This window comes from Mauremys reevesii, linkage group 9, assembly GCF_016161935.1.
Source record: "Mauremys reevesii isolate NIE-2019 linkage group 9, ASM1616193v1, whole genome shotgun sequence".
NCBI classification, from domain to species: Eukaryota; Metazoa; Chordata; order Testudines; family Geoemydidae; genus Mauremys; species Mauremys reevesii.
Window position 1 is genome coordinate 87754981 of NC_052631.1, and position 72089 is coordinate 87827069.

The window sequence follows — 72089 nt, forward strand, 5'->3', positions numbered from 1 at the left end:
CTTTGTCTACTAACCAGAGTGAAGCATTGTCCGTGTTAACAGTGCACTTTTAAAAAAGAAGAATTTTCTTTTCCCCCTTCCTATTTTGAAAAGCAAATGACATACATGCACTTAATAGACCCTGGTTAACCAGAATGCCAAAATAGCCTATCTGCATATTCAAGTGACCGCTTTGTTTCACTTAGTTAGCAATGGGAACACAAAATATGCTTTGGAGCATAGCAACAAAGTTGTAGATGTAGCTGTCAGAATGATATACTAATTAAGACAAGTATCCTCTACCCTAGTTATAGAGGTGAGGGTTACACCCGGAGAGACGAAAACCCAGTACAAATTAACCTAATCCTCATCTGAACAGATTCATGGGGTTGTGTCTTCAAAAAAGTCAGAAAGGCCCTGAAGCACTGGGCTGATGTTGTTTCATTTTGGATTAGACCACAGGTTTGTGGCATTGAGCCTGTGAAGACAATGTATACATAACAGATAAGTGATTGTAAGCTTGGCCTGACAAAATCACATGTTTGCTCCTTAAATTACACATACAAACTCTCATGCCACCTAATACAGATAACTATCAGATAGAGCAAGGTCTGACAGGAATGTGCACTGGTATCTCCTCCCTCAGCCTCCATATTCTACTTATCCATCAGTTAACTTAAGTATGAGGTAAAGTATTATTAATTCTTCTTATTGTTACTATTTATGTCAAGCAAATAGTTTTGTGTTAGAGACCAGGGAGAGGGCAGTCGGGCCCAGTGGTTTGAGCGGCAGTCAGGCTCAGTAGTTACAGGAAGAGTCAGTAGCCAGGAGTTGGAGCCCAGGGTGGGAGCTGGAGTTAGAGGCCAGGCACTGGAGTCAAAGTCAGAAACCAGAGTTGAGGATCGAGACTAGGAGCTATCCCACAGTTCCTGGGACCTGCAGCCTCTGAAAATTATTTTGCATTCTGGCTGAGCTCCAAAATGCTTCTACGTCAAACACAGTGCTGCGGGTCAGGGGCATAGGCAGGCACAATCTACTCACCCCCCCCCCCCACCCCCAGAAAAAAAAAAACAACCTCTGGACTCTTTCTTTACATGTATCTTACTGTTACGCTGCAGAGCTGCAGAGAGAGCGCACAGCAGTCACAAACAACACTGCCATCCCCTTGTGGTTGCCATGGGGATATGATGGAATGAAATCCATCCTCATCATCAGCATCAATCATTCAGCATGAAGCTGGAAATCCATCCTCATGATCAGCTGAAAAGGACTAATTTTTCTGGTGGGATGATGGGTGCATATGGGGTGGTACATCCTCATTATAGCAACATGTCTTATTCCTGCATTCTTTATTAATTCATCACACATCCTGCATTCTTTATTAATTCATCACACAAGGGGGACAATATTCGAAATAGTCCCGAGTGTAGTCCTGGGTTCAGGCTGGAGCCCCATGAAGGAGCAGAGCTGGCAACAAACCGATGAGAAAGCTGTTGCAGCCATGGCAAATGCACTGAGCAGTCACTGAACTGTTGCTGGGTTTAAGAGATGGTTTGTGACTCTTCCAACCAATCAGGTCGCATAGCCAATCAGGTAGCCTCCTACCGGCCACCTGGCTCATTAGGGTGCTCGGAGACCATCTCTGCAGGCCATTTTTTAGACATTTTACAGACTGGTAAGAGGACAGGTTAACTGCCTGCAGTGTACATAAGAACATAAGAACAGCAATCCTGGGTCAGATCAAAGGTCCATCCAGCCCAGTATCCTGTTTTCTGACAGTGGCCAATGCCAGGTTCCCCCCGAGAGAATGACAGAACAGGTAATCAACAAACGATCCATCCCGTTTCCCATTCCCAGCTTCTGGCAAACAGATGCGTACTGATGAGAGGAGGGGATGCAACAAGAGGCCAAATGATTGAGCAGTGCAGATGGACATAATACCAACATATGCAAGGTAATGCATATTAGAAGGATTAATTTGAACTATCTGCACACACTGCTGGGTTGCAAATTAACTGTATCCATTTTCTTCACAACCCATAATTAACCTAGAGAATTCATTGTCACAAGATATCACTGAAACCAAGAGTTTAGAATTCAAAGATTTGATTTTATATGGATTTTGGGAACATCCATGAGTATATTAGATGAAATTAACAAAATTATATAAACTCTCAGACTTCAAGGTATTAGCTAATCCTCTAATTGGTTGGGGATTAGGAAAAAAACTCGCCTTGTGGGCAGATTATTGTATAATTGTCCACTATTGGGTCTCTTGTACCTTCCTCTGCAGCATCTGGCACCGACCACTGTTAGAGACAGACTATCTCAAAAGATGGATATCTGGTCTGATACAATATGGCAAGTCTATCTTCCAGTTCTGTTACTCATTCATATCTGGTGATTTCATGATATCATGATGGTTCCAATACACAGGCCATATTGTGCTATCAGTATCTGATAAAATTCTTTGCCCAGGTGAATGGGGAGATGAAATACTCATGGCAGCTGTTCCATCAGTTTGTGGGGAGTACATCCCTGAAAGTGGCTCAAAAATGGCAACAGAAGGATGAGTTTGAGACTAGTAACAATTCATGGAACACTTTAGTGGTCACAACAGAGGATCTGCTTTTCACTGTTTTTAGTTTTTTTTAGTAGGAGGTTCAGAATAGTTGATTTTTGTGTTTGTTGGTTAATACTAAGAGGGACAGAACCTTGACTAGTGGAAATGATCATATTTCTATTGAACTAAATGGAACTATGACTATTTACACCAGCCGAGGAGCTGTCCCAGAGTTTGCTGGTCCACATAATTTGTTTTTCAGGGTTTGTTTTTTCTGGGGCAGTTTCAGGGAAAGAAAATTGTTTAAAATGTTCCAGTAGGTTATTAAATAGAAGCTTTGCTGTATTGGAAGAAATCCAGCAAATTGAGCTGTTAGAATAAAGTTAAAAGCTATTTGCATGTACACACTTGATGTCATCTCAAAGATAAACTAATGGCAGGTTTAGACAAATAATTTTAGTTAAAAAGTTATATCACTGAGTAAACAGAAGATTGTCTCTGTGAGTTTAGATTAATAAAGTTGACTTAATAAATACCTATATTAAGACCTCTATAATTATTAAATAATTTTGATAAAGGGTATTTTATTAGTTTGTAAGAATGGAGTAGTAAATATGGATGGCTATTTTTACTATGGTTGTCCAGTCACATTTTTGTGTGTGATCAACATAGCTGTTACAGTAGGTACCAGTGGACAAGGCAGTACCTTACATTGACTGTCTCAGTAGCGAGGAAAAGGTTGAATTTCCATAATGGTTGACAACCCTATTACCCATACTGATGGCAATACTAAATGCTGTGGAGAACATTAGAGAATGGTATCCGTCTGCTGCCTGCAGTGTCCAAGTGCTGTGTTTTAAATGAAGAACTTTAGCTTTGAGGACTGTCTATTACCACTATGTTTTTAAAAGCACAAAATAGCTGCAGATTTGTAACCCGAGAAATACAGAAATTCTGGGCCTGATTCTTCTTTCACAGATCAGAGGGGTAGCCGTGTTAGTCTGGTTCTGTAGAAGCAGCAAAGAGTCCTGTGGCACCTTATAGACTAACAGACGTTTTGCAGCATGAGCTTTCGTGGGTGAATACCCACTTCTTCGGATGCAAGCAGTGCACTGCTTGCACTGCTTGCATCCGAAGAAGTGGGTATTCACCCACGAAAGCTCATGCTGCAAAACGTCTGTTAGTCTATAAGGTGCCACAGGACTCTTTGCTGCTTCTTTCACAGAGGTGTTACTGTCTTGAAACTCCAGTGGCTTTTCTATGTTTTCAAGACCAGCTTAAAAATTCTAGTAGGACAAGATATTTCATCTTCAGTAGAGCCGCAACTTTTCATCAAAGATTTGATCTGTGATGTTCAAGCCAAGAAGCTAAAGTTTCTGTGTTCATTAGTGTTCAATCATTTGGCTCCCAAGTGCAGAGCAAAACTCCAGAATGAGTGGACTATATTGCCTCTATACAGTGTTCACAAGGAGGTGACTGCACTGTGACTTTAAACTGAATGATATCTTCCGTCAGTTCTTCCTTTCTTTCTTTGTCCCCACCTGGATTTAGGAAATGAAAAAACCTTTACTTGGCAACCCTGTGACAAATGAGCCTGCCTCATTCTGGAGAACAATGTACAAATGGGTCAACACATTTTGTTCACGCGCCATTGTCAGGAATCATAAAGTGTATGAAGCATCTATTTAAGTTTTTATATTTGGCTGCATCTCATTCAATTAGTCTATCAAATTCCTCATTAAGTCCTTGAGCATTTAAAGCTACATGATTAAAATACCATTATATTTGGTGAAAGGGGGAAAAAACTCTTTAAAGTGCTCTGTATCATAAAAAAAATTCCCTTCAGGAACTGATATTGTATTAGCATTTATTACTATTAGAACACATTGGAAGTGTGGAGAATAAAAAAATTTCAATTTTTAATATAAAGTCCAAGAATGAACTGAGACTTCAAATCTGCAGCTGAGTCCTTTAATTTCATATGACTAATAGGTAAACTCAGAAATATTTCATTGATATTTCAAATAGGCTCCAACTTTTAAATGTCTGACTACAGATTTCACAAAGATACAGATATCCTATTTTCCCACAGTGCCTCAGTGATACAGATAATAATAATGATTTGAATTCTGTACATATCACTGTTCTCAATTACCCCAAACTTGGTTACATAAAAAACAGTATACGAAACTCTAAATCCAACATTTAAATGGCAAGACTGTTTTAAGAGCTTGCAGCACTGCTACATAACAGTTTGACAGGAAAGTGAAGAAAAGTCTTGCAACCATTTGACTCGACAATGGAAATTAAATATATTATATAAACTGAAATTTGAAAAGGACACCCTGATCTTGTGAAAAGTGTCATGAAATTTTTAGTCTCAAAGCAGTTCTGTAGTCTATATGTTGCCCAGCTATCTCTTGGCTATCCATTGGATAGGCTTTTCCCAATGGAGACGAAGCACAAGAGAGACTCCCACTGACTTCAGTGAGTTTTGGATCAGGCCTTTAATCACATAATTCTATGCAGTAGTCAAGCAATAAATGTAAGTAACCTAGTGGTAATACCTAGCACTTGTCATATTGTATATTTACTAAGTACTACAATGTTAAATAATCTAGTAGATGATGAAACTGGGACACAAAGATATTAACTGGTTTCTCCTAGTCTACAGAGGTAAAACAAATTTGGGTTTGACAATGAACCATTGACAGCTACTCTTTGAATACAGTCTTTCAACCAGTTGTGCACTCACTGCATAGCAATTTTATCTATACTACATTTCCCTAGTTTGCTTATGAGAATGGTCATGTGGAACTGTGCTAAAAATCTTACTAAAATTCAGCTTTCATTATTATTTTGGGCAGGGTCGGCCCACAACATTTTGGCACCTGATGCAGGGAGCTCAAATGACGCCCCCATATCCCTTTGCTCAGGCCAAAACTTTGAAAGGTCTCAATTCTGCCTTCTTCCTCTTCTACTCCTCTCTGGTACTGCTCTGCTACCTACCCCAATGAAGGAGAACTAAATGCCTTCTTCAAAAATTTTAAGTTACACTTAACTTTCAAACGCCTGAACAGCAATGTCGCTTTTTTTGTCTGCATAGTAAACACTGGCATTTTTATCTGTTTGGACAATCAAAGCAGTACTTTCCATGCCTTCTTGGTTGCAAAGATTTGAACTGCTTCCTGAAGGTCCACAGTCTGGGCCAGCTCATGCTCTATTGCAGTGGTCCTCAAACCTTGGCATCCCCTGGCCTGCGCCGCTTCCCACAGCCCCTATTGGCCTGGAGCGGCGAACTGCGGCCAGTGGGAGCCACAATTGGCTGAACCTGTGGATGTGGCAGGTAAACAAATCGGCCCGGCTTGCCAGGGACTTTCCCTGAACAAGCAGCGGCCCAAATTTGAGAACCACTGCTCTACTGAGATGGTTGCAAGGCAGACCAGCCTCTCCTGTGTCATTGTGGAGGGTAGATGTGTTTTTAATAACTTCAGCTTGGAAAAGCTGCGTTCTCCACTGGCAACTGTTACAGAAAGTGTTAGAAGTATGTGCAGAGCAACAAAAGCATTTGGAAAGAGGGTGGTCATCTTATTTGTTCACATATATTCCAGAACAGCCTTTGGAGTTGATCCTGCTGAAATGCATCTTGAAAGGGTTTTCAGTTCATCACCTAAATCACTTGCATCAATATCGCACATGTCATCATGTGTCAACACTGTCTCTAGTGCCCTGCATTGCTGGTGTAGGTCTTCTTCCGGTATAGTGAGGAGTTTTGGAATATCATACAACATCCCAAATATACTGCTGTGTTCCTTGAGCTGCATGAAATGTTCTTCAACTGACTGTATTGCACAATCTAGCACCTGGTTAAAGAATTCAACTTTGAATTGTTGTTTGGGGCCTCTTATGGGATTATCCCATGCCTTGTAATCAAAATGTCTTCTTCTTCTTCTTCAGTGACTCTTGTATTATTGAATGGGTGGTAAAAGAGCTTCACTGTGACATTCTTCTGCCAACTTCTGTGCACTCTTCAGAATGTTTTGAAATCCCTCATCTGACCGGTAAGACTTTAGGTATGACTTTGCTTTGTCCATTTGTTCCATTGCTCCAGATATATCAAGATCAAGACCTTGGAGTCTCTTGCTTACAACATTTATTTCAAACAGTATGTTATGCCACAACACTAAGCCACACAGAAATTTGAAATTATGTATGTTTCTGGTAATTCCATTTCCCTCTGCCACTGTTCTCCCATGAACATAGCATTATCCTCCATAATGGCAACTATGGCATCATCTATCTTCCCAATTTGGTGTTTGATAGTCTTTATCGCCTCTACTCAATTTTCCCATTGTGTGGCACTCAGTGGTTTCAGTGTCAGAGAGGATGTTCCCAGATGTTGTTTCAGAATTTTCCATCGATGAGTTGATGCAGAGAAAAATACATTAATGCTTTGAATTACTTTAAAAAATTCAGCAGCCTCACTAGAAGCTGATGCTGCATCACTGACCACCAAGTTCAATGAATGAGAACTGCATGAGACAAAAAAAGCTCGAGAGTTTAACTCTCGGATCTGTGTCTGCACTCCTCTGTTTTTTTCCTCTCATGTTGGCACCATTATTGTAGCCCTGACCTCTCATGTCAGCTATTCTGTATCTTCCAGCTTTTTAAGAAGCACATTTGTCATGCCACCTCCTGTAGTATCATCAATGTCAATAAATTCTAGAAAATGCTCTCTGACAGTCACCATTGCAGGGACGTTTTCACTAGGTTCTGTTGTTGTTACAAAATGCACCATTAAAGTCATTTGTTCTGTATGGCTGATGTCAGGTGTGCAGTCCAGAATAACAGAGTACTATCTTGCTGACTTCAGAACTGCCACAATCTTATCTTTGACTTTTGTTGCCAGTAACTGTATGATCTCTTTTTGAATTGTTTTTCCAAGGTAATGGTGTGTGTACATTTCTTGGGTGGTGACTCTTCTTAGATTTCTTGGGTGGTGTGTGTACTCTTCTTGGGTCGAGTACAGCATCAAACTCAGCCATCAGCTCCACAATTTTAATGATGTTTCCATTGTTTGGCATATACAGCTGATCTGAAGTGCCATGCAGGGTAGGTTTTGGGTAGCAAGAATTCTCACAATGGCAATGAGCCTTTTCAGAACATTTTGTGAGTAAAGAGACTCTGATGTAATCTTCTCTTGATCTGATCATCCATGGTGGTCTTTAACCTTAGTCTCATCTCAAGCTCTTTCCACCTATGGGATGCTCTCTGGTGATTTGCTGCCTTCTCATAGCGTGCCAGATTTCTAGCCAGATTTTTCCAGTCCTTTGGTTCTGTAGAACCCAATGTGGCTGGAACATTAGACTGGAAGAGTTTGCAACAAAAACAGTATGCAGTATTCTGGGTTTTTCAGTACATAAACCATGGTCTCTCCACTTTGTCACCATTGGGGATTTCATTCCAGTAATGTGTTGGATGGAAACTTCTATTTTTATTTAAGTTTTTCACTTGCTGTGGCCCATGTACTACAAGGAAGTCCCTCAGGCTACTGCTCAAGTGGATCCACAGTCCTGGATCATCTAGACTGAAGGAACTAAACTCAGCAGCAGACGTTTCTTGTGCCTCCACCGCACTCTTCTCTGATCTACACTTTTCTTCAGGAATGTGCATGGTTATATTCATTTGAAATGGAGATATGGCTGCTGCAGTAGCTGCCAGGTCACCTGCACTCTGACTAACTGGAAGATCAGGCATCTCCTCACCACTCACATCTCACTGGGGCCGGAAGGCTCACCGTGAACCTTTGTGTCTATGTATCTCAGGAGAGCTCCTTCCTGCTTAGATAGAAAAGCTTCCTTTGCTCTCTTTCTTTTTCTGAATGCTGCCCCAGAGGGGCGTTTTCTTCTTTCACTCATGACTGCTGTTCTGTGCCAGCTATAATGGCTCTCAACACTCAATTGAAGGGGACAAATAAGCAGTCTGGGAGTAGGGCCTGAGTGAGGGAAGATATCAGCGTCTTAAGGGCCTAACTGGCTCCTACTACTTCAGTTGACTGCCTGTTCTCCTCAAGTGGGTTCAGGTAAGCAGCAGGAAACAGGAAGCTCCCTGAGAAGCTGGTGTTAATCAGTCCTGGTTCCTGGGGGTGCTGGAGAGGTACATAAGAGACTCCTCCTCCTCTCTCTCCCTGCAGCTCCTACTGCTTTCTGTTATTCCCTCTCACCTTTTCTCCTTCCTGTTATGTTTCTTGTGTCCTCCTTCCTTCAGTACAGCACTCTACCATCTCTGTGCATCTAGACCAGAAAGAATACATATGCACCAGCCGCAGACACAATTTTCTACACTCTGGGTCCTAGTGGTGTCCCCTCACAATCTGGCACCTGAGATGGCCACCTCAGTTTGCCTCATGATAAGGCCAGCCCTGATTTTGGGGGGGTCACTCAGACCAATAAGGGGTTCTGATACTGCCTGCCTAGTAATTTTGGGTGTCTTAATACTATGCTGCTGTGGTTCAGTATTCTAACACCAGTAACCAACTTATAACCAGCCTGTCTTCCACCAGCCTAGTTTCTTCTTTTAGCGTGACCTCAACAATCCCTTTTGGTCCCAAGGCCCTCCAAATTCATTTTCCTGAGTTCTTAACTACCAGACACTCAGACTTTTCCCCTCTGGTTTGTCACCCCTGAAGGTGTGAAACCTGCCCCCAGTTATCAGTTCACATTGGGACATACACTCCATACAATTTGGACAACAGAGACCTGCTTGAAGTAAAAATAAACAAAATGTTTATTGAATAGAAATATCATAGATTCAAAAATGGAGTAGTAAGGAAAAGCAAACACGTACAAGTTACATAGAAAATAAACTTAAAGATGCAATGTCAGGCTTTAAACTTCTTCATTAGCTAAATTCCCTTTTCTAATAAAAGTTACCTATTGCCTCTGAACAGTTTCCCAGTGTACCTGCTGTCCTAGAGGGGATCCAGTGCTTCACTGACAGCACCCCACTTAGATGCTGGCCCTCAGTTTATGGATAATATTCAGTTCAAATCCCTTTTCTTTTTAATAGGGTGTGCAGTTTTTTTTTCCTTTTTCTCAGACTATGGTAATTCATGATTACACAGAGTTAAACTCACTCCTTCCTTAGTTTTCCAAGATTGGGGATGTCTTTCCAGTTTCAATGCTTCTCCATTAATTTTAATGGTCTACCACTGTCTTTCCCTAGGTTGTAAAATGCAAATGGCAGAGGTGCAGGAAAATCATTGTGTCATGGAAAGGAAGGAGGAGGGGTTCACGGGGTGGCTGGGGAGCAAGCACACACCACACTCATCCCACAGCAGAGGTGCATATCTCCTGGGGCTGTTGCGACCTGGCCCACGTGGTCACAGTGCCACTCAAATTTGGCATGTCCACTCCTCTGTCTCCATCTTTGGAGGAATAGACATGCAACCTTGTGGGCCAGGTCGCAATGCCCAGACCTGGGAGCGAGGCCCAGCCCTGCTGGCCAAGAGCCACTGCTGCAGGGGTCACAGACTTTACTCAACTTCACAATTCTTCAACTTCACATCCCACACACTGATGGAATACAAGCTGTCAGGAACAGTATCCCTGATGATGCCACAGCACAACTGGTTGCTGAGCTCTGTGCCTTTATCCTCAGACACAACTATTTCAAATTTAATGACAATATATATCTCCAGATCAGTGGCACCGCTATGGGCACCCACATGGCCCCACAATATGCCAATATTTTTATGGCCGACCTGGAACAACGCTTCCTCAGCTCCCGTCCACTCACGCCCCTTCTCTACCTACGCTACATTGATGACATCTTCATCATCTGGACCCATGGGAAGGAGACTCTGGAAAAATTTCACCATGATTTCAACAGCTTCCACCCCTCCATCAACCTCAGCCTGGACCTATCTACAAGGGAGGTCCACTTCCTAGACACCACGGTGCAAATAAGTGGTGGTCACATTAACACCACCCTATACCGAAAACCTACCGACCGCTATGCCTACCTTCATGCCTCCAGCTTCCATCCCGGGCACACCACAAGATCCATTGTCTACAGCCAAGCACTGAGGTACAACCGTATCTGCTCTAACCCTGCAGACAGAGACCAACACCTAGAAAATCTCCACCAAGCATTCTCAAGACTACAGTACCCACACGAGGAAATAAGGAAACAGATCAACAGAGCCAGACGTGTACCCAGAAGCCTCCTACTGCAAGACAAACCCAAGAAAGAAACCAACAGGACTCCACTGGCCATCACATACAGTCCCCAGCTCAAACCCCTCCAACGCATCATCAGGGATCTACAACCCATCCTGGACAATGATCCCACACTTTCACAGGCCTTGGGTGGCAGGCCAGTCCTCGCCCACAGACAACCTGCCAACCTGAAGCATATTCTCACCAACAACTGCACACCGCACCATAGTAACTCTAGCTCAGGAACCAACCCATGCAACAAACCTCGATGCCAACTCTGCCCACATATCTACACCAGCAACACCATCACAGGACCTAACCAGATCAGCCACACCATCACCAGTTCATTCACCTGCACGTCCACCAATGTAATATATGCCATCATATGCCAGCAATGCCCTTCTGCTATGTACATCGGCCAAACTGGACAGTCTCTAAGGAAAAGGATAAATGGACACAAATCAGACAATAGGAATGGCAATATACAAAAACCTGTAGGAGAACACTTCAACCTCCCTGGCCACACAATAGCAGATTTTAAGGTGGCCATCTTACAGCAAAAAAACTTTAGGACCAGACTCCAAAGAGAAACAGCTGAGCTCCAGTTCATCTGCAAATTTAACACCATCAGTTTAGGACTAAACAAAGACTGTGAATGGCTTGCCAATTACAGAACCAGTTTCTCCTCCCTTGGTTTTCAAACCTCAGCTGCTGGAACAGGGCCCCATCCTCCCTGATTGATCTAACCTCGTTATCTCTAGCTTGCTTCTTGCTTGCTTATATATACACACCTGCCCCTGGAAATTTCCACTGCTTGCATCCGAAGAAGTGGGTATTCACCCACGAAAGCTCATGCTGCAAAACGTCTGTTAGTCTATAAGGTGCCACAGGATTCTTTGCTGCTTCACAATTCTTGTGAACACAGTGACTTCTGCACCAAAATCCTAGTATCATTCCAGATATTGAAGTTAAGCTGACTAGTCTATAATTCCCCAGGTCCTCTTTGTTCCCCTTTTAAAGGTGCATGCTATGTTTGCCATTCAGTCATCTGGGACCTCACCCATCCTCCATGAGTTCTTGAAGATAATCAGTAATGGTTCTGAGATTGCTTCAGCTAGTTCCCTAAGTACTCTTAGACGAACTTCATCAGGCCCTGCCAACTTGTATACATCTAATTTAGCTAAATATTTTGTAACCTGCTCTTTCTCTATTCTGGCTTGTGCTCCTTTCCCCCATTGTAAATATTAATTGTGTTAAGTGTCTGGTCACAATTTACCTTTTTAATGAAGACTGAAGCAAAATAAGCATTAAGCACTTCAGCTCTTCTTCTCTGATAAGCAGTGTACTTATACTTTCCTTTCTTTCACTTGCTCCTAGTGTACTTACAGAAACTCTTCTTATTGCCTTTTCTGTCCCCTTGCTAAGTGTAACTCATTTTGTGTCTTAGACATTCTTATTTTGTTGCTATATGTTTGTGCTATTATTTTGTACTCCTCCTTAGCAATTTTTCCATGTTTCCACTTTTTGTAGGATTCCTTTTTGATTTTAAGGTAATTAAAATGCTCCAGATGGAGCCATATTGACCTCCTACAATTCTTCCTAGCTTCCCTTCTCAGCAGGATAGTTTGCAGTTGTGCCTTTAACATTGTCTCCTTGAGAAACTGCCTGGCCTCCTGAACTCTTTTTTCCTTTAGATTTTCTTTCCATGGAAGCTTAAGACTGCTTCTTGAAGTCTGTTGTCCCTATTCTGCTGCTTTTATTCCTTCCATTCCTTAGAATCATTAACTCATCATTTCAAGTTCACTTTCCCCAAAATTGCTTTACACCTTCAGATTTGTAACCAATTCCTCCCTGTTAGAATCAAGTCTAAAATGGCTGTCCCGCTGGTTACTTCTTCCACCTTCTGAAACAAAAAGTTGTCCCCAGTATATTCTAAGAACTTATTAAACATTTTGTGTTTTGCTGTACTACTTTTCCAACAGATCTCTGGGTAGTTAAAATCCCTCATTACTAGCAGATTTTGTGTTTTGGATATTTCTATTATCTGTTCTAGGAATACCTCATCCACCTTTTCCTCCTGATTTGGTGGTCTATAGCAGACCCCCACCATGTTTTTCCTCCAAATTTTATCTTCAGCTGTTTGTCTCCCATTTCTTTCTGGACCCCAGAACAACTGTATACTTTCTTGATGTACAATGCAACATCACCTTCCTCTTCACTCTTTCTGTCCTTCCCAAAAAAGCTATCCCCTCTATCCCAATATTCCAATCATGAGATATTTCCCACCAAGTCTTAGTGATGCCAACTAAGTCATAACTTATGCTTATGTACTAATACTTCCAGTTCTTCCTGTTTATTTCCCATACTCCTTGCATTTGTGTATAAATATCTAAGACGTTAAGCAGATTCCCCCACTGTTTTCTCTCTTGATGATCCTATGACCCTACTGGACCTTTCCATTCCTCCTTCTGCCGCTCAACATCTAGCTCTTTGTTAAGGTCATCTTTTTTATATATATACTTTAGCCCTTTGTCACTTACTCCCTTTGAACCTAGTTTAAAGCCCTCCTTAGTAGGTTGGTGTATGAAGATACTTTCTTATAAATGGTCAAACACAGGGAGGGAAGAGGAGGGGTCATTAATAATAATATCTAGCTCTTATATACTGCTTTTTATCAGTAGATCTCATTAAGTATTCAACTATATTAATATACTTATTGCCTCAGTACAATAGTTACTCTATAAATAAATAGAATAAGCTGAATTAGAACTCATGAATGCCTGTTCTCCAACCTTGTGCTCAGTCTCTTATTCACTGTTGACTCTACTAACCTTCAATGTGATATTCTATTTGGTTATAACACAGATGAAATATATCGAAATAAGGAACACTGTTCTTGCCTCTCTAAACCTATCAAACAGACAACATTTCAGACCTCAAATAGTGTATGTAGCACCATATCTCTCACATGGTGTAAGTTTCCTTTATAAGTATCTAGGTTTTTCCCCCCTCAAAACTTACGGAATGATCGGTCACCAGAAATTACGTAGAATAAATTGTGGCAAAATTTAATTTGTTTTTCTCTTCACTTTTTACTGCCTATTTAAAATAATTGCATCCTTAGGATTTACACGGCTTGATTCTCTTGCATTTATAGCTAATTATCTATTTTTGATTAATACATCATATTTTAGAATCATACTCTTAGAATATATGATTGTGATTCATTTTCCAGGTTATTGTTGTACTTTTCAACCTGAGGGATTGGTTTACAGTTAGTGATGTTAATAGACTTTGACCAGTATTATGGTTCTAAATAAATTACTGTATTATAGTCAGCTGGTTAGCTTTAATATTGGATTTGGTACCACAATATACCTTTTTAAATTAAAAAAAAAAAGGAAAGGTGAATTCTGTACTCATAAAAGCCATTGGAAAGGAACAAGTTTAGGGTCTGATCTAAAGCCCATTAAATAAGTGGAAAGACTCCCATTGACTTCAATGATATTAGGATCGTGCCTGTAGTATAGATTGGTGCTAAATAAGTTGGCCCATAAAGTCATGAACTTTGCTGCTATTCTAGACCTGGTTTTCTGTTGAAACAATCAGCTGGGGTGAGCAGTTTGGAGATGTTGTGAAACTGAGAAAGGAACTAAAATGAGACTAACCAGATTATTTTCATGTGACCGCCAGAGATTGAAAACACACTGTTAATCTCTAAAATTGTTTAATCATTTTTAATAGAAAAAATTTAGTGGTTTAGTGTTTATACCAATAAGATCATATAACCATCTACAATCAGGCGTAGAAGAAAATTCTTGTAATATTTTTGCAATGTACCTGTCTTGACTTGCTATTTGAGTCTTTGAGCCTAATTTATCAGCTAGTCCAAATTATGCAGTAGGTATATAATGTGCACAATTTGTTTTCATCTTATCTTCTAACAACTCTTTTTCACCTGTGACCTAATGAGATTTTAATTCAGATTGCCAGGGAAAGTGCATTAAACTAGTCTAGATAATTCTACCATAAAGTCGACAATAAAAAGGGAATGGGATGAAATTCAGCCCTGATGCAGCACAGCTGACTTGCCTGGAATTGTGCTAGCTAAAACAAAGACTACATTTGGTCCTATTGTTTTAATAGAAAATCTACATAAAACTAGCATCATCAGAAATACTGAAGTTAGCGTTAAACTGGTACACTACTTTGATAGACTTAGCAGAGAACTGAATTGGCCATGAAGTCTGCACTTCATTCTTAGGATGGGTTTTTCAAAAGCTTCTAAATGAGTTACCTGCCTAACTTCCATTTAAGTCTATGAGAGTTAGGCACCTAAGTCACACAGGGTATAATTTTCAAAAGTTGACTGCATGACTTGCCCAAGGTCACACAAAGTCTGTGGTGGAATAGGGATTCAAACTCCCAATCTCCAGGCGAGCACCCTGACCTCTGGACCATTCTTCTTCTCCTGGACCTTCCTTGCTTCCCTGGTCTTTTTTCCCTCTTGGATCCATCCACTTGAATTAAACCTTCCCCAAGCTCAGGAGCTTGTTGAGCAGCAAGGAAGGATGAGACAATTCATATAAATTAAAAGGCAGTGCAAGCTCTTCCCTAGAATCTGAAGCAAACCCAAGCTGAATCATAGGCTTGATCTACACTATGGGGTTAGGTTGAATTTAGCCGTGTTAGGTCGATTTAAAAATGACTGCGTCCACACAACCAACGCCGTTCCATCCACCTAACGGGCTCTTGAAATCGACTTCTGTACTTCTCCCCAACAAGGAGAGTAGCACTAAAATCGACCTTGCTGGGTCAAATTTTGGGTAGTGTGAACGCAAATCAATGGTATTGGCCTCCAGGAGCTATCCCAGAGTGCTCTGGACAGCACTTTGAACTTCGATGCACTAGCCAGGTACACAGGAAAAGCCCCGGGAAGCTCTGAATTTCATTTCCTGTTTGGTCAGCGCAGTAGCTTAGCTAGCAGGATGCAGGGGAATGAGCCGCTTCCACTCAGCACATTTTCCATAAGCGGCGCCTGCCGGGCCAGCGCGGGGGCCGCATGGCCAGAGGAGCCATGGGGAGGGGGCAGGCACTACCAGAGGAGCGAGGGGGCCAGCTCCTTGGCCATCGCGCCCCACGCTCAGCGCGGCCCCAACATCGCTGCAGCCACCATTAGCAGGCCCCGGCTGCACCGTGGGATCGCACGCAGTGACCCGGCTGCGCGCACTGCCCTCCCCGTGGAGCCTCCCGTGCCCCGGCCTGCCCCGGGCACATGTGGCATGTCCCGCCGGCGGTGGGGAGCCCCGCGTCTCTCCCGCTCAGCTGCGCTCCAGCGGCTCCTTCCCGGTCGGGCGGCCGCCACCCCACCAGGAAGGAGCCACTGGAGCGGAGCTGAGTGGGAGAGGCGCAGGGCTCCCCAGCAGCACCGGGGAAGTTTATCGGTTTGGGGGACCCCAACCAGCTCCTCGCCCCTGTCCACCGGTCGCCCCACCTGGGACAAGTCTCGCCCCTGCAGCCCCTCTCTGCTGCGTGTCTCCGGTGGGCGGTCCACACCCCCAGGCCATGCTGCCCACCTGGGCCCTGCCCACTCTGCGCTGCCCCTGGACCCACCACACTGCCCTGTGGGCTGCAGGGCTGGAGCAGCCTCCACGCTGCACTGCAGCGCTCCCGGCCCCAGCCGACCATGGCCCGTGTGCCCAGGTTGCTACACAGGGGCGTCTCCTCCCCTGCCCGGCTTGGGATCCAATGGGGCAGTGAGGGGGAGGGGCGGGGATTTGGGGAGGGATCCAATGGGGGAAGGAGGGTGTGGAGTTGGGGCGGGGGGGCGAGATCAGAGGAGGAGCCAAGGGGGTGTGGCCAGAGGAGGAGCCAAGGGGGGCACCTTTTTTATGTTTGCTCCCCCTACACTTAGAATCTGGCTATGTCACTGGGTCAGCGTGCCGAACTCAGCAGCACAGGTGACCATGCAGTCCCCCCAGAATTGTAGAGCATAGACTGTTTCTATGCTCCCCCTATCATCTCCATCCCTGAGGTTATCGCAGATTAGAAGGCAAAAAAAATGTACTCACGATGACATGTTTTCTGAGCTCAAGCAGTTCTCCTACACTGATAGGGCACAGCTTAATGCATGGAGGCATTCAGTGGCAGAGGCCAGGAAATAATTGAGTGAGTGCAAAGAGCGGAGGCAAGATGTAATGCTGACGCTAATGGGGGAGCAAACGGACATAATGAAGCATCTCTTGGGGGAGCAAACGGACATAATGAAGTATCTGTTGGAGCTGCAGGAAGACCAACAAGAGCACAGACCCCCGCTTCATCCACTGTATAACTGCATACCCTCCTCCCCAAGTTCCATATCCGCCTCATTCAGATGCCAAAGAACATGGTGGTGGGGAGGCTCCGGGCACCCAGCCCACTCCACTCCAGAGGATGGCCCAAGCAACAGAAGGCTGTCATTCAAACGGTTTTGATTTGTAGTGTGGCTACAATAAGCAATGTGGCCTTGTCCTTCCCTACTCCCCTACCCCACCCGGGCTACCTTGTCCATTATCTCATTTCTTTTTAGTTAAGAAAGAAAGAATGCAGGGTTTCAAAACAATAGTTACTTTATTTCGAAGTGGGGAGGGTGGCTGTCTTGCAGGGAATTCAAATCAACAAAGGGAGAGGGTTTGCAACAAGGAGAAACACACACAACTGTCACACCGAAGCCTGGTCAGTCATGAAAGTTGTTTTCAAAGCCTCTCTGAGCGTAGCACAACTTGCTGTGCTCTTCTAATTGCCCTGGTGTCTGGCTGCTCAAAATTGGGCACCAGGAGATTTGCCTCAACCTCCCACCCCGCCATAAACATCTCCCCCTTACTCTCACAGATATTATGGAGCACACAGCAAGCAGCAATAACAGTGGGAATGTTGGTTGCACTGAGGTCTGACCAACAGCACCACCAAGCTTTTAAATGTTCAAAGGCACATTCTACCACCATTCTGCACTTGCTCAGCCTATAGTTGAAGTACTCCTTACTACTGTCCAGGCTTCATGAACAGATCTCCCAAGCAGGAGAGCAGAGTTGCAGTGGAAGTGGTGGATGAGGATGGTTAGCAGTCCTACTGCATTGTCTGCTGACAGCAGCACTGAGGAGGACCAGAATGGGTCCCCTGAGCTCGTTGCTGGGAAGCAGGAGAGCAGAGTTGCAGTGGAAGCGGTGGAGCTGTACACCATGCCCTGGAGGTTGCTAGGAGCCAGGCAGGGAAGACGTTCCCAGAACCCCCATCCAAGCTACATGTCTGACGAGGACGGTTAGCAGTCCTACTTCACTGTCTGCTGCAAAGGCAAGGAGCTGCAGCTGTGTAGCAATGCCAGGTGCTGCAGGTGCTTCTGTGTTGAATGCTTGGAGGTCCAGGTAGGGCAAGGTACCTCGGCCAAGGCAAAAGAGCAAGAGCCCTGGAGCTGTTACATGTGTCGACCACAGAAGTGCTATGGGGTATTACAGTGCCGACCAGACTGGAATGTATGGCTGCAAGACTTCTTCACCAGTGACAAAGGACAAGAATATGATGCACCTAAAATCTAAAAAGGCCTGCACATTTCCCAGAGTCACTACTTTTAATAACAGAATGTCAATGATTGCATTGGCTACTTGGATCACAGCAGCCCCCACATTAGACTTGGCCACAACAGCAGCAGTGACGGTGGGCTCCATGCTTGCCATGGTATGGTGTCTGCATGGGTAACGTAGGGAAAAAGGTGCGAAACGATTGTCTGCCATTGCTTTCATGGAGGGACTGATGACATGAGCCCCAAACCACCTGCGACAATGTTTTTGCTCCATCAGGCATTGGGAGCCTAACCCAGAATTCCAATGGGCGGCGGAGACTGCGGGAACCATGGGATAACTACCCACAGTGCACCGCTCCGTAAGTTGATGCTAGCTATGGTAGTGAGGATACACTCCTCTGATTTAATGTGCTTAGTGTGGGCATATGCAATCGATGTATAAAATCGACTTCTAAAAATCGACTTCTATAAAAACGACCTAATTTCGTAGTGTAGACATACCCTTAGTGAAGTTCCTTATTTTTCATTACTGCCTCTTCACTTCCAGATTCCAGCTGACAAGTTAAAATTCTACTGGAAAGTCCTTCCTCATGCTATTTTTGACTTGACAAGAAGCACTAGAAATCTTTTTTTTTTGAGAGAGAGCCTTTTCCCTACGAGATTTCCAGCCCAATTTTGCACATGCAGTTCGTCCAGATAAGCTTTAAAGAGGCATCAATATTTGTGGGTGCTTATCCAAAATGAACTTTTGAGCCTTTTGAGAATCTCTCATCGCAACTTGCAAGCTTTATATTTCAAGCATACTTACTGCCTAACAGGTGACATATTTTACAATTCTTCAAGTACCTATGCTGCTATCAGTGAGGTAGTTTGGTAAATTGCTAACTATTACTAAGTATTTATTCTTGTAGGATCATTGTAACCTCCAGGTAGGACCCACTTCATAGAAAAAAGACTTTCTTCCAAGAAATATGGCTGATTTCTATGAATAGCATCAAAGTGCTTCTTGCTGAGCTAAAAGTTATTATTGAATATAAAAATAATTGTGTCAGCGTGTATGTAGGTGGTGAATTAAACAAAAACCCAAAGTTTTAAGAAAGGCTTGGGCTTTTGTAATACCTTTCTTAAACATGAGACGTGTTACTTTTGCATGATCAAAAGAACAAAGAATGCTTCAGACATTTCAGTATTTAAAAAAAAAGGTTTTAGTACTTGCAGGTATTAATTAGGCAGCCAGAGATGGTTATTAAAAATGATGCAGGTTAAACAAATAATGTGGTTTTGCTGTAGAATTAAAGATTTAAGACTATACAAAGGCCAAATATTTCAAAAAAGGACAAATCCCAGAATTAAGCAGGTAATTAAAAAGCCTGTAGGGATTTAGATTTGCCTTTGGCTCCTTCAGTTTTTCAGTTAGGTCTCTCCTTTCACATAAATCTTACAAACCAATATAAGGATTTATATACTCATCTAGATCTAATCACTTATTGCCTTATTTTAAGAGATGTGATGAAAGCACTTTCATGCCTATTGTTTATTGTCTATAAACTTCTCAACAAAAATGATACTGAACAGAGTGAGATAGGGGACAGAAATTGTTGAGTGTAGCTACCTGATGATTTGCCTTACTAATCTACTGGGTGTGACGCTGTGATTCACTATTTCCCAGGACCTATTGGCCCCTGGAGGCTAATGACAACTGGCATAATTTATAATATCCCTTGGCTCTCTTAATGAAATTGCTTTCATGTGTAGGGACACATAATCCAGATATCACTCAGTATGTTCATACATGTTTGTTTTCATATTAGCAAGGCCAAACATAAATAATGGTGCGGGGAACTCCCCTACTGGTAATCAGTCCCAAACTACCACCTCCTCTCTTGGGGTGGAGCCTCATCCTACAGCCTGTGGGGAGGCAGGATTTCCCCGAGGAATGATTCAAACACCTTCATCAGTAAAAAATCAATTAGCTTGATCATCAAACAAACAACCCCAGTGCCCTTTCAGCAGCAATCCCTTCATCACCATCCAGGGACCTCCTTCCTTTGGGGTTCTCTCTGATTCTCATGTGTGATGCAAATTCCCAGGAGCTTTGCAGTTAAAATGCATGCCAGCCTAGAGCTCAGATTCTGCATCTGCTGTTGCTCAGTGCAGCAGCAGCTTCACCTGCATCTCTAACAGCCCACACATTTCCTTCTCCAGTCATAAGACAGCTGGCAGCAGGTGCAGATTTCCTGCCAACCAGAGCTCTGAGAACACATGGAGGCCGGATGTTTGCTCATTCCACTCCCCATCACCAATCAAGGCTTTGTGGGGGAGAGGCAGTGCTCACAGATTTACTGCTGCTCTGTGGGACATTGCAAAATCTTCTGCTAGGACTCAGAATACCTTCAAACCAGGGAAAACCCAGATCTAGGATAGTTTTGCAGAGCTGGATGTCTGGCTTTAGGAGTCCAGTGTCATGACCTATGTCTTCTCAGTCAATCAGCACTCTCTACTTCCATACTTTTCCATTGGTTTTTTTTCCCTTCAGTTCTTAAATCACTTTAACCAAAGAACTACTCCTGGGATGCCAGACAACCTTTACTCTGGTAGCCCCAACAGTTCCTGCAAAATTTACACTTTATTTAATTAAGTTTCTGGCACTTATGCTTGCAAAGATGGCCTTCCAAATTAAACTGATACTGAATTTTCTGATGACATCTTAAAAGAGGTGTGGATTAGACCATTCACATCAAAGGAATGTTAACACTGATGCCAAATGATGATAGAACTGTCAGCCTGAAAAACTATTTCATTGTCAATAGTTGTAGCAAAAACATCCAACTACTCCATGGTCGTGGGTGAAAGAACCTTCCTCCCAAAGGGTCTGCTTCTTTGCCTCTTCCTGTCAGAAGAAAGCAAGACAGTAATGCTTCCACTGTTCATGAAGAGACAAGAAGAGAGTGAGGAGAAGAAAAAAAAATAGAGAAAATGTAAACTCCATTCCATTCATGTCAAAGAGAATCTGCAATACTGATACCTGTGTGGACCTGTTGGTCAGCTTCCAGGCTTGCTCACAGAACTCCAAGATGGCATCTCCTAGCATGAGTAAACACTGGCTTCAGCTCAGGGGAACCCATTACTGTGGCAATTGTTCACTTTTTAGAAGGTTACTTCTGTAAGGTAAGAGCATTTATTTCTGTAGCATTAGGGGTAGGAGTTTGGAGGGGGACAGTTCCATGGTTCCTTCTCTGGCTCTCCCTTGGGTTCCTTTTGGGGAAGTGAGATGAGACAATTAGGCTAGATTTCTGGGTTAACCTTTTCAGTAACCTTTAGGTCACTCTATTTCTCAGGCATATTGCTCTGTCAGCCTGTATATATTACAGAGTTCTCTCAGAAGGCCAAATATCAGTATCTGTTGTATATTTTCAAAGGTTATTTTATATTGTAGGAAAATCAGACTCTTTGTAATAGAAACTACTCTGCTATATATGTTTTTACAATGTCTTTCAGCTCTACTCTGGAAAAACAAACCTCATTGCAAAATGTCCCATTCTCTAATCCACAGTATTAGCCTCCGTGGGATTTATAGTCAGGTTAGTTCTTACAGAGGAAAACAACACATTTCAGTCCAGAAAATTTAAAATACCATGTAGTAAACTATAAAATTACCAAAAAGGTGCTACCCACACTAGGATTAGTATTTGGCCTATGTGAGCTGTAACATTTTCAAACCCAAAATATGTATGCGACTTGGATGTGAGTGTATATTTATATAAAATAGAACTCAGCCTTTTGGTGAAGGGACTGACTCTTAGTTCTGTGTTTGTACACTGCTCAGCACAAGGGGGTCCTGGTATGTGACTCTTAGGTATCACCATTCAAATAATAAAAATAGGCCAAATTAATGATTGGCTCAAGATACCATATTCTGATCTGGATTTGGCAATTTTCTAAAGCCCCAGTCCCGCAAACGCAAAAAATATCTGAGTAAATTTATACCTGTGACTAATTCCATTGACCATAGGTGTGCGCACGGGGTGTGCCCAGGCACACCCTAATGCAGGGGTGGGCAAATGGCTCCACTCTCCTGGTGCAGCAAGCTACCGGCCCCTCCCCCGCCTTCCCCTCTCCCCTGGAGCCAGGCTCCAGGAATATTCAGGGCTGGGGGCCCAGCTCCACCAATATCTGGAGCTGGGTCTCTCCCCCGGCCCTGCTTGGAGCAGGCCCCAGCCCCCGCCTGCCACCCCACCTCCTGCCGATCTCCCTCCCTTCCCCCGGCCCCGGCCCTGCCAGGAAGAAAGCAGCGCATGCCTCTCCCGTGCCTGCTTGTGCTGACGGTGTAGCAGTACCTTCCTACACGGAGCGGCTCCAGGCAGCAACTGCTGTCTGCTGCCCCAAGGTCCTAGTGCCCCGCAACCGCCATGGCAGGGCAGGCCCTAGCCCTGAGCCTCTGCAATGCCCCAAACTCCTCAACCCCAGCCCTCATCCCTCCACACCCTAATCCTCTGCCCCAGCCCTGAGCTCCCTCCTGCATCATGAGCCCCTCATCCTCAGCCCTCACCCCTGCACCCCCTCCCACCCCCAAACTCCCTCCCAGAGCCTGCACCCCTCATCCCCCCATGCCCCCACCTCCATCCCAGAGCCTGCACCCAAACTCCATCCCAGAGCCTGCACCCCTCACCCTCTCCTGCACACCCACCCCCTGCCCCAGCCCGGAGCCTGAACCCAGCACCCAAACTCCATCCCAGAGCCTGCACCCCTCACCCCCTCCTGCACACCCATCCCCTGCCCCAGCCTGGAGCCTGAACCTAGCACCCAAACTCCATCCCAGAGCCTGCACCCTTCCTGCCCCCTAATCCCCAGCCCAGGACCTGCATCCCAGACCTCCTCCCCCACCCCCAAACTCCCTCCCAGAGCCTTAGGCAGGTGGGGGGTGGAGTTGGGGGGGCAGGTTCTGGGCACCACCAAAATTTCTACAAACCTGCCACCCATGTGTGGGGCAGTGTGTCTGGCTCTGCACGGAGCAAAACATGCTGCTAGGAGCCTCATGCTAAGGAGTCGCGGGCGTGCGGGGGGGCGGGGTTGGATAAGGGGTGAGGGGAGACAGGGAGCAGGGTGGGTGGGTGAGGGGGTGGCTAGGTGTGGGGGGGTCTCTGGAGGGGGCAGTCAGGAGTGGGGGTAGGGGTTGGATGGGGCATGGGAATCCCGGGGTCTGTCAGGGGGCGGGGGGTGGATAGGGGTCAGGGAAGTCAGGGGACAGGGAGCAAGGAGGGTCCTGGGGGGGTCTCTGGAGGGGGTGGTCAGGGGACAAGGAGTTGGTGGGGGGTTGGATGAGTCAGGAGTTCGGGGGGGGGGCTGTCAGGAGGCAGGAGTGTGGAAAAGGGTTGGGGCAGGCAGGGAGCGGGGAGGGTTGTATGGGTCAGGAGTTCTGGGGGTCCCATCAGGGGGCAGGGAGTGGTTGGATAGGTGTGGGAGTCCTGGGGGCCTCTCTGGGGGCAGGGGTGTAGATAAGGGTTGGGGCAGTCAGGGGACAGGTAGGGGGTAGGGTCCTAGGGGGGCAGTCAGGGGACAAGGAGCAAGGAGGCTTAGATAGGAGGTGGGATCCTGGGGGGCAGTTAGGGGCAGGGGTCCCAGGATGGGGTAATCAGGGGACAAGGAGCAGGGGGGGGTTGAAGGTTCTGAGGGGGGCAGTCAGGGGGCGGGAAGTAGGAGGGAGTGGATGGGGGCAGGGTGGGGCTCCCTGGGTTCACACCCTAATGAAATGTGCTGCACACGCCTATGCCATTGACTTTAGGATTTTGCCTTGAGTTCAGATCTAGGTGTTCCCAAAGTTCAGAGTGGGATTCTTGGGATCTGATAAAACTTGATATTTATGAAGGGATATCAATCATTTGTCGAAAACTGGGATTCTTCAAAAATGAATTTCATTTTGGATTCAAATTTTAGATACATTTCAGATAACACAGAAATGTGGGTTTTAGAAAACTGGGGTATATTTGTATGTTCTCTTGCACGATTAGAATCTTGCAGTGGTAGTTGAATGGCTGCAGGTTGAAAATCCAAAATATTTGTGGGTATGTTCACGTAGATTGTGACTTAAAGACCATCCTGCACATAGGAAAGCTGGTTCTCTTGGCATCTAGAATCAGAGAGAAAGAGATGTTATCATTTAGCAAGCCTCAATAGCTTTAAATGCTTCCTGTAGCGTTCAGACTATTCCAGTGGAGAATCCTTGCTCTGTCACTTCACTGTTGTTGGCCCTTTATTCTCTCTTTCTCTGTTATGGAATTAAAGGAAGAAAAATGCTCATCTCGTTATCTCTATACCTAAAAGTATAAAATGAATGCACAGCTGTGCTTTGGGATGAATGCATTACGGATTCACAGCAGTTATCACATCCCTTGCAATTAGATTTTTTTTTTTAATCGGCTATACTTCTCTGACAGGTTGGCAATTCACTTACTATAGTATAGTGTATTGCCTGGTTCAAAGTTAACCTTCATCAGTCCCCACAGGCGCATTCTATTGCTTGCATGTTAAAAGCTCATCAGGGTGCCACCAAGCATTGCTGTCCTTCCGTCATACATTTTGCAAATGCCACGAGCTTCCCTTGCCATAGCTACTGACTGGCTGTGCCCACTGTACTGTCATAGTATAGTTCCCTTTCCTTCCCAGTGCCTATTTAGCTACATTTTCAAAGGGCCTTGTAAATCTGTCCTCTTCCCATTTTTTTTTAACGGCTGTACTAACACCGCACTCAGGCTAAGCCACTTTTCTGGTCAAACATTCATATGGCAGAAAATGGTTCATAGAAAAGTGATGCCTGTGTGGTGTGGCTGGTGAACAAACTGAAAAGGGTACAGTATGTTTAGGAATTACTATAGTGTATGTAATGCACAGAAAAGCAATAGGACAAATAGATGATGCACTTGTTTCTTAAAGTGCTGCTTTTTAATATATAGATTTTTATTTCCTGAAATAACACTGGAGAGCACGTACTTACCAAATAAAGGCTAACATTTTTTTTCTCATTGTAATAATGCCATTTAAAAAAACAAACAAACAAAAAACTGCTGATTTGCAAGTCCTCTGAGCAATGTTGCAGGGATCCTGGTAACATGTATCAGAGTTTTCAGGGTAATTGAGCCTTGGTGGAGCATAGACATGGAAATAAATTGGATATCTGCCAACAGCCATTTCTTAAATGTAAGAGCTATTTGTGGTTTTGAAAAGTTCTCTATATACAATAGCAAATTCTGTCACATAGATAAACTTCTGGTTAATAATCCAGGCAGCTTTACCTTCACACAGAATTATAACAACCGGAATTTTATACAAAACATGTCTAGATGCATTCCAAGGGGATTAAAAACTGAATATTAATGTTGACTCATTATTCCATGTTTGGGGTTTACTACTAATAAAGCTCTGTAAGTGCATAGATGTTGCTATGCTGCTTTGTTTCCATTTTTTTCTTAGGTTTCTTTTATTTCTCTATTTTCATCAAGGAAGAACTGATCTTCTGGTTAAGGTACTGAGGAAGAGAGGGATATTATTCCTACCTACCTCTCAGGGATGTAAGGATGAAGATGGAAACCCCCAAAATTGCTGCTAAAACTATTAGCTGCATTTTTCACAGTTGATCATGAGGTGTTAGTAAGCCCAGAGATGTGGAATGAGTGGACGCAGGCTTACGTTGTGCTGACTCCTATTTGTGTCTAATGCAACTGTGGACACTCACTCATTCACAGTCGCATTAGATTGTAACAGACACAAACCCTCATGCTTTTGGGCACTGTCTTCCAGGAGTTAGAAAGAAACATCAATCAAACATTTGGTATTGACCACTCTCAGAGGTAGGATGCTGAAATAGATGGATCTCTGATCAGGTCAGGTATGACATTTTCTACGTTTCTGTTCTTTCTCTTAGACAGATTGCAAAGGTAGTGGTGGGTCCCCTTCACTTCAAGGTCATTTTCTTGCAAAGTCCTTGGACTCTGTGTCAGAAACGACAGGGTAGATCCTCAGCTGGAGCTAAGGCTATTGAAGTTACATCAGCTCCATGGACTCTAGGACACGTGGTATAATGGTGCCACACAGCTCTACATTTTTTTCATACTGAACACAGACAGTTGGACATGCATGAACTGAAAACACCTAAGACTTGCTGGTGAGCTCAATTTTTGGGTGTATAGTGTGTATAGTTTTTTGCTAGGCTAGCCTGACAGTACTCAGAGGCGGGGGTCAGCCAGCTCTAAATGACAGTAGGAACAACAGAGCATACTTTCCCCACTTACATGGGCCCGGATCCAGCACAATTCACCACTTTGTTTGCGGAATTCTTTGCTGGCAATTTGCAGCGGAATTACAGCCCCTTTGCACCACCATTCAAGTGGTGCAAAGGGATCAAATCTCAGAAGAGAATGTGGCCCCTGATAATATGTACAAGTCTCTCCAAGCATGTTCTTTTCCCCAAGTCCAACTCTTACCAACTTCTTTCCCTGTAATAGCTGATGGATAAACTTCTGTTTTACTAATGCTTTTTGCTGTTAAAGTCTGGGTCAGAAGAAATTGACAAGAACATACTGTTTGTTCTACCCTGCATTACTCTGGCTGCTTGTCAGATACTGTTTTTGTAAACTCTTTTTTTCCTTTTCATCTCATGCGTCTTTACCCTTGTACATAAATATGGCATTTAATCTTAAAAATCATTATAATAATACACTGATAATTCTCAGCATAAGTGAGCATGTATCAAGCTTCAATGCTGCACTAAAGAGATTTAAAAACAGTTGTTTGTCTTGGTTAGTAATGAACTCCTTAACCTGAGTGGACGATAAAGAAATATGTCTGTTTTGGAGTCTCACCTTTGCTTGTGTTTGTTTTCATGTAAGTCTTCTGTACTTTTTTACATGTTGTCCCTCATATGGGAGGAGTTGCCTCAAACATCTGCAAAACCATCTTATGGTCCGCCTTCAAATCCCTTTACTGTGATTCCCACAAAAAACTTGTCAGCTGATGATTAGGCAGCTGATGATCTGAGATCAGTAATGCCCATCATTAGTATTGCCTTGGTTTTCTTGTGCTCCCCCATCGGCCTCAATACAACTGTTGTCTCATATCTTAGATTGTTAGCTCTCTGGGGCAAGGACTGTCACTTTGTTACATATTTCTACAGTGCCTAGTGCTGGTCTTAGTCTGTGATTGGGGCTCCTAGATGCTTCCACAGTACAAATAAGTAAGTGTACGTGTGTCTAGAGTAATAGTGTATATTTTCCCAGAAAAAGGCTATGGCTGCTTAAAACATTCAGAGTGAATCTTGCGGACAAATTTAGAGACATTTACTGCATGTCTGCTGTGAGTTGTCTGGAAGTTAATAAGCAAGAGTAAAGAACAAATCTAATGAAGCTCCATAATTTAAATTGATTCAGTTTTTCTTGTTCCAATTTCATTGTAACTGTATAATTCTGAGAGTCCAGCGGACAACTTCTCGTGATTAAGGTCTGAAGAATGTGCAGTTTATCAGACTGAATCCAAATAAAATCTGCTTGATAATGTGTCGGCTGCTTAGTAATACAGGACTGGTATCTCTTCCTTTTGTGTTGATATGAAAAAGAGGAGAATGGCTGTTTACTGAGTAATTTCCTCTTCCATAACAAGAATACATTCTAGGTTTATTTACTAAGCACAAATGGTTCACGCGTTAATGTATCTTAATGGTAGACTCTAGTTTGCATGATAGCAGCCTATTCCTTAAACATTTACCCACACAATATTAGGCTGAAGACAAAGGGCTTGCTTTGTAGTTGTCTTTCAATTCAGATTGTTGCAGTATTTTTCTGTGCAATCTACATAAAGTCCAGAATAGATCAAAACCAGTGTTGATGTTTTCTAAGCTCTTCCTCCTGTGTTTGATTAATTGGCTCTTTACTGTGTTCCACAAAAAACAGGCAAAAGAAAGACCCTGCTGTGATGGAAAACATCGTAATGCTAGAATGTGATCTGTTTATTGTGTATCTGGGCCCCATAGAACAGCCCAATAGGTTAATGACATAGATCCATTTATTTTGCATTAGTGCACACACCTCTATTTAACTTTAATGTACAGTATCTTGCAATATAACAATGACATTACTATTCACGGCAATGAAGACAACATTTGCATACTGACAATAAAGAAGGGATAAACACCATTTCACTGAAAGGCAGAATTAGGAACAGAAACAGCAAGTGTAAATTAAATGATTAGAATTATTACTTCCAAGCCATTTAGGGTTTCTTTTCATTGGCAGGAGCTGCTAGCGCTCTTTTATACAGGAGGGAGAAAAACACTTCTCCTCCTGCATAGCTTGTTAAGTCTCCTTCCACCAACTAAGAGGTGCCTTTTGTCCATTCTGAGGTCTGGGTTTGGTATGTTCTGTGGGAGTAATACACATTCTCAAGTGCTAAGCAAAGATGGAGATGAGAAGGGAGAAAATATGTGCCTTTTGCTTTGTATTATAGAACAGAAGAATTGGTGAGTCATGCCCCCAGCTCCCTCTTGCTAGGCCAGCAGATGGATTTTTTTTGTTATTGTTGTTAAAGCATGTGGCATAATTCCTTTAGAATAAGAATATTGTGACACCTTTCTGTGATGAAAATAAAGCATCAACTATCTTGGTTAATTTTGGACACACAAGTCAGATGGCATGTCTCCGTACCACGAGTGCTCATGTTCAGAAGTTGAACACCTTCTTTCTATGAATATTCTTTAGGAGTTCCTTCAAGTGTTCCATTTCTTCAGGTGTATTTCTGGTGAACTCATTCTCTAGAATGGCTGTTGAAACTCAACACACAAAGGCCACAAACACAACTGAAGTAAATTCAGTGTTTGTTTGAATGAATTTATTTTGCAGCTATTGGCCCATCTTTAATTTCCTGTTAGTGGTGCCTCTCTAGAAAGCAATTATGTGTCTGTCTGCACAACTTAAACTAGTCAAATAGTTCAGCACAAATGCTGTGTGAGCCCTGCCAAGTTCACTATGAAATTGCTCACACCGGTTTGTAGGTCTGCTGGAAATGGAAGTGGGGCTAGATATGATCTCTGATATTACAACAGAACTCTGGTCTTGAGAGAGAAATCTCCTCATGTAAAACTGTGTTACCTGGCAATCAGTTTAATAATAGTCCACTGTAATTATGGAAGGTAATGTACTCAGCTGATGCCTTACAGATTCAGAAACAGGAGAAAAGACTATCCTTCACCTCTCTGTTCCCCTGAGGTGCTTGAGAAAACGCACATGAGCCACCACTGCCCTAAACCAGCCTCAAAGATCTATCTTCTCTCTTCCACTGGAGGCTGTTGATGCTTTAATGCTAAGCCTATATATTTGGCACTCAGTTGTGAGCTGGCCTATGTACATGTGCAAAGTGAAGAAAGAGGAATACAGAGCTTCCTTACTCCCCTTCATTGAACCACTCGCATTGTGGGTTACAACATGGTGATGGGACAGCAACATCTCTGGGGCTGCTATTCCTCTTCCAGTACAGATAGGCACCACCTGATCTCTGGACTTCCCCAGCATGTCAGCCAGCACAGCTAAATGGAAATGAAAGGGGAAGTAGGATGTACCAGGAATTTGGCTGGTTCAGTTTACTTCCCCATGGAGCAAGAGGAAAGCTGGGACTAAATTATGACTCTGAATTAGTTTGGTCCAAGCTCTGCTCCTGAGGCAGTGCCCTTACATGCTGCCCCATATTTGCCAACTGAGCCCATATAGATGTATGTATGGGCATGTCGGCACTTTTGGTGCAAATACCTGTAATGCAGATGAAATATCAGTGTCGTCATGAGTAAATGCTCCTCCCTCAACTGTTCTGAAACAAAGAACAGTCACCCTGATGTTTGCTAAGCAAATAAAAAGACTATGAATTTGCGGATAGTCAGACATGTTTGCAAGTTTATTTTGCTATTACTTTCCCAGTGTTGTTAGATCCTGTGGTTTATTCTTGGCCTCCTTTTCCCCTTTGCATTAGTGTACTGTACCATGCAAGACCCAACATCTGTTAGAAAGGAGCTACTCCTGTAATAATTTTTTAACACTGGCCAGTAAAGGACTTGTGCTGAGCTTCAAAAGGAGTGTGTGAGGGTGTGCTAAAGTTAATCTTGCTCATATTGAATCATCTTGTATGATTCTTCTCTACAGATATGTTAGTAATTCTTTACCCATGAGAATTCCTTTTTCATTTTGTTCTGAAATGAAAACATGTAGCTGCAGAGTTGATTTGGATTATAGTGATTAAAATTTATTTTCCTCCAGTAAAGTCAAAGTGAGTTTTCTCACAATATTAATTCTATGATGATATTGTGGTTTCATGTAAGATGACTGCAGGAGAAAAAGCAGTTCAAATGGGTCCAATGTTAAACCCCAATGTGCCTAAACATATATCTCCGCTCCAACCCCCTAAATATATAGAGGCGCTTTTGTTCCTTCTGAACAGTTTTATAGAGTTGTTATGTTTCTTAAAAAAATAAAATTGGCTAATGCCCTAAACAGGACTCCCTTCATTTTACAAGAGGGGAGGCTGTGTATTTCATTAGCTGCATTATTTTCAGTGACAGGCAAGTCTCAAGCTTTCACTGGACCACACAAACCTTTAGAAGTTGACACTTCTACCTGGCATACCCACAGCAACATTTCTCATGCTATGTTGGAACCAATAAGTACCGAGGGTTACAAAAATCAAAGAGAGAGAGAGAGCAATATTAACTGACCAATAACCTACAAAAATTGTCTTAGGGTTTTATGTTAATACAAATTTTGAATGAAGTCTGGGGCTTATTCCTTATTTCACTCTTCTTTATTTCTAGGTTTTACAACATTACTGTGTAGAGATAAGGTATACTGGGAAATGTTTAAAGATTTCTAAAATGTTTCTCTTCTTGCCAAACACTGTATGGTTGGGACTGGTAGCAGTAGGGCAATCTAGTGTTACATGTGGAGTGATATGAAATATAGAATTAAATTAAAAATGAAAACCACCCCTTACAGCAGTGGTTCCCAATGCAGTGCCCACAGGTGCCATGGTGCCCGCCGGGGCATCTATGTGCACCCACGTACTGGCTGGCAGACAAGCATCCACTGAAATGCCGCCGAAAAGCGTCATCAAGAGACGTCGCCGCTGAGATGCTGCCGAAAAGCCGCGTCACCAAGAGGCGTTGCCGCCAAAATGCCGCTGATTTTCAGCAGCATTTCGGTGGTGACGCCTCTTGATGTTGCCACTTCTCGGCGGCATTTCAGCGGATGCTTGTCCGCCGGCCATGGTCCTCGGTGGCTTATTGTCTGGTGCCCGCCACCCGGAAAAGGTTGGGGACCACTGCCTTACAGTCTCTCAAACAATGTTACAATATTTTTCTCTTTAAACTAGCACACATGATGGTGTGATATGTTGAAAATTGGTGGGCGATTGTTTGGGGTGGTCTGCCCAACTTGCTGTGGATTTGCCTCTGATAAGTAATGTGTCCAGCTCAAATCCATGCCAATAAAATGGTAATGCCATACCAAACTCTCATGTTGCATAGTGTCCTGTATAATCTTAGACCGATGTGATAGAACGTAAACCTCACACAGATACACAAAAGGTTAACAGGAGTCTGTGAGATCAATTAACCCACATTGCTGCACCTGGAGGGTGGGTCAGGTTTGATTTATTGTCAGAACCAGTGGGAAAGAAGCTGGATCAGCTTCAAAAAGGAAGGAAATGAAAGCTACAGGGAAAGGTCCAGGAGAGGGACCCAGAACAGAGAGAGGCCCAGGAGGGAGTGGGATAGAGTCTCTTCACTCTGGGGAAGGAACCACTGGGAAGCTGTAGGAGAGGAGCTAGCCCTGGTGGTAGGCCTGGAAAAGGGCAGGGTCCCAGGGAAGTAGCCCTTGGTATCAGTGTTCTGCAATAGGAAGGGGGAGTTGAAGAGAACCTGGCAGGGCTAAAAGCTCAAGCCCCGATGGGTGGAGGTTGCTTTAGTTGGATTTCTTTCATTTGGGGCTTTCTGCATTCTGAGGCTGCTGGAGAGAGGTCTGGGAATCCACTACTCTCAGAGAAGAGTGGAACTGCAGAGGAGCCCATGATGGGCATGTATTGATAATTAGAATTGTATGGAACAGTATTTGTATGGGACATCGGTAGCCCAGAAGGGGAGAGTCTTTAAAGTGACCTGGTCAGAGAGCTAAGTCACAAGAGGAAATAGACCAGCATAGGGCCACAGTGGTTGTTGGCAGAGGGCGCCAGATGAGGAGAGTCTCCTATGCCAGGCCCAGTCATGAGGCGGCATGTAGGTCAGTGAGTCACACTTCTATTGTTACTCTGGATCTTTCAGAAGCACTAAATTCACTTCTTCAAGGAAGGTTTCTCCTCAAACCTGTTACTGAAACAGAAGCTTAGATTTTTACAATCTAAAGAATAATCCACAGTTCTCTTCACCCATTACACTGTTTTCACTTTGTACTTTAAGTAGCTTGTATAATGAAAACTTTCAATGCTGTATGAGAGTTTGATCTGACACTGTTGTTTCTGCGCACTGATGAATGAAACAATCAGTGGTTCCCCTTATCTGGTGGCCAGACTTGCAGTGTGTCTTGGACCTGTGAGGTGCGGTAGCTGACACGTGACCCAGAACCACTGTGATCCTTAGGAAGAAGTTTTGACTTGTTATACCAAAGAGAACTCACCTCTGGCAGAGTTATTAAAAACTCTGTTTTTTCCAGCTGGAAGTCACTCTTCATACATCTGATGTTTGCATGGATGTAAAATTAACAACAACAACAACAACAAAAGATCTTTGCGAAAATGCAAGCACAAAGATGGGGTGTCTTAAACTCACAAAATGTGTCTTCTGCTTTATCTTCTAACAGAGGTACACCTTCCTCTGAGGCCACAACTTTGTTTCCTTGCTTTTGTTGATTTCAGCAAGATTATCCTAGACCCATGTTTTTTTAATCTAGTGAAGTGTCAATTTATGAAATGCAGCACCTGATGCTTTAAGTAGGAAAGTACTGTAGCACTGTCAGTGGTAGAGCTGCTGAAAGAGGTAATAATGCCTATTGGCATTAGTTACTAGTTTTCTCCAGCTGTGCTGCCCACATTCACCACAGTGCTAGGAATAAATGCTTTGTTTCCTCTTGGGCAATAAAACCTGATTTTAAAAGGAAGCCATGAACTGTATGTAGTATGAGGTACCAAGAAGTAACTGTCGTTAAAGGAATTACTGGATGGAAAGTTGTCGAAGGTGTAGCATTATATAAAATTAGAGTGGAAATAGTAGTAGCTGTAGATGTTGTTTTATTTTCGGTGGTTCAGGCCAGGAAAACCACATAGAGTTTAAAGTTGTAGGCTGCTGGTGATTTGCAAGGAAAAGAAAATAGATTTTTTGCAAACACATTTCTGACACAGAAAAGGGATAGGAGAGGGTGGTGATTGTTTTCAAACCACTTCACTTCTAAAGGTGGGTAACTGGTTAGTCTTACTAGTTAAGCTAAAATTTGTTCTACAACAAGATATAGAAATACTGCCTCTTTGAATATTGCCAGTAAAAGTTTAATCACTCACCTGCCGGAGGGTTAGCTTTGCAACCATTTCATGACAATTGTTACTTCATTGCTGCTGTTACCATCTTCAAACAAATCTGTTAATATCTCTTGGCTGTGCTTTGCTGAGCAGATGCACAAAAGGAAAGCTGGCACACTAGCTGCATGCCTCATAGGTTGTAGATATACTATTCTCTCCCTCATAACTGATTTCTAAGGAGGACAATAAAACATTTGTTCTGAGGGTTGGGGTTTTTACTTTGGGGAACTGCTCAGATTACATTCTTCTGACTTTAATTTGCAGGATGCCAGCTAGCCCAAAGAAAACCGTGTACTGTATTTCTGACACATTTGAGAATGTGAATCTCCTCCACGTTTGCGTCTCCCCCTAGGTTTTACTGGGATTGAATTGGCCCCCAGTGGAACATAGAGTAATCTCTCAGGGCTACTCCAATTTGTGACCAGCTGCCCACAGCCCTAAGGGGACATCCCATCGGGCAAAGATATCTGAAACTCAGTGGAGTTTTGGCCCTGCCCAATTTCCTTTTCCCATCTCTACATAGGATGAGTAAGGCTGATACAGTCTGACCTTGTATGGTTTTCCTCTGTAGTCCATGCAGGTTACAGTATGCTAATTGACCCAATAAAAGATAATGTGTATATATACATTAGTCCATTGAAAGTTATCACATTATCTAACTTGTTCACTTGGGTTTTTAAGGTTTTTATGGCTTCAAACACTTTCTGTGTTGCAGAAGTTGTGCATCCTGGAACACAGGAGGGGATTAATATGCCCTGTTATACATCTCTGCATAAATCTCTATGGCAAGTCCAAAATGGATTTACTACCATTGTGGTTATACCCCAAAGTTTGATTAAAAAATACTGTCATCCTCAATTTTGCTGTCCACATTTGCCATACTGAAACACAGAAATAAGATCATATCATCTCATTGGGACCAATTTTCTTTTGCACATTTAAGAAGTGCAGAGGTTTCAATGATTTAATAACTATATTTCACTGCTTAAGAAGAGAAACACTGTAATATTTCTCCACTTGTTACAAGTGTCCCTCTCCTGGTGCTCTATTATTAAGTATAGATTAGCTTATCTGAAAGGAAAGCTATCTTGTTTTGACACTTTAGGTCTTTTCTATTGTTCTCTTGAGCTACTCCTTGCTCTTATTTTCTAAGGCAGAGAGCTAAAATTTCAGACAATGTTTTTAAAATAAAACTATATAATTAAATTACGCTTTGGTCAAGGAGACTGGGGCTTTCAAAGAGGCCTGTGGGAATGAGGTACCCAATTCCCATTGACTTTCAATCAGAGTTGGATGCCTGACTCCCATAGAGGCCACTTGGAAAATCCCAGCCCTAAAGGATCAGATAGTGTATCTCAAAAAAATGGGCTTGAGGGGATTGATCCAACTTTCGTTGATATCTGTGGAAGTTGGATCATTTTCCTTTAACATTGCCTCACACATGGGACAAGGATATTTTATAAGTACACACAATGGTTTCTTTATGGAAAAACAAATAGCGTATTGGACGACAAAGGGGATTTTTTTCATCTTTGTTGCACAGTCATGTAGAGTAGTTGGTTTCATGTCATGAACTCATTGCAGTTGAAAGGGCATTTACCAGAGGGAGTTTTTCTGGTCACGTGCCTGTTGCCAGGGAAACTGACTATAAGTACATTCTAGATCTTTTTTTGAAGAGAACTGGAAGTCCTGATCTTTGGTTTGGAGTGGAAGTGAAGTTCTAGACTTGTCTGAGTGGGCTGAAGTGCTGATCATTTGCTTTGACTCATTTGTACTTTGCAGTGAGTAAAGAATGAGTCGAACTTTTTATCACCGTTCTGTTTTCAGTTTTGTCCTCACAGTTCTACACCAAGCTTTTTCTCTTTAATTACTCAGGGAAATCACAGCGTCTATAATGATTTCAGTCTCCCACCATCAAACTAACTGAGATATTGTCAATTCAATGGTCTGACTTTACTGCAGGCGCCTAAAAATGCAGTGGCTTCTGAGGCATTGAGCTCTTTTTAAAACGTCCAGCTATGCATGACACCTAGCATCAATGGCAAGAAAACATGCTGAAAGTGCTATCACAGGCTAGTTGAAACATGTATGCCACGTTTCAGTAGGTAAAAGATTAAAGTTTCTGTTTGCGATAACAATAAGGTTGTCATCAATAAAATGTCAATTTATTTTAGAAATAAAACTTGAATCCAAACTTTGATGAGGTTCTTTTTGGATGATTTGATTTTCATTTTTGCATATGCCCTTTTGTGCCTTGGTTCTTTCAAGACACAAACTACAGTGCTGTCCCCCCTTCCTTCCCGCCCCCTCCCGCTCCCCCAAAAAATGCTAGCTCACAATTTGTAGCCAGGACCTAAGGCAGAAGCATCAGAAATCTTTCACTTGTTCTTGTTCACTTGGCAAGTTTTGGAGATTCAGGTAGTTTAGATTAGTGTCTAAACTATTTATTTGAAGTGAACCTCAACTTTTAGGCTGAGATTTTCAAAGCTGCCTACGTTAATTTTATTGGGAATTGAGCATCTAAATCTGCTAGTCAGCTTTGAAAATACAAGCAAAAGTCCTGTGTGTTGCACCCATTAATATTTTGAAAGTTTCATTGGAGAATGCTTTGTGTCCTTCATGAAAAGTGTGACCTTCCTACATATATTTTATATATTATTTCAATATCTATTGTTTGTGATTGGGTGGCTCCCAGCTGTTTCCTTACAGTCTTCTCAGGAATGGGAGGGCTTTCCTCTGTTGGTCCATTTAAAAAAAAAATCCTTTGCTGTTGCCACTAAACTTTATGGAAACCATAAAATATCTTTTGGCTCCGACTTGAAGCACAAGGAGAATGTTTGCACAATGAACATCAGACATTGTCAGTCTTAATGTGTAATGTCTGTTGGCAGAGCTGTCTAAAGATTTTTTTGGCAGCCAAATGTTACTTCTATTTCACTCAGAACTCACATCTGTCACGGGATAGGAAGAATAACAGGTTATATTAATATCAGCTACAGGCTGTTTCATTTCTTTTCTTTTTTTTCTAGTGCTTTCTTTTTGGTAACCACTGGTGACAATTTGACGCATAACAAGTTGTTTTCAAGCTTTCCCTAATTGATGGAGAAATGTAGATACTGAAATAATTTTACAAAAAACTCTTCTGGACATAAAACTATTGTGAAGAATTATCAATAGGTATCTTGAAAGTTTACATGTGATTGATCTTAAATGCGTCAGAAAAAAATTGAAAAATGATATCTTTTCATTAAGCCAAGTGCTGCAGTTAGACTTCACCAGTTTCTAATATATTATATAATTAATACTCAAGATGACAATCTCCAAATCATCTAGAAACAATTTTTAGAAATATACTGTGAAGAGAAGCCCCTAAGGAAAATACATATCAAGACTAATTGGTAACACGTATTAGAATTGCCATCCAGTATCTAATAAGACAGTCCTTGCTAAAAAACACAAATGACATATGGCAAAAAAAGAGAAAGCAAGATCAAATGATACATTTTTAATGTCTTTCTCTATCATTTCTCTCCTTAATGTCTCACGTTGTGAGAATACAATATTGCTAACCAAATAGTTTAGAAAACTAAAAATAGTGTAATAGTACAGCCACATGTTCTGTTTTCATTTCAATTTAAAAAATTGTAAGTTTGAAACCGTTTTTAAAAAAATCTATAAAATGACACCGAAATTCCACCCAGGACTTTCCAGTGAATGCAGGAGTTAATGTATAGATGCCTAGATATAAAATCAGTCTTGATTCCTTATGACACGGTATTTACAGAAAAATAGAAATACTTTTGACTTAAAAGGTCACTGCGGGATTTCGCTGTTTCATGACCACAAGAGCAAACTATATCTAAATCATACTGCCAGATATAAAGAATAACCTGAGTGTGGCAAGTGTCAACAGCTGCCTCCATGCTTAACTCTTGATCCACTGCTTTCGGAAAATTAGCTTAATAACACTTTTTTCAGAAAATCACTATCACTTTTTGACTCTTGGTCCATCTCTACTTAAAATCCCTTTTAGGATTGATCTGTAGTTTAAAGAAGTCCAGCCCCCTATATTGAGGCAGGACCGAGGAAACCTACCCCTTCCCTGACAGGTGTTTCTCTAACCTCTTTTTAAAAATCTCCAATGACGGGGATTCCACAACCTCCCTGGAAAGCCTATTCCAGGAGCTAAACTCCCTGTATAGCTAGAGAGTTTTTTTTTCCACCTAATATCTAACCTAAAGCTCCCTTGCTTCCGATTAAGCCCATTGCTTCTTGTCCTACCTCCAGTGGACATGGAGAACAATTGATCTCCATCCTCTTTATAACAGCCCTTAACATATTTGAAAACTGTTACCAGGTCCCCTTTCAGTCTTGGTTTCTCAGAACTAAACATGTCTATTTTTTAACCTTTCTTCAGAGGTCAGATTGTCTAAACCTTTTATCATTTTTGTTGCTCTCCTCTGGACTCTCTCAAATTTGTCCACATCTTTCCTAAAGTGTGACGCTCAAAACTGGACACAGTATTCCAGCTGAGTCCTCATCAGTGCCAAGTAGAGGGGGACAATTAGTTTCTGTGTCTTACATATAATACTTCTGTTAACACACCCCAGAATATTAGCTGTTTTGCAACTGCATCACACTGTTGACTCTCATTCAATTTATGACCCACTATAATCCCCAAATCCCTTTCTGCAGTACTACTGCCTACACAGTTATTCCCCATTTTTAGTTATGCATTTGACTTTTCCTAGCTGCATTTGTCTTTATTGAATTTCATCTTGCTGAATTCAGACCAATTCTCCAATTTGTCAAGGTTGTTTTGAATTTTAATCCTGTCCCCCAAAGTGCTTGCAACACCTCCCACCTGGGAGTCATCTGATTTTATAAGGATACTCTCCACTCTGTTATCCAATAATTAATGAAAATATTGAGCCTGGACTGCCCACTGCGGGACCCCCCTACATAGGTCTTCCCAGTGTGACAGCAAAAGTTTGATAACTGATCTTTGAATATGGTCTTTCAACCAGTTGTGCACTGACCTTATAGGAATGTCATCTAGACCACATTTCCCTAGTTTGTTTATGAGTATGTCAAATGGGACATGTCAAAGCCTTACTAAAATCAAGGTATAATCTGCATCATTCTGGTTCCTCTGAGGCATTCTGGACCCGAAATATGTGTATTGCTCATTTGACAAAGCAGCTACAGGCTCTTTGTGCAGACAGAACGTGCCCAGGAACTCAAACATTCATTATTTTTTTTATATGCTTGTCTTCATACCTTCTCCTAAGCATGCTCAGTCCTCACATTTTCAATGATATGGCTTCCAGACGGAGGAGACTGCTCTATTATATAACTAATTGCTGCACAATTGCAATGCCACTTTCAGGCTCTCAATGACCAACGTAGGGATATAAAGAGTATAGCTATGCTCATTATTTTGTTGCTGGAAATTTCACAGCCCTCAGATTTTGCCTTGCATGACTGTTCATGAAATGATGATTTTTGTACCTGGAGTCTAAATTTCTTACATGTAGTATAAAAACTGATTATGAAAATGAGATGTTTCAAGATGCTAAATGTCACTATTTCTAAAAAAATGGTACTGTTTTAAACAAAAAATAATTTCTGTTGTCTAAAACTTGTCGTAAATTTTGTGTTAGTTAGGGGTACCTACTCTCTAGGTAAATTATACGTGAAACTTACATAACTAACAATAGACTTTGGAAAGAATAACTTATGCTATCCTGAGAGGTATGACCAATAGGGAAATGGGTTCATACATCTGTTACAGCAGCTAGATTAGAGATCCAAATGCACAATCAGGACAAGGGACTAGCAAGTGCATTTTTATCATTCCTGGAGAATGTTAAGAAGATAAGGCAATGGATGGATTCCTTTGATCCATAAATGCAGATATTTTAACTGTGACAGATAATGAAATACCATGAAAATGATTATACATTTTAACTGGGTGAGAGCACAACAGAATGGAAATAGTTTATACTAAATGTTCCAGGAGAGCACAGTACTTTGCCACCTGCTTGTCCCTGGAAATATGTTTTTATTAAAAGGAAAGTGAAAAAGGTAATGGTAATGAAAAAAACCAATTGACATGCCAGTGATATTTGCAAGGGATAGTAAGAAAAGATTATTGTTCTCTCAGTTTTTTGTCTAATTTGAGTCAATTTACAAGGCAATATTTAAATAACAGTAATTGGCATAGTGCTACAGCTTTAGTGTACTATGGACCAGATCCAAAGCGCACTGAAATCAGTGCTAGTCTTTCCACTGATTTCAGTAGGTTTTGGATCAGACTGTGTATGAGGATCTGTTTATCTTCCTTATCACCCATCCCTGGGAAAGAAGCATCAGATATGCCATGGGTCAGATTCTGTAACCCTTACTCATGTTGAGTAATACCTTAATTCACAAATAATCCCACAGATCTCAATGGGACTACTCATAGAGTAGGGTGCTACTCAACATGGGTAACAGAATCTGAACCCATGAAGTCAAGTATCAGAGGGGTAGCCATGTTAGTGTGGATTTTGTGGCACCTTATAGACTAACAGACGTTTTGGAGCATGAGCTTTCGTGGGTGAATACCCAGTTCGTCGGATGCAGATACTGAACCAATGAAGGTAGAAATGGACCGGCGCTGCATATTCTCATCCAGGTCTGGATGTTGAACCTCACAACGTTTAGGGGTGTTTAGATCTGGGATTTGGCTCAGACCATTCTAAAAATTTAGTAAGCACCAGTCATGAAATGTAGATCCAGACCCAGTTTTGGATTCTAAAGCTTCAAAAAATAGGGATGTTCAGATCCACAGTTTTGTTTTGGGGCCTGTTCTTCTAAGAAATCTAAAGTTCCAAAGCATGATGAAATTTGTGTGGCTGTTGAGGTATGTGGTGTGTGTGTTTGTAAGAAACATTTAGGTAGGAAGTGGGGTAATATAGCTTGTGTTTCTTGATTGTAAATGTATTGCATGTTTGGATCCTGCAATTTCAGTCAAATAATGTTTATTCTTCCCATAATTAATCATGATTATTTTTGGTTTACCTGGTATATTAGGAATCTTTTATATTTATCAAGGTTCTCATATGACCTTCACCTGAGCACCTCACAATCACAGCTGTGCAAGTGGGGAAGTGCTTATCTCCATTTTGCACCTGGGGAACTACAGTGCTCAATAAACTAAACAAATTGCACAATTAGGTCTGTTGCTGAGCCAGGAATTTAACCCGGGTTTTCTGAGTCAAAGACAAGTGCCCAATCCACTAGCCCAGTGGTTCGCAACCAGGAGTTTGGGGCCCCCTGGGGGGCCATGAGCAGGTTTCAGGGGGTCTGCCAAGCAGAGCCAGCATCAGACTCACTGGGGCCCAGGGCAGAAAGCCAAAGCCCCACTGCATGGGGCTGAAGCCCAAAGGCCTGAGCCCCACCACCTGCGGCTGAAGCCGAAGCCTGAGCAGCTTAGCTTCCTGGGGCTCCCTGTGGCATCGGGCCCCAAGCAATTGCCCTGTTTGCTATCCCCTAACGCCAGCCCTGGCTTTTATATGCAGAAAACCAGTTGTTGTGACACAGGTGGGCCGTGGAGGTTTTATAGCATGATGGGGGGCCTCAGAAAGAAAAAGGTTGAGAACCCCTGCACTAGACCGTCCTTCCTTTAAAAGGGGTAGGCATTTACTCTACTGGGAGAAAACGAAATGCTAATACATGTATTTAGGTATGAATTAAATATTGAACATATTTGCCCATAGAGATGATATGGAAACTCTGCCCACAACTCTACAGATCTGCCAGAATAGAAAGGGCAATATTTGGTGTAAGCTGTGTTGCCTTTATTAACTCAAGAAACAAGGTGCCTCTCTGAATATTGCTGAATACTTAAAAAATGAAAGGTGGAATTGAAAGTTGTTAGGGTACAGTATATGGTTGAACTGATTCATTCAAGGTGTCCAAAGCCTGCACATCTACTGGCAGTACTAAAAAGGTGGGTATGCTATAAATACCACTTCACAGGAAGACTGATAAACCTCCCATGGTGGAGGGGCGTAAAACCAAGATAAAAACACCAGAAGGAAGCACCGTGTGTTTTCTGAATTTTGTGGACACTGAGGGCTTGTCTTCACTACTGCACGCTGCTGCAATCGATGCAGCAGCACTCGATTTAGTGGGTTTGGTGAAGAGCCGCTAAATCGATGGCAGAGTGCTCTCCAGTGGACGCTGGTACTCCCACTCCCGGAGAAGAGCAAAGTAAGTCGACCGGAGAGCATCTCCCATCGACGCAGCGCAGTGAGGACATGGAAGTAAGTCGACCTAAGCTATATCGACTCCAGCTACGTTATTCATGTAGCTGGAGCAGCGTAACTTAGGTCAACTTACCCCGGTAGTGAAGACAAGCCTAGAGTAATGAAGGTAATTGTTTGCTAGGTAGTAATCATCACATACCCAAATGACCATTCAGCAGGCTATAGGAGACTCGGTTAAGGATGGCAACAATAGGGCCAGAATGTTATGGTCCAGTCCGAGCATGGTAATGTGGCCAAGAAATGAGCGAATGATGGAATAATTCGGCTAACTAAGAAATGAATCTCTTATGAAAAAGAACACAAGCAGCTTGTGATTTACATATACTCTACATGACCTGCAAGCAATGGAATTTTTGATATGCTCATGTATGATCTTAAAGCTTTATTTTTACGCGTGTGTATGAGAGGGGGTGCATACGGATGGGGGTAACTGATATTGATAGACACGCCTGAGCCAACACCCCGGATTCGTGTTCAAAATCCAAATTTGACTTTTACAGCTTGAGCCCCTTTCTAATATTTAGTCAGATTTATGACCAATGTAGTACTTTGGAGCTAACTCTTGTTTATAGTTTAGCCATTGTTCAGTCGTCATTAAAGTATATAAAAATTATGCATTTATCTTTTTAGTCTATGGACACTTAAGTCTCCGTGTTCTTGGGGTTTTATTTACTTACTCCTTTGCTGCTTGATAGATAGAAGCACATAAAATGTTTCCTCACTGGGGATGTCTCATTAGTTTTTTTTCCTTTTAGTGTGATCTGTCATACAATAGCAGATAATGTGGAGTCTTCACACATTCATGTGACTGTATTGTATTTTTATTTATAATTATAAACTAGTTCCTTTTATGTTTGCACAGGGCAGTTCGGATTAAATATAGCCCTGTGCTTAAACACTATCCCCAAAGAAAATGCAGTTATATTTAAACCAGGGCTCTATCTTCTTGTGTCATTACAGCCCCACTGTTTTCTAAAAAGCAAGCGTGCTCTGTGATATAGAAGGTGGAGACTGGGAAGCTGGCTCTGCTAAGCCTTGCCTAATGCAAACTGCTTTAGTATGCACATCACATCATGCCAGCTATACTGCAGGGAGCAAGCAGTTATCGCACAAGCGTGCATCCTCAGAGCCAGGATAAACACTCCGTTACTCTCCCTCTAAACTGCTCTTCTGGGAGGGAGAGAAAATAAATAGAGTGAGAGAGAGAGAGAGAGGCATTTGAAGTAACCTTTTTAAGGAGAAGGCAGCAACCAATAGAACCTTTTCTTATTTTTTTCCACTTCTTACTAGAGAAATCCGTGTTATCTCAGCAATTAAGGAGAAGAGCCAGCATCTAGGGTTCCAGGCTGTGAGGGGAAGTAGCAACTTGTACCAGGTAGGAAGCCCTTTCAGCATCCTCTTTAATTCATGCAGCTCAGTTACTACAGTACTTGCTATGTTACAATACTGTGGCTGACTTCTGGAGACCTTGTGTCTGTTAGCCACCATTCCCTGAGTGAAAGGGACCGTGGGGAGCCTTAATTGTCAATGACCTTCAGGGTATTTCTTGGAAAGGCACTAATACTTAGTGCTGTAAAGTAAGGCAATCTAGACTTCCATCTAACTGCTTAGACGTGTGCATTTAGCATCAGGATGCAGCTGGTCGAAACTGCAGCTGTTACCCATATATGAACCCATGTCACAAATGAGTAAAAATTAGCCATTTTATAATAACAGAAACAGCTGCTCTGCATATTTAGCAACACTGATGTACTACTGTCCCAAACTTATTACCATAAATTCATTGTGTGCTCTAAAGTAAGCAAATAGGCTTTAGTGTATTCAGAGTTATTCCGACATTTAATGTACTATTACATTTTCATAGTCACTCATGCATATTTCATCAAGAGTTTTTATAAACTTTTCTGTTGCAGACATGTCTTCTGTTGTAGATTGATACTCTGCCACTAAATAATGAACAATAAAAATAATTGGGAGCCTTGAATTGAACTGCTGGCAATACATACTTTCCAGAATTACTTGCTGAAAGGCTGTTAGAATACAGGAAGACCTCTGCAAGGTTTGGGAAGAGGGTGTGGAATGGGATGGAACACTGAGTTTTGGGGATGCTCTTTTTTTCTGCATTTACTCTCACCAATGTAAAAAAAAAAAAAAAAAAAAGCCCTACTAACCTGATTTGAGATCCTTCTGTTCACAACTTTCTACCTGACATTTTATGTTTTTGTTGAATCAAATGAATTAACCTTTACTTGACATTCACATAACCTTTCCTTGTTGCAATGGTCATGTGACTTAAGTTTCTTATTAAAAAACATGAATTTGACAGTAGGATATGCTTTTTAAAAAAATCATGGCTATTAAATTTTCTCAGAGCCTAAGTTAGTCCACAAGAGCTATCATGATGTTTACCAAAAGAGTTGATCCTTTTAAAGTTTTGTTGTTTAACGCTAAATTTAAGTTACGGTCTTTTTTTAAGTAGCGGTTGGGTCTTAGGCAAACTTTTACAAGTATTATCATGGCTTTGTCTGTAATATCAGACTCTTGTGGCTGGTGAATTCTGTTAGGATAAAGCAAAAATCTCTTTTGAAGGCAAAAAAAGTGTGAGCAAGAATACCAGGTCTCCGCTTTACCTTCCTATAACAGAATTAGAAAATCTGTGTTCTTCAAAACATTCAGTGCTTAGGCCCACTAATTTCAGAGATGTTCAGCACGAGTTAATATTAGGCATAATTCTGTGCCTAGGCTTCTGATGGCATCCGCACGACCTTTTGCTTCTTCTGATTGCTTTATTTAATATCTAGAAAAATACCATCAGCATAAATACTTTCATAAAGATGCATTGTGTTTTATCTGCGGTGGGGAAAAATTCTATTGAAAGAAAATGAGTGTACTTTGTATTATTATCTCTTTTTTTAGTCTTTGGCATGTTAAATGTCCCAGGGGAAAACACAATGTTCAGAATTTATAATTATGCCTGATAGTAAATCAATGCTGTGGAATTTACAGATATTTGCATATTATTCAGCCCAAGTGAAGTCAATTAGGTCCAATGAGCTCTCTGAACAGTCTCAGTTTAAGAGCCCTGATACCACATGAGAGGAGTTTTATCCTCCGTGCCTTATTTTTTACTGAACTGTCATTTGTGGGACATAGAGAAGTCCAGCTTCTTGGAGATTTCTCCGTTGTTTAGAGGTACTCGGTTTTCAACCAGCCTGTTATGATACACAATTGGAAGGAAACCTGAGACAGAAAATTGACCACTGAAGTTCTGACTCCTTTGGTATGTGTTGCTGCTAGAAGAACATGATAAAGAAAGTAAGAACATGTCTCCTGTTTTTGTAGAGGTAAATATTTATGGGATGTCATGCTCAATGGAGTTATTAATTTAAGGGCATTGAGAAAAATAGCAAGAAACATGATGACATGGAAACGTCATAAATACAAATTTGGTGTAAAATTTTAAGCAAATTTAAATTTTGTTTCTTATCTGCAAGGTGTGCACGCTTGTTCCTGTAAAGATTCTAAGATTTCCCTAAGGAGACATTCATCCCTAACATGACCCCAGAAAAGTTAATGGAGTCAGAAAATTAACTTGGTTTATATAATTTTGTTTTTGTCTAACCATCTGAGTTACAAAGAGTCACTGATATGGCACATTTGCCATCTCTAAAAGGAGGGTGTGTTTAGAGAATCAGGTATCAGGATGCTAGTTTTCTTTTCAACTCTGCTGCTGACTTGGTGTGTCATTTAACTTTTCTGTGCCTCAGTTTACCTATCTGTAAAATGAGTTTCTGCCTATTTTTGCAGTGCTTGTGATGTTTAATGTTTGTGAAATGTTTAGATCCTTAGATGAATGGTGACATTTACATATTTCAAAATCTTGTTAACATGCAATGCACATTAGACATTACAAAGACTGAAGCACCTTGTTTTAATTAATAGAGAAATGATAAACCTTTAAGTCAACTATTCATGTGGATTTCATCTTCTGTTACCCTCTTTAGACTTTGCAGGATGACAACGTGTAGAAATATTTCCTATTTCATTTTATTGCTCTTTTAACGATTGTATTCCAGTGTTTAAACCTTTCCCCCATTCTTGGTAGTACGAAATCTGTGCAACTTTTTTTTTTTCTGTTTGTAACTTATGAATGTGACTTTAAAACTGTGTGTGTGTGTGTGTTGATTTTTACATTGATAGTAGTGTGTGCTACTGAAAGGTGCTGGGTGAACATTATAATCCTTGGAGGCTCAAATTCTTTATTCATTTATACAGCAGGTTTCAGACATGCAAGCTTCTTCATATTGTCCTCCCACAATGTTTCAACACTGAGCTGCAAGAGACCATCTTTAGAGAGTAAGGTTTGAATGCGCATTGGGCTCTGTGAGTGCGTGGACCTATGTGCATCCCATTGCCTTTAATGAGACTCTTCATGACTGCAGGGGTACATGCTAGCAGATCTCTATACAGGAGAAAGGCCTTTAAGAGCAGTTCAATCTTCGTGGCCGGTTCAGTCTCTGAATTTTCATCTTTGATTTAATAAATAAATAATTGGAAATATACCTCTTGCCTAGAACTGGAAGGGACCTTGAAAGGTCATTGAGTCGAGTCGAGTCCAGCCCCCTGCCTTCATTAGCAGGACCAAGTACTGATTTTGCCCCAGATCCCTAAGTGGCGCCCTCAAGGATTGAACTCACAACCCTGGGTTTAGCAGGCCAATGCTCAATCCACTGAGCTATCCCTCCCCTCTGTCACTTTTAGCACCTTTTTTGTAAGGGGGTTTTCTTACATGGGCAACAATCTGAATACAGCTGAAACGACTAACTCACTCATGTCTCTTGGTCCACCACGCAGTTGTTATGCAGTTATCAATTTTGGTCACTCCCTCACAGGGCTTTGTACCAGAGCTCTGCACTATCCTGTCCTGTGGCATTGAGCCTGGTAGCTCAGCTGCTGCTAAGGTGAGTGAGGGTTAGATCCATTTCGCAGATCATATTTGCTGCAATGTGCATATGTAAGGTTCAGCTATAAATGTACAAGCAAATAGTATTTCTTCCTTCCCTTCGACTCTCTCCTGAGATAAAACTGACCAGAAGATACAATATATGTTTAACCATAGCATAAAGGTTATAACAACACAAAGTATGAGCTACAAAGCTTTGGGATAAATAGGAATTTTTATGGGTCTCCCAAGAGGCCATTATCTCTTGATCTCGCTTTAGATAGATTTTCATAAGATCTTTGTTTTTGAAATCAAAACAATAAATGCACACCCTAATAGCGCATTATTCTGCACATGGATGAATGATGATTCCATAACAATCCAATGCTGTGTGGTGGGAGGAAAAGACTGTCCCCCCGTTTTTTGGGGGCGTGGAGGGAGAGCAACAGATATGTCCATGTTCAGAGGTATGTTCCTCCTAAAGTGGCTAGAAGACAAAGAATATTGGTCTGGCTTTTCTTTAACCTTCCAGATGTTAAATAATAATTTTTCAAGATGGAAACTTGATGACCAATGGACACTGATATTTTGCTTTGTGTGTAGAATCAAGTTCAGAGTTAGCCCAGCATTAGTCAGCTACAATGTTATGTTGCCAACTTGAAAGAAATAGCAAGTTACTTACCAGCACAACTTTTGAGATTTATTTAGTCAATAATCCCCAAGAAACCAGTCATTACTAGCAATTAACTGCTGGTTTGTTAGCTCACTATGGACCATTAATGCTCTAACAAAGTGACTGTTAACTAATGCACTAATAGCAAATTTTGCGGTGGCTATTGCTCTTACTCTATTTGTCTTCTATGTGGCATATGTTTTCTTTTATCTGTCCTCCCCCCCCCCCACGTTGTTTAGCAGCTAGAGAGTAGTTAACAACTGAATTTTGCCCAATTAATGCTGCTTCAGTAGGGGAAAAAACAGTGGCATCCAGGCTGGATTTGCAATATATATATATTTGAAAATAATAAACATTAGCCTGCAGTGTGTTACCCTGGACCTGCATCTCTTTATCTTCTTATAACATTTTATACATGATGCAATTAGAGATTATTTCTGATCATTTTATTGCTTAAATGAAATCGTAATACTGAATCCAAACAGAGTGAAAGAGTATGCAACCAGACAATCCCAAATATTGACCTTAGAGCAGTTTTTCTGATAGAGGCTGTCCTCCAGGTGGAGGGAATTAAAAATAAAATAAAATAACATCCCAGGACATTTTGGACATCCCGTTATGTCTCAGCATGTCCAGAGCCCCAAAAGACACTGGACACCTGAGGGTATGATATAATGGTGAGATCCAGAAAATAAATTGGAGGCTAAGTGGGCTCCTAGTTTAATATGTTTTAGCGCTGTGTTTCATTCAGCCTCATTTTTCAAGGACTACAAGGGGGAGAATTGGGATAAATAATACTCTTTTCTTATAATTAACACAACTGCGTTCTCTTCCTGGTGTCTGACGGTTACAAGATACAAAAAAAGTCAATAGCTCAGGGTGTAAGTGTGGGTGTGTTAACTTTTTAGCTAATGGAATTGAGGTGTGCAGCTCCACTAGGCTGATTAGAACCATCAGAAAATATGCCATGTTACAATGAAATGAAGGGAGATGGATTTAGGTCAGTATCTAATGAGTGCTAGATACAGTGCACTTACATTCTGTGCAGGAAAAACAAAAAGCGAAAAATACAATCTGGCGTAACTCAGTAAAAATTGGGCAGTCACTTCCATTAGTCTTTAGTTTGACTCTTACCTGGTACAGAAATTAAAAAAACAAAAAACCCCAAATAGAATTATCATCTAAGTATTGGAGGTGAACAAGCAGAAAGGCTTGTCAATATCATTTAGCGTGCATTTATGAAGACAGTGTGATCTCGTATCCTAAGGTGGACTAGAGTACATGGTTCCCTTTTTAAAAGAATCTTACAGCCTCAAGTTTTTCTTCCAGTCCTAATCATCAAAAGTGGTCCACGAAATACTGGTAACTGTTTTTTTGCACACAGAAGATAGAGATGGGAGGGAGAGGGGTTGTAGGTTGTTTTTTTTTTAAATATTGCATTAATTTGGTACAAGAGACCAAGATTGTCACACTGAATATTTATATTTTGTTTTGAAGTATTTCTTCAGAAACTTCATCTGTGAAGTAATTCATCAGAGGTAACCTTGCAGAATCATTGTGCTCAGTATAATGCATAAGATGTATAGCAAATGTATGTCGTCACCAGTAAAGCAGCAAATGTATGCAATAGAAAGCCAGGAAAGAAAATTGTCCTTCTGAAGTGCTCAAATCATTCGGTATATGTTCTGTTTGTGTGTATCTTGCTTGCTTCAGTGTCAATTGGAGTTAGGTGCAGACATCAAGAGAAGAATAGAAACACCTTTGGAGAGAGGCAGTAAAGGTGAAGCAGAATTCTTCATGATAAATATCTTTCTTTCACTGTTTTCTATCTAAAAATTACTAGTATTTAATGGATAAGTTTTTCTTAAATAAATTACACACATTGAAAGATTGCCATTAGGCATTTGCAAGTATAAGGCTAATCATAAAAATCTGGAACGGGTGGCACACTTACCTAGGCCTGCCTGGAAAACACCTGTCAGATTCATAGGCAAAGTGGATTCAACAGTCTGTGCATAACAGAATCAGGTCTTTGGATCTGCAGAAATGACAGGCTGCTGTTTTCTAGTGACAGGAAAAAAATACTAGTATAGAACAGCCAAAGCGTAGTTCACATAGGCTGGGGCTCTGATGACTTCACTTGATTGACTAATGTATTATTTGCCAGCAGTCCTGCTGAGATTGAGACTGCACACAGAATAAGGTGCTATGCAGCATAAATAAGGGTAGCAGGATCTGCCCTTCAGACACTAGTATACTTGTAATTTAATATGGTCTTGGGTGTATTGATAGAAAATAATCACCTAGGTTTAACATTTTAGATAAGTGAACATAATTCTTGCAGAATGACAAGGGAATTGCATGTTACTGAACTCCTTGCGTGTTTGTGTGAATTTTCATTGCAATGGATACCAAAGTTCAATTATTAAAAGCTGAATTACCACCAATATTAAAGTGTTGACATATTACTTACCATTGGGTGTCTCTGCAACTCCACAGAAACACAGCTGTATGTGTATCTTTCTGCCTGTTAATCAGAAGAATCCTCCTAGTGTGACTGTAGTCAGAGAAGTCCCTTTAACTCCCCCCAACTACTTCTGTGATGCTCCCAAAAACTGAGATTGATACCTTAATGTAAATGTTACACTCCCCTCGCCCATCCCACAGTATGCTGTCAACGTTGCTACCTCTGCATTTCCTAGTGCATTCTGGCTTGTGCTGTATTTATTTAGACTTATAACAACAACAGGATGGGGTGGGGGAATTGTTTGCCTTGAATTCTAGGTGCCTCTGGCATGGTATTAAAAATATATATTCCTGCCTCCATGAAGATGGGCCTTTCAGCATGCGCTGTAATAAGTGTGGACCTTCTAGATTGTCAGCGCTCCGAGAAGGGGCTGGTTTTACTTTTGTGTATTGTACCTTCGTGGTACAGGGAGGGAAACAATAAATAACAATATAAGAATGACACCACCTTAGCAGGTGCTCCCTGTGTGTCCTTGAGTCACATCTGCTTACTTGACGAACACAAACATGTTTTTTGGTGCTCTGAGCAATGTAAACCAAATACAGCTATGGCAGTGTGAGATTGAATCTATTCTGCCTCACGCAGCAACAACAACAATGCCTAGCACGTCTGTAGGTGCCGTATAAGTAATAACGGAAATCATATTAATAACAAAACTGTCAGCTAGATTGCAGAGTTTGTTCCCGGTGATGATGTACTGTTAAGGCAGGGAGAGCAGAGTGCGACTTCTCAGACTCCAGCTGCGTCTGTAGTATTGGCAGCTCGGGAAGTAATCTTTTGACTTATGAAACAAGCACATGCTATATGAAATACATTCTACCTGCATTGCGCTCTGTGCAGGTGGAGGCAGAGGGGATGAGGAGGTAAAAATCAACACACCCATCCTGACCTATTCTGCCGCCTCCCCCCCATAGCCTATCAACTGGAATAGTAGCCACCTCCTCAGTTTTGCAGGGTGTTGAGGCTATTGGATCTGTTGGTGTGAGTCCCATGCATCCACAGTGATGAAGCCAAAACAAAAGCACTTTTCATGCTGAATAGCAGGTGCACAATACCCCCTGCACGGCTCTTTTGCTTAGATCCCCCTTTGTAGCCCTTTCCTACCGCAAATGAATTCCACCCAATGAGAGTAAATATAGAAATCGGTCACTTTTACTAGACACGGTCCTAAAATGTCACTTTTGGCTCTGGATCCAGATTTCCACATTCTGCAAATTTGGGTGCATTCAAGTTCTTTTTTCGGGGTGGGGAGGGAAGCAGAGGGTTGGGTGCAGCCTATAGTAGACATGAACCAACAAATGGGGAGGTTTGTTTCCTACACTTTGTGTACAGATTTTCACTTTGCCAAATTGGTGTAATATGCTACTCTCTACTAGAATGTACGATCTCACCCCAGTGTACGTGATGACACAATGTGACACATTCACTTTGCTCACCACAGCTGTCTCAAAAGAGACATTTGAAACACATTTATGGGTCTTGATCTCAATTTTGCAGTAGGGTTTTCTTTTTTTATTGTACATTTCATCATCTGCACTGGTATAGATGCTTAAAAATCCTGATTAAATATTTTTTGTTGTAAAATGATAAAGATTCTTTCCTCATGCATGGGCTTGTTTAGAAAGTTAGCTTAGACTCTTTGGCATGGAGTAGTGATATTAAATTATTTTGAAAAATATATATTCAGTAAGGAACCATAGCATTAATTATAGGAGTTTTTTGGGGCTCATTAAATTGTTTTAAGCTATTTGATATTGCATTTCTTTCTATCACCCTTTTGGAATAACTTAATGAAACTAACAAGGGAAATTTAAAATAAGAAGGCTGTGCTTGTCTGATAGAGTATTAGGTTCTTTAGATTAGATGTTGATACAGTCTGTAAAACTGGCATTCTAGGTACTTCTCTGACACTGAAAGAGATTTACTAATAGACTCAGGTGAATCCTCAGAGATGCTCTGGGAAATCCGCCAATTTCTCTAGTATGCCATCAGTTAATATCACGTTTATTGACGCTTCATAAAGCTTGCTTAATTTTGAAATTTCTTTGAAGCAACGTTTGTTCGGAGGTGAAAAAGTTTTCGTTAGCATCAAGGGAGTGAGACCCTGGGATGTTCATTGCCATTTCAGGGAAGGAGGCACTTCCCAGGCCGACTTGCCTGGGATAAGTCACTGTTCTGGTGGGTGCGTATGATACAGAAACCAAAAGTCCTTTTCGCATCCTTCAGTAGGATGTTGATGATAAACAGTGCAAAATAGTTCTTAGTGTTTTAAGTGTTTAAATAAATCAAAGAAACAATTAGGTTGAGTTTTAGTTTCCCGGACAAGAGAATAAAAACTTCGTTCTCTTCTGCTCTCCAGTATTCCCTTGTTTGTTGCTAGTCATCTGTGTATCACATTCAGCCCACAAAAATGTGCAACAGGATTGACTTGGGATGGGTGAATCTCAAAGTTCAGAAGCTGTACTCAGATAAGCACCCAAAGTTTCAGTGATTACCCAACAGATTGCTGATATCTAGCAATCACACCAGGACAGGCATTCTTGAAATATTTCCAATAGGGCAGAATGAGAGCACAAGAACAGCTATTCTCAGGTTATATTGTCATATATGATTCTGATTTCAACTAGAACTAGAAAGTGCAACAGCAAGAAAAAAGATAGGGAGAAAACGTTTTTCAGAGGCACAAAAAATCATTTTAAGGGATAGGCAAAGGCTTCAGTCAGTTTTCATGTTGTCAGCTGGCTCGCTCATCCCTCAATATATACCCTTTGGTTTTCCAGTGGCCATGTGAAGGTGAAATGTCCAAGCTGTGTTTTCACTAAGCGTGTAACTAGTTTACTAGTGAAACAAGAATGGGAGAAGTTTCTTTTGCATCAAAATGACACACAGGATACATCGTCTTTGCAGGTGCCGAACATTCCATAGAGTCTGCATTTACATTGCCACTGTAAGTGAGTCAGGGATCCTGACTACAACATAGTTATAATAACTAGTGTAGATGGGACCTGACTACGTCTCCCCAGTCAGATTAAAACTGAGGTCAATCCAAAACTTTAATGCTGGTTGTGGCAGTGAGGTTGGGTCCCATGTGAACTCTAACTTGTAACTGCATTGTTACAGGGTTCTTAAACTTCCTTGTTGTTGTTGGGTACACAGCACTGAGGTGGGTCACCATGCGTGAGAAGGAAACACAGACTGTGCTATGCCTGTGGTCTGTAAATGGCATGCATGCCCATGGACTTTTCAGCAGCTTTTCAGAGAGTAAAAATGCTCTTGAACCTGTCTGTAAAAACTCATTTCAGAGTCATCATAGGAAGCCTTCAGTGCCAACTTATCAGAATGCAAAGATGAACTGTGCCAAGGCTCCTCTGACAGGCTGACACAAGGCTGGAGTTAGTTCATTTTTGTTATCACTGAGAGAGATTAAATAGGGTTTGCAATCAGCCACTGACTATAACAGTTTTGTTTGTGTGTGCTGATTAAAGAATGAAGTATAAGACTGGTGGAGACAGGCTTTTTTTAAGCAAGGGAAATAATGAAAGATTGCTGCAAGTTTCTAAGTGAGTAAATTGTCAGGCCCTGCACATATGGTAAGCGGATACAGTAGGGGTTGAAGAAACCAAAATCAGGTGCCTGCCCATGGCTCAGGAGCCTAAATACTCTGTTAACCAAGTCTCTGTCGACTGCCATGCTGGAACCAATGAGAGTGAGAAATGGCTTGTGATAATTCAAGTGGTTTTCCCATTAGGGCTTACGGCTCTACCTGCCAATTGCATCTTGCAGTTTCAATGAGACAATGGGTATTTCCTTGAAGAAAAACCTTTTAAAGGAAATCTATAGCGATGCTGTCATAACCCGTGTAGGAAGCAAAATGTAAGCAATATACTTGAGTTTTTGATTGGGATGGATTTTCAATGTAACTACATCAATGACAAAAATCTAATGTACCTATGGGAGATGTCTTTCTTTATTTGTAAGGAAAGACTGAGACTTTGAGGTATGCTTTCAACAATCCACCACGCTTTTAATCTTCCAGTCTTCAAATTTCCACTCTTACTGTTTCCTTTAAGGTTTCTGAGTGCTGTAGTGCAACAAGCAAATTTCCATGAGGCATGCTACAATTCGAACTACCCCGAGCATTCAAAATACTGGGGCTGAAACCCAACGGCCTTGCTTATTTTGTACTCAGTTTATCGGTTTTGTGCTCCCATTGCTGCATTAGCCATTATGAATCTGAGGCCATTCTAAGTGTTTGAGAAGAGGAAAAAAATCATCACCTGGATCTGTTGGATAGGAGAATAATTGAGATTAACCAAAAGGCTCCGTTCCAGAAATCAATCTGGATGTCAAAATGTCTGTCGAGGCCTTCTTGTAAGATTCCAACCACTTCCTAGCACCATTTACGTTTGAAATATACTGCAATGAATGGAAAAGCCTTTCTCGTGGTATTTGGGTACTTGCACTTCCAACGAGAGGTAGCATAGAATCATAGTAATGAAGGGCTGGAAGGGACCTCAAGAAGTCATCTAATCTCTTGAGGCAGGACCAAATAAACCTACCTCCATCTGCATGGGCGGCAGGTATTGTAGGCAGGGGTAGGCTGTGACTCCCGAAACAGCCCAGCATGGCCGTGCCCACACTCCACCCCCAGGCTAGGCCCCCTCCTGTGATTCCCAGCGCTCTGCCCTGGCTGGCCGGCCTGCCTCCCTAGGGACTCAGGGCAGGTGGTGTTTGGGCCGTGCTGTCTGGCGCACCACGGCTGGGGGTACTGCAGCCACGCCACCTGTTGCTCTGGGGCTGGCTGCCCGGAGCACCAGAGCTGGGGGCACTGTGGCAGTGCTGTCCGGAGCACCGGGGCTGGGGATGCTGCAGCTGTACCGCCCGGCCACCCAGTGGTGAGGCTGGGGACTGCGGTGGGGATGCTTTGGGCTCCTGCGGGGCGGGGGATAGAAAGTGAGGGGGAACGGGGGTCAGAAGGGGAGGGGCTGGGGGGCCTTGGGCACAAGGGAATGAGGCCGTGGGCTAGCCTTCCCCAACGGCCGGGTCACCAGCCGCCCATGCTCATCCCTGGCAGATGTTGTTTAACCTATTCTCAAAAACCTCCAATAATGCGGATTTCACAATCTCCCTTGGAAGCCTATTCCAGAGCTAATTATCCTGACCATTAGAACGTTCTTTCTGATAACTAACCTAAATCTCCCTTAACATATTTGAAAACTGTTATCAGGTCCTCCCGTACTCTTCCTTGCTCAAAACTAAACATGACCAGTTTTTGGTTTTTTTTAACCTTTCCTCTGGAGTCAGGTTTTCTAAAGCTTTTATCATTTTTGTTGCGCTCCTATTGACTCTCCAGTTTGTCCACATCTTTTCTAAAGTGTGGTGCCAGAAATGGACACAGCACTCCAGCAGAGACCTCACCAATGCCAAGTAGAGCAGGACAATTACTTTCCAGGTCTTGCACGTGATATGCTTCTTAACACACCCCGGAATATTAGCCTTTGTCTGCAACTGGATCGCATTGTTGACTCATATTCAATTTGTGATCCACTATAACCCCCAGCTCTTTTTAGTAGTACTACTACCTACCCAGTTATTTCCCATTTATAATTTGCATTTGATTTTTTGCTTTCTAACTGTGGTACTTTGCACTTGATTTTCACCTTGCTGATTTCAGACCAATGCTCTAATTTGTCAAGGTCATTTTGAATTCTAATTCTGTCCTCCAAAATGCTTGCAACCCTTCCCAGCTTGGTATCATCCCTATTCTCCAAGTTGTTAATGAAAATATTGACTGGTCCTCAACCCAGGACAGACATCTGCAGGACCCCACTATATAAATATAGTAGATAAGCATTTAAAAATGGTCAAAATAAACATTTTAAATGAACTCTCTTAATCTTGATATTGAGGTTAGGCAAAGTTAATGTTAAGATACCCAAAACTTCCTTTTATTATTAGAACGTTGTTGATTAACTGTTAACACACACAGAGCAACCTGCAAAATGACTTTGTTATTATAACCTCATAATGTAACTTACACCTACAGCCTGACAATACATTTAATTGCAGAGGAAAATAGTAATTAATTGCAGCAAATTTTCCTGGTACTTTGGATTGGCTCCAAATATTATTCAAAACTTTTAAGTTGGTCCTGACAGTCTAAGAAAAACCCAAACACCAAAGTTCTGTATGTTTTTGTATCCTAGTTGGGCCATATGATATTTTTATAATTCTAAATGGAACAGATACACGTTTCCAGCAAATCTTGAACTCCTTACTCATGAAAAATCCCCAATGACTTAATTGGCAACGTTGTATTAATAAGGAATAAAATTAGGTGCCATAAAATTTCCGATTCTATATTCATTCCTTCCTGTGCCCCCAGATCGGTGTTTTTCCACCTTATATTTTTTTCCATTACACACACTCTCATTTCTTGCCTCTGTTGCATTCAGGCCACTTGTCCCTTGCTGGACTGAATTGGTACTTCAGAAAGAAGTATGTCTTCTCCAGGGTGTGAAATCAGTAGGCATGCCTGGGGAGCAGGTGCTGTGTCTGAATAGCCAATTAAGATAAGCAGGGAAGAGACAAAAGCAAGGAAGAGACCAGGATGAGGGCGGTGGCAAGAAAAACATAACAAAAAAACAGGGATGGGAGAAGGTAGGGTAAACAGGGATGGAGGAGAAGCAGGAGCACGAGGACTTGCTCGTTGACATGTTCAAGCTACCTACGATGCCCATCAAGGGATTGTTCTGGCCTCTGGAGAACACCAAGACATAAGAGAGATCTGGCCTTGTCTTTCCCCTGGTGACTCCACATGCAGGGGCTGTTGTGGTGATTCTATGCTATCAGAGGATTCTTCTGTGGCTGGATCCACTGGCTTTGTGCTACTGGAGCAACCAAAAGCCAACACAGAGTGCCAGAGGACCACAGAGTGGAAGCCCAACCTTTTTTCAAATCTTGTGGTGAGAAAGGGTTTTCAGACTTATCCCAAATTCTTGCCTTTTCACAACAGATCCTTATAGTTACTAAAGATCAGCTTCACTTTGAGACCCACACCCAGTGTATGTTCAATAACGTCCAGAGCTGTCCTTTCGTTCCATCACTCGAAGATGACTTGAGCTGAAGTGCATCTAGCTCTATATTCCTATATATGTACAGAAAGATCCTGTTTATACCCACTTACTGCAATACCTCATGTATCCTAGAATATCAACCTTTACAGAGAAAAGACCATAAACTGCAGTGTCTCATATCCTAATATATGGTAATTGTGGCTATAAATCTTGCCCTTTTAAGGCAGGCTACTATTACTAGAATTTCAATAAATATCTGAAGGGGACAGCTGCTCAGAATCTTCAGGCCCAGATACTGACCTGATGTCCTTCAGGCCCTATTGACAGAATTCTTTTGCTGGCATGAGATAACCAAAGGGGAGGTGTGTGTTTCACTTTTCTCACCGAGTTATGGACCTAACTTAGTTAATAGACAATGTTCAGGCAAGCAAGAATCTACCCAATTACAAGGAGATTTTTTTTTCTTTTTTAAATGGTGGCTGAAAAGGAAAATGTGGGAACTATTCACCGGAAACACCACTTGATTCCAAATTTCTAAATGTAGTCTTTTCTTGTGTTAAATTTGTGCACATAATTACTACATTTGCACATAAGTTTTGTTCTAAAAATGGAGGCCATAATGGCAAATAATTCTCTCTATGCACTTTCCAAGCCACTCCAATTCAGAAAATAAGATGAAAACACCTGCTGTTGGGCAAAGGAACCTTGTGCATCCCCCTTGGAAAATAAATCCTTCACAAGGATAGTATGACATCCATGATGGTTCAAGGCAAGTAACGAAGAAAGTCTCTCTTTAAATTAAATAAATAAAATAAAGAAAAACCATTGCCAGGAACCAGACTGTTTTTATGGTTTGCTTTAGTGGGAGATGAATGGTAGCAACTAAAACGAGCTTTCTGATGCAGGAGAAAAATCCGCAACATAAAATTGTCATTCCTTCTGCAAAATTCTCTTTAATATTCTTCTTTGAAGTTTGCGATATCCTAGTCTTCCTATCTACAGCATTATGTAGTAATTGATCATGTTTCATGTAGAATAACTAAGCAGTGTTAGTGGCTTTGAGTAGAAAGGATACATTTTTAGCATGTCTGCAATATCAGTAAAAAAAGTATGCTGTAAAATGCAGTGATAGAGCAGCAGCCCAGGAATTGAAATGACCCCCTCAGAGCTGCTACCCCTCTGCACACCTGCAGAAATCGCTGGCTTTGTCTCCTAGGTATGTTCTATGCTTCTCAATTAAGAACCTGTGGCTTGAGTCGCACAATGTAGCAGTTGACAAACTCAGACATAACTTTATCTCACAGAGACTGTTGCTTGAATTGATCTCACATACAGAGTGCTACTTTGGAAATCTGCAGTTCCTGGCCTACTTCTTTGCCAGGTAATTGTTTTTGGCATTAGCATGTAGAATATACAGTTGATTTAAAATATGACAGCTGTATAAGCCACAACGTTTGCAAAGAGAGACAAAAAATTAAGTTCAGCTGAGAGAGACAGACGTATTCTTATGGGCACCCAGAAATGTAAAGCTGGTTCTGACTGACCTTATGCTAGTTCCAGGGACAGTTTTACACCTGCTACAATAGGCAGTTATTGGAAGCTATTGGTCATAGATGCAAATGTAACAGCTGTAAAAAAAACCCTCTCAGAACTTGGCATCAAAGTCCCCCAGTTGCCAGTGCCAAACACACCTCAACAAAAAGTACTTAGTGTTAAATAGTGATGCTAGAGCACACTACTGTAAAGGAGAAGCCAAAGAGAAGCACATTAAAGAACTGCAAGCAAAAAGATAGAGCCCGATTATTGCTAGAATTGCAGGTATGTGCCAATGTGATTTCAAATTGCATTTAATCTTTTACAGACTTTAAAACGCCATTCAAGGGAACCAGACTCTTTGCATTTTTTAAAGATATTTGAACTTGTAAGGGGGATGAAATGCAGAATTTTGTGCCACTTTAAGGTAAGTGTGTGTGTGTGTGTGTGTGTGTGTGTGTGTGTGTGAGAGAGAGAGAGAGAGAGAGAGAATACATGCACACATGCATGCATGCAAAAGTGAGGCATCCAGAGCTTTCGGACGGAACTTTCCCTTGACCTTTTTGAGGCACATCATTCATTATTGAAAGCACCTAAAAGATGAAAAGTAACCTTTGCTCAGCAACTCTATATCAGGATACATATGTGCAACTATAAGAGCTGCTTTTATTCTGCGCAGGACTTGGGTTCTTTCAGATTTGTCAGAAGGTGATAAGTGGGTGTTCTCTCTTAAGTGCATAGTTAGTGATGGCAATTTATTCATGTTGTTTGAGAGCCAGAAGAGAGAAGGCTGAGATACTGCCCCTGAGGCTTGGAAGGAGGAGAAAAAGGCAGTACTGGCCACGTAAGTGACACTAATTGCCATTGCATCCCTTGGTTTATTCTTGTGACTCATTTCCCTTGGAGATAAAAGGAAGCAGAGTCGCTGGTATAGAAGAGAGTGGCAATGCTCAGCTTCACTGTGCTGCTTTGCTTGCTTCTCTCACATTTGTTAATGCTAGTCAGTATTTCTTGTATCCTGGAGCACTTTCAAGAGTTCAAATCTCTCTCTTGTTACGCCAATGCAGACAATTTTATATTCTTCCTCCCTCCTGTACCATAGATTAGAAGCTGTTGAGAGACGTGGCCATCTCTTTGTATGTGTTTACACAGTGCCTAGTAAAATGGGCTCCGAAAGTTGATTGCGGCCTCTTGGTGCCACTGCAGTATAAACATTTAATAATAACTACCATAGTTACATTTGCTTTTTTAAAACTTCATAATCTCTGCTAGGGAGGTTGTGACAATGCAGCCTGGTCTTCATCAACAACAACTTTATTAGCATGAACGTAACCCTACAGATGCCTACAATTTCCAGTACTGAAAAATCACCAGCAGATGGCAGTGTGACTATATGCCACCTTTTGAATTGTTAACCATATCTCATTTCTTTGTGCTACTTGTAACATTTGGTGGTTCTCTCTTTCAGATAGGTTCTTAGCTACTCTGCCTGAAGAAGTCAGAATTTTTGGAGGCAAAGGAATAACAGTAAGAAGGTTTCTTTTTCAAGGCATAGTCTTTTGGAGCAGGTTCCAATTAAAGCAACCAATTCCTCAGAATCACAACTTCCAGCAGTAGGAATTAGATGTCTAGTGATGACCCTTGTGTAAATCATCATTTCCTAAGAGTTACCATATATTGATATATGAGAATATAATATGAAATACCACTTGGTAACGTCTTTTATGGTGACACTGTAGTAGCTTAGACTACTGAATTTAGCTTTGACGGTTGTGACCTCATTCCATGAGATCTTGCCATCTATTTGAACTCTTACCAAATCTGCCAATATTTGTCTCAGTTCAGATGTATAGTATTGTAGTTGGCTGCACTCTAAGACGGTTATGACTTTATGTCTGGATGAAATCCATGTTCATTTACTGCTCCCAAATCTGGCAATATTTTGGCACTTTTTTATTTGTTGGTTTTTATTTTTTGTTTTCTAACCGAAAATGCACGTTATTTTTACAACTCCTCTGGGCACTTATGTTCTACTTCTGAACATCTAAATTCTTGATGATTTCTCCACAATAGTATTTGTATTCCCTAACGTTAGCATGGGGATACCACAGATACCATGTTAAATGCCAAATTTGTAATTAAATTCACCTGAGAAAGTACACTTCAGAATACCTTCGCCCCAGATATAAAATCCTTTCGAAGTTGAGAAGTTATATATTTCAAAGCAGCAATTATCAGGGAACGTATAAGATGAACATGAATCTGTCTTCCTGTTTTTCATGGCAGGAGCAATAGGAGAACACCATTCAGTTGATTAATGTATCCTCGTGATAACTTTGTGACTCTTCATTTTCCCCAACTCTGCCTCTTTTGGCAGCTGTGGAGTTGTTACTCTCTGAACAACATTTGCACTGTAGGGGTCTGCATTTCAGGGCAGTCTTTACATGATCTCCCTACAAGAGACCAAAGTGTCAAAATACACTAAAACTGATTTGATTTGTGTGTTTGATTAAGCCCATTGCATTTGTTTTATAATGTCCCAGTAAGCTATCAACCTTGCCTTTGCAGACCACAATTAAAAAAAGAAAGTCTAGCACATTTTTCTTTTTGTCTGTGCAACAAACAGCTTTGGCCTCTGGGGTCTTTCCATTGTACAACTGTTTTAGGAAAGTAAACATTCTGTGCACACTCATGATTACATCGGCGGTATCCTTTGGCAGATATCCTGGGCCAGATCTGGCCCTGTCTTTCTTCAGTTTTACCAATCCTCATCCTTTGGCACATGCTGGCACTGTCTGATTTTCCTTTTGTTCTGTGAGCAGTCTTGTTTCACAACTGGACAGACTCAGTATGCTCAGTACTTTGAGATTTTATCCATTAGTGGCACTGAGCAATTTCCATAGCGCTGTTTAAAGAGAGCTCTTTTTTTCTTTTGTAATCTCTTTAAAAATCTGACCATATGCAATAACACTTTTTTTCACACTCCTCTTGTTTGTAAAGTGCCTAGCTAAAGGAGGCTATGTTCATGCATGTGATGCCAAGTTACTTTTATAGTTAAATGCCTCATGCCCTGTATTGCACCAAAAGACAGCTGTGCTGCAGGTTAACAAGAAAATGTATAGGCAGAAATCATGCACTAAGGTCCAGATTCTGAAAAACAATACTTAGGTGGATAGTCCACTTTTGTATGAAATTTACCATGCATTCTGAACTTGGGTATTTCCTAACAACTGTCTACTTTAGTAGGTACCCTTTCATTAAGCAGGCAACCTTAACATTTTTTTAATGGAATGTTGAGTGAGAGAAATTTCATCAATAATATTTCAAAAACAAGTATCAGAGGGGTAGCCGTGTTAGTCTGGATCTGTAAAAGCAGCAAAGAATCCTGTGGCACCTTATAGACTAACAGACGTTTTGGAGCATGAGCTTTCGTGGGTGAATACCCACTTCGTTGGATGCAACTATTCACCCACGAAAGCTCATGCTCCAAAACGTCTGTTAGTCTATAAGGTGCCACAGGATTCTTTGCTATTTCAAAAACAAGCCATCTTTGGCCAACTGTTGCTGCTCAATGGTAGCTGAGATACCTTCATTTACCCCATGTTTTGATTTGCTATTAACAGTGGTATCTTATGTACCAGTGTTGTTGGGAAATGTTGTAACGCTTGCATTTTTTAATAGCAAAAACAATGAGGAGGCCTTGTGGCACCTTAGAGACTAACAAATTTATTTGGGCATAAGCTTTCGCGGGCTAAAACCCACCTCATCAGATGCATGGAGTGGAAAATACAATAGAGAGGTGTAAATACACAGCATATGAAAAGATGGGAGTTGCCTTACCAAGTTGGGGGTCAGTGCTAAGAAGCCAATTCAATTAAGGTGGAAGTGGGCTATCTGATTAAGTGGGTTTTAGCCCACGAAAGCATATGCCCAAATAAATTTGTGAGTTTCTAGGGTGCCACAAGGACTTCTCATTGTTTTGCTGATACAGACTAGCATGGCTACCACTCTGAAATAGCAGTTACTTTATGCCAAATGCCAAGGTGGCTTGGAATTAAATGCACGAGCATAAAACTCCAAATGTTTCATCCCTAATTTACGCCAAGGATTACGCCAAGGAAATCCTTTTATTTCCCAGCCTTCATATAAGTAATCACTGAGTTGATGTTACAATGAGTCACATTAGTCACTGAACGTATGTGTAGATATTACCAACACAGTCTCTGTCAGACATGACTAATGGTTGTACAGCATCTCTCCAATTTAATTTTTTGCTTTTCATTAACATCTTATGGTTTTTTTAATAACCTTGTTTACATTTCCACCTTTAAAAAAATCTGTAAATTATCAGTGTTCTATATTTTGTTTTAGATTCTGATCGTATTTGGGATTAACAAAACTAATGATAATATTGTAGTGCATAGTATCAGGGAGTAGCCGTGTTAGTCTGTATCCATAAAAACAATGAGGAGTCCGGTGACACCTTAAAGACTAACAGATTTATTTGGGCATAAGATTTTGTGGGTAAAAAACCCACTTCTTCAGATGCATGGAGTGAAAATTACAGATGCAGGCATTATTATACTGACACATGAAGAGAAGGGAGTTACCTTACATTGTAGCATGTTGCTTTTTAAATGAAATGGAGCATATAACTTTATATTACCCACTTTTTCGGTGTTACTTGATCTTATTGCTAATCTCTGAGAAGGAATTACTTCTGTTACTATAAAAAGACCTCCCAGTAATCAGGAATTTTTTCATGGGCCATTGTTTAGATGTAAAAATGTTGCTCTCTGCATTATATCGTGGCTTATATTTCAGTGATCAGGGGGATGGTTATTGTGTTGCTGATCTTATTGTAGTGCTGCAAAGTGACTAAGTAAGAGCTGACAACTGAGTGTGAAATTAATATATGCTCTCTACAGGTAGTGCTCATTATTGTGGGACACACTAGACCAGAACACACTGTTAGTATCAGGACACTATTTCACATGTAATCAAGATCAGAAACAATATATTAACTAGTATTTTACCCTCTTTGTATGGGTGAGAAAGCACAAACGCAGTGCAATGGTACTGAAGTGCCACAACATTTCAGATTCGTTACATACACATAATCACTTGCAGGTGCAAGCCTATACATGTAATCATTTGCAAGTGCCATCATCAGTTATTGCAGACAGTGGAGTCTGAGCACAAAACCAGACACTATGATACCTTATGTTTGTCCCTCCCCAGTTCTCTGCCCCTAATAGAAGGAGTTGATGCAGCATATGGAAGACAGGGTCGGGAGATGGACAGCACCATGTTAGATGAGCTAGGTCCCAGAGCCCACCTCCTCCTCAGATCCTCCACCTACCATTGGCTGGGCTGGAGGGAGAGGGTGGATTACTTGGCACTCCTGCTTCCCATTTATTTAAATTCTTCCCAAGCTTTTCAAGGGCCTTTTGTCTCTTTAGGTGCCCCACCCTCCCACTCTTTAGTTGTTCAGGAGCTGTGTTTTTTGCAGGACGCTGTGGGCTGATCAGTCACTTGTTATGGGAACAGGAAGGAATTTTTCACGAAGGGGCTGAGCTGGCTGAGCTCTGGTGGAATTTTTTTTTTATTTTGGCTTCTTTGCAGCATCGTGGAGGCACAGTTGGGTTGAAAGGAATAGGACTTGAAAGTTTAACGTTGCAAAATGTAAAAGTGTCGAGCTCATCACAACCTGCCACCAGTGTCCACTGCAGAAGAAAAGATAAAAGGACCAGCTCCCAGAGGTAAATGAGACCTGGGACTTCTCTAGTGGACCCTGTGTCTATAGGAAAAGGGGAGACCTGCAATTCTTGTGGACCAAGGTCCACCTTTGGTACCTTCTCCCTCCCTGCTAGGTGAGGGTAAGAGGATTCAGAAACAAGCTGAGATCCAGGGGTAAGCTGAGAAGGGTCTATCCGGAATTATTGGTTTTATGGTGGAAGCCCTGTAACTCCACCCTGAACCCAGTAAAATGCCCTGCTATGTGAGAGGGGGAGACTGGTATAGTGCCCCCCATAGTGGGCAGTTGTGGCATGCTGTTGCAAATCCATCCCTGGGTCTGTCATCCATTCACCTTTCTGTCTGATCCATCTAACCCTAGTTTTAACCCTGACTCCCTCTGTTGCACTGGGCAAGTCATCTGACCTCTGTCTGTTTCCACATACATAACAATAGAGACAGTGCTTGCTTTGCTCAGTGAGATGTTGCAGTGATTGATTAGTTGATGGCTGGAAAGTGCTTTGAAAATTGAAAATGCTATGGAAGTGCTTTTAAAGTGTTTAAAACGAGATATTTCTGGGGTTTGTGGTCAGGGTTATACTAAAATTGAGAAAATGTGAGTAAAATAATAGGGCAGTGTTGTCTTCATGAACTACTTAGGATGATTTAAGATGACAATAGCTAACTTAAGTAAATAGTGTCATTTAATTTGATAATCCTCATATAATGTTCATATAGTTTGCAGTATAAGCACAGTATTGAGTAGAATACTAATACCCAGTGTAAGCCTAGAACAATTAGAATAATTGTTTCAAGTTAAACTTTTGCCAGCTAATGATGTAGGCCAATAAAAAAAAGCCTCTGTGCCAAATAATAAATAAATGAAATAGTACAAAACAACTTACAAGTGCAAGGAGATTATGTTCTGAAGAATGTATGAATGTACCATTTGCTGTTCTTGTTATACCCTCTTTGACATAAGAATGAGACTATACATAAAGCATTTCAAGTATTCAAATTCCATGATAATTTATTCATAAGATAAACACTGTAATACAAATGGAAAATGGCCTAAAATTAATCCTCTCTTGTTAGTGAATGTTGTAATGCAAACACAAAACATAGATGTTGTATCCTTGTTTCTGACAATCGTACCTCCGATTCTTTGTGGTCTAGGAATTAGTAAAAGATTGCTGAAGAACTGTTACGGCAAATGCTTTTTCCTAGGACAGGATGTTAAGGACAGTGTGAGATTTGCCATAATGTATAAAATCCAAATGCTGGAATTAAGCTTTGTGGGGATTAATTTTAATGGTGCAAGGGTGGGTGCATATTCTGTTAGCTAATCCCTTATTTACTTCACAGTGAAAATGACCCTCCGTACCCAGATAATACCTCTTCTAGTCAACAGGGGACAGCAGTTCTGCATTCTTTCATTTGACATTAAAGAATTGTAATCCATATTTCCCCTTGTTTCTGACATTGCTTATCAGTGACTGACAGGATTTATTGTACTTAATTATAACTGTTGTATTTTATTTATTTATTTGTGTTGAGGGCCCCATGGATATCCATCATTATTATTCATATTACAGAGTCACTGTAGATTCTTTTAAACAATAACTAAAATATCATCAGTTTCTGCCCAGGGATTTTTAAAAAAAAAACCTGTTCAAGTAATGGCTCCATATGTAGTCAGTCAGGTGTTCACTGGTTTTTATTCTTGTCAGCACTGCAGAGCCAGTATAGATGCTTCTGCCAAGCAATCTTCTTTCTTTTCTGCCTTCTGCATCAGCAACTGCAAAGTAGAAACACGCTTACGAATAGAATTTTGAAGAGAGAGTTCTAATAAGGAAGGTATTGTCATTTTGATGAACAAGGAGCTATATATGGCTAGATGGGACTGTGGCTCTGACTCCAAGCTTCAGCTAAGCTGAGCTCAGAGCAGCTGGGTGGACAGGTGGGAAAAATCGTTGAGACCTTTCCCTTAGAGACAGATTTTGGAGGCACCCAAGGACTGTTCTGCTCCCCAAGGTAAATTAGAGCAACCCCAGAAGCTGCTGTAACTTAAAACTAGCTCTCAAGTTCTTTGGGTCATTGCAGCAGTCATGAATTGCCCTATTCATCCTGACACACCACCTTCCTTCACCAGCCCACAGCCTTAGCACACCAATTCTAAGGTTTTTAACTAACTGCCCATTTCTGAATTCTCTTAACCCACACAACAGGTAATTTCACAACCTCTTGTCTATTTATCCTGTGACCACCATGTTTTTACTTTTCATTGTTCGCATAGTGACCTTTGTTTGAATGTTCAGTGTTGCTCAGTGGAATGGCTTTCTGAGGTATTGGCACAACTGTACTGTAGCCTGCTCAGCGAAGTGAACACTGTGCAAGCATGTTGCTGTTGAAGAAAGTAACTAATGGGGTCATTATCTCATTTATCCGGCTAGGAAAGGAAAGTTGATGGGCAGAGAATTGGCCTGTTATAAAGGTTAAAAAATAGACTCAAAATCTGTGCATTGTGGATATTCTAGCCCCAGTAGGTAATCCACAGCAATTGGAAGCAGATTTGTAATTGCTTTGAAGTGTTTCAATTGAAAGGTTATGTCTTTTTAAACCTGTTCCCCTTTGTCTATGTGTCACGCGTTGTGACAAAATATTCAGTATAGATTGTTGTGCGGACATCTTGACACATTGCTGCAAAACTCCCACTACTTTGGATCCATTTATGCTGGCAGCGTACAATTCAGTTCCTAGATTTTAATGCCAAATAACAGATCTCTTTGAATCGTGTCTGTCAGATATGTATTTTAGAAATTGCTTTGAAAAGTCTCATTTGGAAGTGTGAGGTGACATCAGGCTGATTATTTTTAAGTATTACACTAGTTTATCTATAGTGGAAGTGATTAGAATTGCTTTAGATTTTTTCCCTTTTCTTTTCTTCTCTACGCTCCTTCGTTTTCTTCCAAAGTTTTGTCTGTGATTGTCACACAGCAGATTTTCAGCTCTTTCACATTGCCATTCTCCTCATTCTGTAACTTCCAACTTCTGTATGCTCTTCTTTTCAAATATTTAGAACCAACCATGCAAACAGACAGCTGCACATAAACACTGAGTAGGTCAACATCTGCCTGTGTCAATTACACACATGAATTAGAGTTCTGAGTGCACATATAATTCTGTGTGGAGAGCCTCTAGACACGAACTTGTAACTTAACATTTGACTCTTATTGGACCTCATCTCACACCGCTTCTTCTTACTCCTACAATACAAGAGAAATATGGATATTTTGTTTTTGTCCAAACATTTGTCCCGCTTCTCAAATTTATAGAAGCACCACCCTGCAGCTCTGAGGGAATGAGATTTGGCCTTCTTCAGTTAGATAACAATGATAATTTCTTATTGACAATGTGTGTTTCAAAACTTTCTTATGGGTTTTAAGAAGCAATAAATGTTCAGTAGACTTGCTGTTGAAAGTGAGCTGGAACTTTTATTCAGTTGTATGACTGGGTCAGAAATAAACCGAAACACTAATAAGACATAAGGCCCTGCTAAGCTATGCTTGCTTCCTCTCAAGACCTAATCTTTTGAGATGCTGAGAACCTCTTAAGAGGAGTTGTGTGGGAGTTGAGATTTATTAGTACTTTGATGACACTCAGAACCTCACAGGTTACAAGACTTTAGTCTATTTGATTACATGTCCTGTCTCTCTGATCCAAAACCCACTGAAATCAAAGGGACTTTTTCCAATGACTTCAGTGGGCCTTGGATCAGGTCTTAAATCAGTGGGACATTAATTAATTCCCACTGGGTTACTTTCTAGTTCTCACCAGGTGATGTTTTCTCCTTTCCATTTGTTGGGCCAATGGTGGACTTTGCAGCTCATATGATTAGGCTTCATTTCAAAATAAGAAGTCTGAATGTATGTTCATTCATGTTTTAACTCTAACATCAAACAGCAATTGAAACCAGTTTTGATACTTATTTTTGAATTATACAACTGTTGGTGTGCTCTGAAACCTATTATCTTAGCCCACGTCAGCAGCTGAGACATGCTGTCTTTTTAAATAATTACTGAGTGGAAATCCCATTCAAACTCTTATTATTGAGCTTCAGATTATGACAGACGTATACCAAGAGAATGAGGCTAAATTCCATCATAAATCAGTCTTTGCAGGAACATCTTGGTGCTAAATTGCTTGATCTACAAGAACTTCAGTCCAAAACTATCATTTACCCATTTGACAAAGTCATGTTAGAATATAGCTATATTTGAAATACATTTCCTACATACTTTTTCACAATATAGTTCTTGATATAACTTGAAGAGCTCTGAACAATTCAATTTTATACAGATTGATTACATTTTCTAAAGGATTTCTACAAGTAATAGCTGCCAGAAGACCACTATATCACTGAAATATTGTTAGAGGAAAAGAAATGGGGAGGTAGGTATTAGGATGAGGACATTAGGCTTGAGAAATTCCATAGATATGTGCTTAAGCTATGGGTCTTCCTGTTTTGCCACTGTCTCTGGTAATTATTCTGTTTTAATGTAAGACTTGAAGTTAAAACTATGTGTTGGAAAAGCATTGTGCGGTATTTATATCAAAGCTTCAAAGTCTGCCTCATTATCAAGGCATGCGTCTGATTTTTTTTAAAAATCCTCTTTTATCTTCTCTTTGAAACAAAGCTATTTTTGAAGTGTAAAAACAGGTGAGGTATCTTTTGTAACAGATTCATGAAAAGGCAAATGAGGGAGAAGATCTGTGAGATAGATGAAATGCAGGCAAAAGATCATTTGAAATAGTAAAATGAAAAATAATAGAATCGTGCCAGGTTACAGGCACAAACACAAATTACCTATGCTTGGTTTACAGATATCAGCAATCAACAGTAGGTACCATATTTATAATGTATTTTTAGCATTTGTACACATGATGTTGCATTACAGTTAGTTCCTTCAAGTCTTTTGAATGTAAAATCATAAGTTTATACATGACAAAGGAACATTGAACTGAAATAAAAAAATCTTTTGTATTACACTTGATTCAAATTCTAGGGTTTGTATAAACTTTGGAGTCTGTTCTATCATGGAATAAGAAATTTACAGAAACAAATCCCGCCCATTAATTCTTATTAGGAGAAACTGTACATGCTTAAAATCTCCGAATATCAATATTGGGAACTGGATCCCTTTTTGTACCTACGGTTACTATTCTTTGTATCCAAAACCTTTTACGGTGGTCCAGCTGTATGCTGAGCCTCAAAACTATGGAGATCACGCAGTTGTGTTTTACAATAAGTAAGGACCAGCCTGTTGCTAATCTTAGTAATGATGACCAAGGTCAAGGGGAAACCTCTACTTTGCAAAAGCAACAAGAAATGTGGTGGCACTATAGACACTACACAGTTTTTGCAGCATGAGTGAATACCGTGGTGAATACCCACTTCGCATTGTGTGCATTGTGGGTGGGTATGGGTATTCACACGCAGCTGCTGCACAGCATCTATATAATAAGCCACAGGGATTTTTTTGTTTTTTACAGATCCAGACTAACACGGCTACCCCTCTGATACTCTACTTTGCATCTTTTTGATAGGATCCAAATTTTGTATTAGAAGTCTTAACAGGTCCTTCGTCTATAGATATGCATGTGTGAGTGTCTGGTAAGAAAGGGGAACCCTGACCAAACAGAATATTTCCAGGGAATCCGCCTTAGTAATTCTTGATTTATTGCTGCTGCTTGTCTGACTTTGCAGCTGTTACTTTTGCAGTAATGGAGACTGTTGTTTTCATTCTCTCTTCTGCTAATCTTGCCATATAATTTCTGGATTATCCAAAGCTAGAGACAGCCTCTTCTGTAATGATTTGAAAGGCAAAGACAATTCCAGATTTAACAGAACCAGCTAGTACAAAATAGCGAGTACAATGCATTTTACATTCCAGTAATATAATAGTGTGAAGTAATATTTCAATGTAGCTCAACAATCCTGATTCCTTAATGTCCATTTATTCCTTAGGCCTATATTAAAAAAGCCAGTGAGAGTTTGACGTGGACACCTGTCCATTAAGAACAACAGGCTTCAGACTAGCAGTTGTGTACAGAACCTAAAGTGATGAGAGGAACATGAGGGGGAAATTTGCTTCAGGAACAAGAAAGGCCCTGTTTTTACTCTGATTGAAACCATGCTATCTCTGTAGTGTTTAAGCTTGGATGTTGCTAGCTGGGTCCCATTGTGGCTTCCTAAATGTGGTATTTTTATGTTTCTGATCACAATATTTTAGCACAGTTATTGCTAGCAGCTTTCTAGCATATTTTCTGTCACCAGTGTAGAGGAGAATTTAACCTAGTGGGTGGTTTCTAGCATGGTGTGAGAATATTATTTTCATTTTTGGAGGCAAGGGGAGGGCACAGTCATGGGCTTTAAAGGCCCCAAAGTTTGGCTACGGAAATGGTCACAGGCTTAAATTAAGTTGATTAAGTGATGACCAAGCCCGTTGTATAGGAGCAGAAAAATGCCATCTGTGAAGTAGGGAAATCACACCAGCAATGTGGTTTGCTTTTTACTTGAAATTAAAAGTTAATTTTTGGATGCAGATTTTCAACCATCGCTCATTCATGTATTGTTTCATTTGATTTGAACTGGGAACTGCAAGTTGTTAGATACAAGGATTGAAAACATTATCTAATTTCAGTGCAATGTCTGTAATGATGTTACTTTGTGACTTCTCCAAGAAATATCTTTTAATGAATCTCCACTGAGATCCCCACATACCGCTTAATGGGATGAAGAATGGAAGGATTTCACTATTAGAGGTGGACTAAATGAGGGTACTGTGTATTTCTACACTATGAATAGTCCTTGTACTTACAGTGCAGATCTCTGAAAGGAAGCATCTTTTTAACTTGTAATGGCAGGTTTCTTAGCCTGGACTTATAATTTTGCCTGCACAGTTATGTGGACAACTGGTTGTGCCTGCAGAAGTGGGGGGGCTTGTGAACACATGTATTTTGCATATGAAAATGGTGGTAGAGATTTCACATTTGTGGGTGTAATAAATTGTGTATGCAAAAGTGGACATGAAAAATTGAGACTTCTAAGCTGAGTCGAAATGTGCACCTCATCTCACTGTGGGGGAAGAACTGCTAAGAGACATTAGTATAGCCTCAAAATGTACTGTAACCTATCACTACGTTTTGATATTTTGCTGGGGAATATCCTCAGGCTTTTTAATTTAAAAAAAACCCAGCATAATGTTGTCAAGGACTAATAATGGGGAGGAAGAGCATTAAATAAAATCTGTTCTGAGATGTAACTAGCCCAGAGCACGTTAGCTATCAAGTCCTCTATTCAGAGCTCTGCTGACGTCTTTA

At 41.3% G+C, this 72089-nt stretch overlaps 2 long non-coding RNA genes across 2 annotated transcripts; one reads left to right on the plus strand and one right to left on the minus strand.

The window, feature by feature from the left end:
• Positions 1–24282: 24282 nt before the first annotated feature.
• LOC120372714 lies at positions 24283–35499 on the minus strand. The gene is made up of 3 exons (XR_005585140.1): positions 35376–35499; positions 33887–34077; positions 24283–24443 (listed from the first exon to the last, which is right to left on the minus strand). It is a non-coding gene; the product is annotated as an uncharacterized LOC120372714 (long non-coding RNA).
• An 87-nt stretch (positions 35500–35586) lies between these two features.
• LOC120372713 lies at positions 35587–44264 on the plus strand. Its single transcript, XR_005585139.1, has 3 exons — positions 35587–35685; positions 43510–43594; positions 44133–44264. It is a non-coding gene; the product is annotated as an uncharacterized LOC120372713 (long non-coding RNA).
• The last annotated feature ends 27825 nt before the right edge of the window (positions 44265–72089 follow it).